The sequence below is a fragment of the Nicotiana sylvestris genome, chromosome 7, assembly GCF_000393655.2.
Source record: "Nicotiana sylvestris chromosome 7, ASM39365v2, whole genome shotgun sequence".
NCBI lineage: Eukaryota > Viridiplantae > Streptophyta > Magnoliopsida > Solanales > Solanaceae > Nicotiana > Nicotiana sylvestris.
Genome location: NC_091063.1, coordinates 25,775,804 through 25,847,892, shown reverse-complemented (window position 1 = coordinate 25,847,892; position 72,089 = coordinate 25,775,804). Strand labels below are relative to the sequence as shown.

Here is a 72,089-nt window from a genome sequence, read left to right as displayed (position 1 = left end):
ATAGGTGGAGTTTAGTTGCATAATGTGCAAGCCAATATTTTTATTCTGAATTATCATATTAATACCGAAATCTTCGACAGAAGTGCAATTAATGTATTTATCTTTAACATCTATATTTGTCAAACAAGATATGACAAAACAAAACCATGACCCATCCTCTTTCTCCTTTGAAGAATTTGCTTTTCATTGCATACGTCATATATGTGTCCTTGCGAGGTTGGTGATCGTTGAGAAACTTCTTTTGTTTATATGTGTCCTTTTTCTATTACTCTTAAAAGGACTGCGTGCAATTAAATTATTGTGACACTTGTATTATTGTATAAAGAAGATTCTTTGGTTTATTCCTATAGATTTCAGTCTTTCTATTTTATTCCATATAACCTACTTAATTGAATCAGGGGCCGCTCAATTAAATTAGTGGCCCAAAGGCAAATAAAAGACTTCAATTTATTTGCTTCCATGCATTTTTTTACTCGGTATAATGCTTATATACTTGTACCTATTACTTCATTACTTTACAACTTGCTAGGATGGTTGTTATTTATAGTTTCATAATGTATCATATAGTATTGAATTGTATACTATATTTTTTTTGTATACAATGATTGGATAAATTGTATTGTTTTTCGTTGTTTCATGATGTCATGTACCAATAATATGAAGAAAAAACTTACAATATTATAAAGAAAAGGTAAGGTATATATGAGGTAGAATTATTATAGAAAATGTAGGAAAAAAGATAAAATAAAATTATTTAATAATAAAAAGGTCAAGATGAGAGAGAAAATAAGGTAATGACACGATTACACCAAATCGGACGTTCAATAAAGTTGTATTTTTCGTCCTTACATAATAACATATTTAACGATACGATACAATAAAATTTAAGTATCAACCAAAATAAATATTATATTTAAAGTAACAATACGATATAATACAACAAGTAACAACTATCCAAAATTAAAAAATTTAAAAAGATATTTATGGGACCATTTTCTTTTTTTTGTGTACAAATGTGGGGGTGGGACCTCCATATCTATCTCTATCCAATAAAATTGTTTCCTTCTTGTTGACTTTGTAGTGCCTTCTGTTTCAATTGAAAGAAGAGCACTTTCTTGAACTGTTTGTGCGTCGTAATAATGGACAATGGTTGCTTTCACGTTCCGTTATAGAAATTTGAGTGCATATTTGAAACTTTCAAATTAAATACTTACTTATACCCGATATTTTATACCAAATCAATAAATTTAATATAGTAAAGTAATTTGATGGAGTAAAAATAACCTCTAATTAGTCATGATTAAGTAACAAAACTCTATGTTTAGTAAAAATAACCTCTAATTAGTCATGATTAAGTAACAAAACTCTATGTGCAAACAAATATTGTGTTTCTATTAATTTGGTGTAAACATCCTAATACGAAAAAAAAAATACCTTTAAAAATTTGATCATTCAAGGCATTTTTCTTTGCTTTTTAAGACTTTACCATACCCACATGCAATATCAACTAAAAAATAACTATAAGTAAAAGTCCATAAACAAATTATAATCTTTAAATTAAGTTATTATATTTTACCTACTATAATAAATTAAAATTTACTAAAATGCAAAAAAATATATTATTATCAATCAACATAAGTAAATTCTTTTTTCCTTTACTGATAATTGTTCCTTGAGACGAGGGTCTAATGGAACAAGTCTTTTTAACTTTACAAGATAGGGGTAAGGTTTACGTATATATTATCTTCCCTAGATCCTACCTGTGAAATTACACTGAATTTTTTTATTGTTATTATATTATTGATCTAGAAAGAGCAGTAAGAAGTCTAAGGCTGAGGAAGGGACATGAAACGCAATACAACTGACACATTCGTGGACACATTGGATGCTCACCATTTCGCTAATTAGTTTACCAAATAAAATCATTGACCTCTGATTGCTTGACATATACGAATCGGATTGTCTTATTCCATATATAACCTAAATATTACTAACTAGTTTTTTTAATACTTTCATACAGATGTCTATTGTTTAAAAAGTTTTCCCATTTATTTTTAAGGATTTGCCGAGCTTTCAATTTCTTTTTATTCAAAAACAGATATTCGGCTAATTGAAGTGTCAAAAACTGTCGAGTTATGTATGGTTATAACATATATTTGAGATTGTTTAGTTAGAAATAGAGTCACTTGAATTAAAATGTGCTATTTGCACATGTCTTGTATGCATTAAATTACTTGTCTACTTTCACTATATGTTTCCCTTCTTACAGTTTTCATTTTCCCATTTTTTATTACTCAAATTAACGATGGGGAGTTATCTCATAAATTTTAGAAGAAAACTAACCGAAATATCATAAATTGTATTCTCTTCGGTCTACAAATAAGTCGTCATTTTACTTTTTATTTGGTTCAAAATAAGTGTTCATTTACATAATCACCCAAGAGTGTGCATGGTGGATGGATGATATCTCCTCGTCCCTTAATTAATTAAATGTCTCGAATTTGAATCGGCCCTGAAAATAGATAAATTCCTAATAAGTAGCATTTTTTTCTTTTAATAGATTATACACAATACAAAAGTGGATTAGTCAGAATCTGTGAGTATAGAATATCATATGAATATATACCCCAAAAAAAGTGTGAAGCAGATTTAATGGCCCAATGCTAGCAATTTTATTACTTAATGGTAGAGAGAAAAGGACAGAATCTTCTATAATAATAATAATAATAATAATATCCTGCATCTTGCTCCTACCTCCTAGAGATTACAGATACATAGTAAAGGGCAACGTGAAAGCAAGCACAACATCCAACTGTACTACAGCTGCTTCATATCAAATTGGCAGGCTAACAAACTCACCTCAATTATATTTTTGTCCCAAAATCTAGCTTCTTCACTTGACACATATTTGGTGATCCTACTACAATGTCACCTCTCACCCTACACAATGTTTAGACATATTTACTACCAATTGCGATTACAAAATACTATAACAACAAAAAATATGGCTCAGTCCTAAACAACGTGGGATCGATTATATAAAGCTTCACGGCTCATTTAAACTCTAACACATATCATGTACCAAATAAAATAAAAGTAATATAATATATATATATATATATATATATATATATATATATATATATATATATATATAAAGAAAAAAGTGGTATGACGTGACTTGAGCATGGTATGGCAATGGAGTGCCATTGATTAAACAATTAATTAATTGAAGCAGATTTATAATCTACTTTAATATATAATTTGTTAGATTTACATGCTATTTTTTAATGCCGGTACTGCGTCATACGACATGAGGCCCAAGGGATGAGGCAATCTTTTGATTTTGGCTTTTACTTTTCAGCTAGACCTCACCTATTATTTTGTTACTAAATGTTTTTCAGAGAGACAAATTCCTTTTCCTATGGTGAAATTTGTTGCAACTTTTTTCACACCCTTTGCCCTTTTTGTGAAGTATTTAACTTCTCCTTAAAGTCAAACTACTATTTGAAACGGGTATTTAATTCACACTAGGCAATAACTCAGTTTAATTTACTCGATAAGATTTCTTTATCATAGTTATAATATTTCATATTTTTTCCTACATTTAATTCCGGATAAGAGATGGAGTATAATACTTTGGTATTGAAATTGTCTGCGCCTTTTATAATAGGCATACCATATGCACGTTACAATTCGTGGAGTACACAAGTTAAAGGAGTTACAATATACATATTCTTTGAGATTGTTTGTACCTTTTATAATATGCATACACCATATGCATGACATTTCATAGAATATTTTGTAATATAGAAGTTGTAGTATTTAACCGTAAAAACTAGTTTAGGAGATATACGAGTTTCTCCTTAGCGAAAGCGGATTTGCAACAACCACGACTTGTGTCACCAATGTACTCCCTTTATCCACTGTCTATTAATCCATTCTAAGATGCAAAGAAGATTTTCTCGTAGAAACTCTAACCGTCATATATTGATGGAAAAACATACCTTTTCCAACAGATTATAAAGTTTATATATATATATATATATATATATATATATATATATATATATATATATATATATATATATATGATTAAGGGTGTTCAAACTGAATCCGAAAATTACACCAGTCAAAACGAATCGACTAAACAATTCAATAAGTTTGGTTTGATTTAGTTTGGTATATTGAGTAGAAAAAACTCGAACCAAACCGACATATAAATATATATTTTTTATATATACTTTTAAGACTTTATGTATTATTTTAAAAAAAAATATCTAAAAATAATTGGGATCCTCTCATGAGATGTAATATTTAATAGAACTATAAAGTTCATTTATTTTTATTTACTTTAAATAATGGGTTGTATCACTTTCTTATCAAGTGTTATTGAAATACATCAATCATCTATTTGTTCTTCCATATTCATATGTCAAGATTTCTTATATCTTTTTCGAATTTGAAATGGTATTTCGATAATTTAATATTAAATAAAACATATCATTATTTAGGTATCATACTGATTTTTATTTTTAATTATTAAATTTTGTTAATTTTAAAGCGTACATCAACGAAAAATTTTTTTAATAGATCATATGTTTGTTATTTTTTTTAATTTTTACTAAACATATATTCATTTATCAAAACTTTGTCTATAGTTTTAACAAAGTAAGATTGAAATAATAATCATGTAACGAAAAAAACCGGAAAAATCCGACAAAATCAAACCAATCCAAACCGATATAGTCGGTTTGATTTGATTTTGATAAAAATCAACTCGGTCCATGTACACATCTATATATATATATATATATATATATATTCCTTTTATGGGTGGACCCGACCCAATAACAATATTCCTTTTTTTTTTATCATAACAACATTCCTTTTTTTCTCATTACAATATTCCAGGCCCAGCAGATGTTATGCCTCTCATAGAAGGGGGGAAAAACTAAAAGAATAAACAATTGAAAAGAAAAGAAAGTTGTTGAAGACACAATTTAAATAAGTTGCCAGTAATAGTTAAGAAGTCGAACATCTGATGGAAACTTGTGGAAAATTGAGGTATGATTGGTGCATTTTTGCAAAACACACTTTGCCACATTGAAATATTTTCAGATACTTGATTTAGAAGCTACGAACCACTACTACTAACAGCCAACTTTTAGTCACTATTTTGGAATGGTTTAAACCTATCAATGTATCCAAGAATGATTCTTCCTTTAGCATGACGAAAAAGCAAATTCTCATGTTGTTCTAGAAGGGGTTCTTGAGTTTTTAAATAGCGTAAACTTATTAAAAGCAATTATCATGTCATTAGCAACATTTAATCCCCTTTTCTCAACTGCCCCACATTGTCATTAAACCCTTTATTTTTCTATTATCGTATGATGATCTGATTGGTCATTTTCAGTTTTAGTTTTTATTTCTATATTTCGAAATCTCGATTAGCTCTGTTTAACCTTTCTCGAGTTGCGTGAAAATTTGTGTTTTATATGAAAAATTGATAAAAATGTGAAATCGTGTTTTAAAACTCATTTGAGGTGACTTCTATCAATATTTTGAGCAAACGGATCCGGATTTGTATTTTGACGGTCCCAGTAGGTCCGTATCGTGATTTGAGACTTGAGCGTATGCCCGAAATCGAATTCGGAAGTCCCTAGCTTGATTTGACGTAATTTGTTGAAAACTAGAAATTAAAGGTTTAAAAATTCCTATGTTTGACTGTAGGTTGGCTTTGTTGCTACCGGGTTCGAATTTCAGTTTCGAAACTTGGAATAGGTTCATTTTAATATTTATGACTTGTCTGCAAAATTTGGTGCAAAACGGAGTTGATTTGACGTGATTTAGATGTCCGGTTGAAAATTTGAAAGTTCTTAAGTTTCATTGAAAATTTCATTCGTTTTGGTATCTGATTCGTAGTTATAAGTGCTATTTTGGTATTTTGATCATGCGAGCGAGTTTGTCTGATGGTATTACACTTATGTGCGTGTTTGGTTTGGATCCATGTGGGCTCAGGTGAGTTTCGGACGCGTGGCGGAGTGTGGAAGGAGTTAGAAAATTGATGGTTCTAGTGCAGGTCTCAGACCTCACAATTCAATGTTCGCATTTGCGAAAGTTCATGGCCTCTGTTAAGTTTGCATTTGAGAACAAATAGTTCGCAATTGCGAAGTAGTGCGGGAGGGGGGAGAAGGTGGGGAGGGGGGATGGTTCGCATTTGCGATCAAAATGGTCGCAATTGCGGAAGTCCAAGTTCGCATTTGCCAACAAAGCCATCGCATTTGCGATTGCAGCAGAGATGTGGAATCTTCACATTTGCGAAGACATTCTATCATTTGTGGGGTTCGCAATTGCGATATTTGCGCCTGGATAAATGAGGGGAAAAAACAGGAATCAACTCATTTCTTTTAAACTCTCAACCCTAAATACCCTAGATGTGATTTTTCCAAGAAATTTTCTTCCTAAATTCATTGGTAAGTGACTTTAATCTACTTTCTTTCAGTTACCCATTACATTTTCATAAGATTTCAACATCAAATCTAGGAATTTCATGGTAGCATTAGCGATTTTTGTAAATTTGGGATTTAGACCTCGAATTGAGGTCAAATTTCAAAACAAATAACATAATCGGGCTCGGGGGTGAATGGGTAATCGATTTTTTATCCAAATCTCGGATTTTGACCAAGCGGGCCTAGGGTTGACTTTTTTTAATAATGATCTAAATTGAACCTTTTTCTTTCGTGGGTAGTTTTTAAGGCTTATTTTGAATCATTTGATTGATAATTTGCTAGATTTGGTTGGTTTGGAGGCTTGTATGAAAGGTAAGGTTGTGGTTCAATTTTGAGTTGATTACGGAGTGAGGTAAGTATTGTGTCTAACCTTGATTTGAGTATCACGCCCCAAACTCGGGGAGCGCGAGCGGTGCTCAACCAAGTGAACCCCATCAAGCAACCCTGGTGAATACTATCTACCCAAACTCACCCATGATTTAAAGAGAATGCATAACTTTGTTAATTAACCAATAAGAAGATCATGTAGACAATACTAAATTCATTACCATTAGTACTTCATTTTATAAGCTTCAAAATGCACACACTTTCATGGTTCGAAGTGGAATAAGTGATCAAAATGCAACATAAATTGTTTGACTTTTCCAGCACTTATATACAATCCACACTATGTCTACGGAGCCTCTAAAAGATATCAAAGAGTACAATAATAGTGTCGGCAATAAAGATCCGGATATACCTCAAAACATAGTAATACACACAAAACAAAAGATGCACAACCCCTGAATGAGATGGGGCTCACCAAGTCAGCTGGGAAGAATGAGTACAGCTATCACTAATCAATATCCTCCATTGTGGAACCACCTACATTCATTAAATTTGCAGCGCCCCCGGCAAAAGGAACATTAGTACATGCCGAATAGTACTAGTATGAAAACCAAATACCTAATCAAGAACTTGGAAATACAACATGAATATGATGAATCAGGATGATAATAGAATAGAATAGATACTCTTTAAGCCAAAGCAAATTTATCAAGAGCTGTCAATAACAATTACAAATTTTAAGACGAGATTTGTAACCATTTTTACACAAAGAGGACCTGCCACCTCACCCCAATGTATGCGGATGGAGGTGCAAGCACAATACCACAACTCTACTCAAGCGACCTTGCCGCCTCACACCAATGTATGCGGGTAGAGGTGTAACCACAGTATCAAAAACTTACACAAAGTGGCCCTGCCACGTCACCCCAATATATGCGGGTGGAGGTGTAACAACGACACCAATTATCACACCTCCTTTTTTACAACCTCACTTAACCCTCTTAAAATAATAAAAGGATTTATAAAGCTCAAAAGGGTTTTTAATTAGAAAGTGACAAAAATGGTGTTCAAAAGGATAGAGTCGCCACCTGACATTGGTTTCGGTGTGCTAGGTCACCGTTTTATAAAAATAATTTTTCCTTTTTAAACACTTTGGACTCCAAAACTAAGTCTGCACCAGAGATTCGGGTAAGGGGGTTCATTTGACTCAGGGAGAAGGTGTTAGGCACTCCCCAAGTCTCGTAACTAGTACGTTTTCATACTTAATCTAGTTGGCTTTTAAAATATTCAAATTAAGGTAAAAAACATACAATAGGAAAATAAATATCAAAAGAGGTTTGAGGTCGTCCCCACCTAATAAAAGAAAAAATAATAAAAAGTAAAATCCTATGCTATCCTATACTATACTTCCTCCACAGAGTTCGTCATGGCCTCCAAAATACATGATACTACGGGGCATACCCCGGATATAAATATATACAAATCCTTCGGGGCATTCCCCGGATAAATTTAACTAAGGGAACGACCTCTTGCCTCAAAACTAAATAAATCCTAAAGCTTTCCTACCCAAGTGATGACAGCCTAAGCATGCTCCTAGCGATCAAAGTAACTAGTAATAATGAAATAGAAACATTAAAGCACTTAACAGTACACCCAGCTGTGTATTCTTTCGATTTCTAATCCTGTAGAATTTTTAATTCAACTAAACTAATAACTCATGATTTGATTCATTTATCATAAATTATGATCTATCACTATGATTAATTAAAATGACCAATTGGACTTCTGAATATACACTAAGATGTTCTAACGAGACAACTTTAAGTCATTTCAAAAGAGAAGAATAGCACACAAGTTAGAACAATATAAATTGTAAATACACGCATTATATTAAGAAGGATGGAGTAACAAAGAAAGAATTGGACCTTCTATTGACAAATCCAAAGTTGTGACTCAAAAGACAAACCAGAAAATGACCGCAATCGGAATAGCAGACGGGAATTCGACAACTTCGAACGGAATCGGGTAAGGGGGTTCATTTGACTCAGGGAGAAGGTGTTAGGCACTCCCCAAGTCTCGTAACTAGTACGTTTTCATACTTAATCTAGTTGGGTTTTAAAATATTCAAATTAAGGTAAAAAACATACAATAGGAAAATAAATATCAAAAGAGGTTTGAGGTCGTCCCCACCTAATAAAAGAAAAAATAATAAAAAGTAAAATTCTATGCTAGCCTATACTATACTTCCTCCACAGAGTTCGTCATGGCCTCCAAAATACATGAAACTACGGGGCATACCCCGGATATAAATATATACAAATCCTTCGGGGCATTCCCCGGATAAATTTAACTAAGGGAACGACCTCTTGCCTCAAAACTAAATAAATCCTAAAGCTTGCCTACCCAAGTGATGACAACCTAAGCATGCTCCTAGCGATCAAAGTAACAAGTAATAATGAAATAGAAACATTAAAGCACTTAACAGTACACCCAGCTATGTATTCTTTCGATTTCTAATCCTGTAGAATTTTTAATTCAACTAAACTAATAACTCATGATTTGATTCATTTATCATAAATTATGATCTATCACTATGATTAATTAAAATGACCAATTGGACTTCTGAATATTCACTAAGATGTTCTAACGAGACAACTTTAAGTCATTTCAAAAGAGAAGAATAGCACACAAGTCAGAACAATACAAATTGTAAACACACGCATTATATTAAGAAGGATGGAGTAACAAAGAAAGAATTGGACCTTCTATTGACAAATCCAAAGTTGTGACTCAGAAGACAAACCAGAAAATGACCGCAATCGGAACAGCAGACGGGAATTCGACAACTTCGAACGGAATCGGGTTAGGGGGTTCATTTGACTCAGGGAGAAGGTGTTAGGCACTCCCCAAGTCTCGTAACTAGTACGTTTTCATACTTAATCTAGTTGGCTTTTAAAATATTCAAATTAATGTAAAAAAACATACAATAGGAAAATAAATATCAAAAGAGGTTTGAGGTCGTCCCCACCTAATAAAAGAAAAAATAATAAAAAGTAAAATCCTATGCTAGCCTATACTATACTTCCTCCACAAAGTTCGTCATGGCCTCCAAAATACATGATACTACGGGGCATACCCCGGAAATAAATATATACAAATCCTTCGGGGCATTCCCCGGATAAATTTAAATAAGGGAACGACCTCTCGCCTCAAAACTAAATAAATCCTAAAGCTTGCCTACCCAAGTAATGATGGCCTAAGCATGCTCCTAGCGATCAAAGTAACTAGTAATAACGAAATAGAAACATTAAAGCACTTAGCAGTACACCCAGCTATGTATTCGTTCGATTTCTAATCCTGTAGAATTTTTAATTCAACTAAACTAATAATTCATGATTTGATTCATTTATCATAAATTATGATCTATCACTATGATTAATTAAAATGACCAATTGGACTTCTGAATATTCACTAAGATGTTCTAACGAGACAACTTTAAGTCATTTCAAAAGAGAAGAATAGCACACAAGTCAGAACAATATAAATTGTAAACACACGCATTATATTAAGAAGGATGGAGTAATAAAGAAAGAATTGGACCTTCTATTGACAAATCCAAAGTTGTGACTCAGAAGACAAACCAGAAAATGACCGCAATAGGAACAGCAGACGGGAATTCGACAACTTCGAACGGAATCGGGTAAGGGGGTTCATTTGACTCAGGGAGAAGGTGTTAGGCACTCCCCAAGTCTCGTAACTAGTACGTTTTCATACTTAATCAAGTTGGCTTTTAAAATATTCAAATTAAGGTAAAAAACATACAATAGGAAAATAAATATCAAAAGAGGTTTGAGGTCGTCCCCACCTAATAAAAGAAAAAATAATAAAAAGTAAAATCCTATGCTAGCCTATACTATACTTCCTCCACAGAGTTCGTCATGGCCTCCAAAATACATGATACTACGGGGCATACCCCGGATATAAATATATACAAATCCTTCGGGGCATTCCCCGGATAAATTTAACTAGGGGAACGACCTCTCGCCTCAAAACTAAATAAATCCTAAAGCTTGCCTACCCAAGTGATGATGGCCTAAGCATGCTCCTAGCGATCAAAGTAACTAGTAATAACGAAATAGAAACATTAAAGCACTTAACAGTACACCCAGCTATGTATTCTTTCGATTTCTAATCCTGTAGCATTTTTAATTCAACTAAACTAATAACTAATGATTTGATTCATTTATCATAAATTATGATCTATCACTATGATTAATTAAAATGACCAATTGGACTTCTGAATATTCACTAAGATGTTCTAACGAGACAACTTTAAGTCATTTCAAAAGAGAAGAATAGCACACAAGTCAGAACAATATAAATTGTAAACACACGCATTATATTAAGAAGGATGGAGTTACAAAGAAAGAATTGGACCTTCTATTGACAAATCCAAAGTTGTGACTCAGAAGACAAACCAGAAAATGATCGCAAACGGAACAGCAGACGGAAATTCTACAACTTCGAACGGAATCGGGTAAGGGGGTTCATTTGACTCAGGGAGAAGGTGTTAGGCACTCCCTAAGTCTCGTAACTAGTACGTTTTCATACTTAATCTATTTGGCTTTTAAAATATTCAAATTAAGGTAAAAAACATACAATAGGAAAATAAATATCAAAAGAGGTTTGAGGTCGTCCCCACCTAATAAAAGAAAAATAATAAAAAGTAAAATCCTATGCTAGCCTATACTATACTTCCTCCACAGAGTTCATCATTGCCTCCAAAATACATGATACTACGGGGCATACCCCGGATATAAATATATACAAATCCTTCGGGGCATTCTCCGGATAAATTTAACTAAGGGAACGACCTCTCGCCTCAAAACTAAATAAATCTTAAAGCTTGCCTACCCAAGTGATGACGGCCTATGCATGCTCCTAGCGATCAAAGTAACTAGTAAAAATGAAATAGAAACATTAAAGCACTTAACAATACACCCAGCTATGTATTCTTTCGATTTCTAATCCTGTAGCATTTTTATTTCAACTAAACTAATAACTCATGATTTGATTCATTTATCATAAATTATGATCTATCACTATGATTAATTAAAATGACCAATTGGACTTCTGAATATTCGCTAATATGTTCTAACGAGACAACTTTAAGTCATTTCAAAAGAGAAGAATAGCACACAAGTCAGAACAATATAAATTGTAAACACACGCATTATATTAAGAAGGATGGAGTAACAAAGAAAGAATTGGAACTTCTATTGACAAATCCAAAGTTGTGACTCAGAAGACAAACCAGAAAATGACCGCAATCGGAACAGCAGACGGGAATTCGACAACTTCGAACGGAATCGGGTAAGGGGGTTCATTTGACTCAGGGAGAAGGTGTTAGGCACTCCCCAAGTCTCGTAACTAGTACGTTTTCATACTTAATCTAGTTGGGTTTTAAAATATTCAAATTAAGGTAAAAAACATTCAATAGGAAAATAAATATCAAAAGAGGTTTGAGGTCGTCCCCACCTAATAAAAGAAAAAATAATAAAAAGTAAAATCCTATGCTAGCCTATACTATACTTCCTCCACACAGTTCGTCATGGCCTCCAAAATACATGATACTACGGGGTATACCCCGGATATAAATATATACAAATCCTTCGGGGCATTCCCCGGATAATTTAACTAAGGGAACGACCTCTCGCCTCAAAACTAAATAAATCCTAAAGCTTGCCTACCCAAGTGATGACGGCCTAAGCATGCTCCTAGCGATCAAAGTAACTAGTAATAACGAAATAGAAATATTAAAGCACTTAACAGTACACCCAGCTATGTATTCTTTCGATTTCTAATCCTGTAGCATTTTTAATTTAACTAAACTAATAACTCATGATTTGATTCATTTATCATAAATTATTATCTATCACTATGATTAATTAAAATGGCCAATTGGACTTCTGAATATTCACTAAGATGTTCTAACGAGATAACTTTAAGTCATTTCAAAAGAGAAGAATAGCACACAAGTCAAAACAATATAAATTGTAAACACACGCATTATATTAAGAAGGATGGAGTAACAAAGAAAGAATTGGACCTTATATTGACAAATCCAAAGTTGTGACTCAGAAGACAAACCAGAAAATGACCGCAATCGGAACAGCAGACGGGAATTCGACAACTTCGAACGGAATCTCGGATTTGCAAACGGACAGCTCGTCAACTTGACTCGAATCTATGGTGGTGTTTTAGGTGCTGTTGTAGAATATTTTAGCTGCGTTTCGGGACAGACTCGAGGTTGTTTGGTGGAGGTTTCAGTGGCGTTCATGGAGGGAAAAGAGTAGCTCTCATGGCTGTTTTGGACGGCAGAAAAATGGAGACATGGCTGCATTTTTTTTCTTCTTTTTGTAATGCTGTTGCGCAACTTCCTCACTTTTCCTGTTGCATTTTTGTGTTATATAGTTGAAAGAGTGACAAATTTGTATCAACCAAATAAGAATCTTATTTTCATTTCAGGTGGGCTGGAGTTCGGCGACTTCTTTTTTGTGAGGGTGTGTCGTGCCTCTATTTTGTAATTGGGATGAGGCTATTTTTGATTTGCTTCCTTATTTATCTTCTAAAGGAAAATGGGAAGGGATAATGATGGGGATCTGTTTAGGGGCGTTCAAGGTTAGAAGAGGAAGAAGCCACGACTGAAGGAGTGGTGTTCGAAGGAAGTGTGTCGATGTGCTTCCTTTTGTTTTCTATGTGTGTGTGTGCGTTGCGAGGTGTTTAGGGTGGTGGTGGACGGACAGGTGAAGGGAGGTTTTTGGCGGGTTATTATGGTGGGTATGGTGCACGATAGCAACTGAGAAAAGGAGTGAGAGAAACGAGGGGGAGAGAGAGAACGAGGGTGAGAGGTGGAGCAATGGTTGCTAGAGGTGTGGAGGATGGCGCAATTGCTCTTGTTGGTGGCACTGGAAGTCCAGAGAGAGGGTAGGCAGCTCTGTTGTCTTATTCTTCTGCTTGTGCGTCGCCGCTGCCTCCGGCGAGTTTTTGGCGGAGATGAGGGAGGTTGCGTCGGCTGAAGGGTTAAGGGGTTCTAGGGTTTATGTCTAATCTTCATGAAGAAGATGAAGGAACTTCACATTTTTTGTACCGGTTCTCCAAAATGAAAACACGGCTGATGCTCTCTTAGGGATCTAGGTCTAGGGTTTTTTTTATTTTTCTTGTATATTATGCTAAAAGGGTGTCTAGGTTTAGGCTTTTGAGTTAATGGGCTAAGAGATTGGTTTAATTGGGCTACAAGCAAGACTAAATTAGTCCAAAAAAAAAATATTCCCTCCTCCTTTTGTATGTAAAATAATATAGCAAACAAGATAACTATTAAAAATACTACTTAATCTTACTTAAGAAAATAACTATTAAAATAACACTAACCGTTTAAAACAAACCTACTTTTTTGTATTTTTTTCAAGATTAAAAATGACTACAAAACCTTAATGAAACTATTTTTTGTAATTTTCATTTTTTGTGAGAAAATAAAATAAAAGGGTCAAAACTAATTAAAATAGCAATATTAGGCCTAAACTAAACATTTACATTCTAAAATATGAAAAATTTTGGGGAGGGTCAAAAATCACATGTCTACAGCTGCCCCTCTTTGACTGGGAACGTGAAGAGTTTTTAGATAAAAAACGACTAGACAGGTTTTTGACCCGACCCTTATTTAGAGTGACCAAAAGCTAAGAGGAAAGAGAATGTGATCGAGCCCTGGTATCTGAGCTGCCTACATATCTTTGGCTATAAAGGAATCAGGCCACATGTAGTTCAGAAGCAGGAACAGTGATGGAGTATACCGAGGGGGAGAATCGATTGAGGTGTCGTTCCGTTGAGTCTCCCATCCGCGGTCCTGTTATTACATCAAAATCAAAAATGAAAAAGACTAACTAAGCCTGTCAACTATGAGTTACAAGATTCCTTTCTATAAGTCTTCTGAAGCTTGATCTTGAGTCTTGAATGGTTCTTCATGCAGACTTTAGATTTGAACCTTGACGCTTGCTAGTTGCAGGTGCTAGTTCATTCTTCTTCAGCTTTTAGGATTAAAACCGGACACACCATGCTTGTGACTTTAGTCATGTCTTGAGCAATCCACCTCTTGTCTCAGCTTCTGCATTTTTGATTCACTTCCCTTTTCTTTTTTCTTTTTCTTCTTTTTTTGTTTTGTTTTTCTTTTTTTATTCTGGATTGAGATTACTTCTGTTGATCATCTCGGACTATTGACTCGCATTCTTACCGCGAGCTTCTACTACTTCCAATATGAATTGAATTCTGAAATGACTTTCTTTGTTCTCCAGGTGGGCGCCTAATTGCCAAAATTTGAATTGTATTCCCTTGTTTTCCAAGTGGGCGCGTGATTGCCAAAAACTTGAACTGTATTCTCTTGTTCTCCAGGTACGCGCCTGATTTCCAAAACTTGAAATAATTCTGAAACAAATTCCCTCATTCTCCAGGTGGATGCCTGCAATCAAAACAACAAAACAAACAAAATTTTCTGCCCCAGTTTACACTAGGAAGATTTGTGAGTTGTTAACAAAACTGTAAATCACCTATGCTATTGATGCAATGATGAGAGTAAAACTAAAGACTTGACTAGGATGTGCGGCTCCTGTGAATCAAACCAAGAATATTTGACTAGCAAGTGCGTCTGCTAAGAATAGAACCTGAATGACCAAAACTAGGAAGTGCGTCTCCTAGGGGTAAAATCTCAATTTAGGAAGTGCTTTTCCTAAAACAAATATAACTTGAAAACCTTAGACTAGGAAGTGTGTCTCCTTGAGGTGAAACTTCAATGACTCAAACAAGGAAGTGTGTCTCCTAGGAATGAACTTAAATGACCCAACACTAGGAAGTGTGTCTCCTAGGGGTAAAATCTCAATTTAGGAAGTGCGTCTCCTAAAACAAAATATAACCTGAAGGACCCAGACTAGGAAGTGTGTCTCCTAGGGGTAAAATTTCAATGTCTCAATCTAGGAAGTGTGTCTCCTAGGAATAAACTTAAATAACCCAAAACTAGGAAGTGCGTCTCCTAAAACAAAAATATAACCCGAAAGACCTAGACTAGGAAGTGTGTCTATTAGGGGTGAAACTTCAATGACTAAAACTAGGAAGTGTGTTTCCTAGGAATGAATTTAAATGACAAAAACTAGGAAGTGCGTCTCCTAGGGGTAAAATCTCAATTTAGGAAGTGCATCTCCTAAAACAAAAATATAACCCGAAAGACCCAGACTAGGAAGTGCGTCTCCTTGGGGTGATGTGTGATCTTCTCAATAGCCTTTGCATAAGCAGAATTGGGACATTTCACCTGAAAAATTCGAGCTTTGATATAAACATAACCTTCATCCCTGTTAGTTTGTGGCCTTGACGTTGAGGGAGGCTGCTTCTACACTTGCCAAGATAACTTTGATTTCAACTTGAAAGACCTTGTTTGTTTATTGACTAACCACTTTCTCTATCACCCTTATCACAAAAACTACCTCTGATCCGTTCAAACCCAATAACCTTTATCTGTTGTATTGTGCTCATGAATTGACATTTACCGAATCTTTGCATTTCACATGAATCCCAAAGCATGTTGATTGTTACCAACTCAGTGCGCATATTGTTTTTTCCTGGCTTATGCCACTTTGATGTGCTAGCCAGACTCTGTTTTGTGCAATTGGAAAGCTGGTAGCAGATTTTGAAGTCATTTCTTTACTTGTTCTGACAAAACAGACTCAAGAGGACTTAGACAAAGCAAGAAGAACAGAGTTAAGGGGACAACATAAAGCGATGACATCTAACAAGAAAATTACCGAGTAGAAACTTGTCAGATGTAGATACCAACTCTAATGACTGTGACATGCATTTTGGATTAAAGTGGCCTAATCTATTAAGCAAGTCTAATGATCAACTCTTGTAGTGCCCTGAAGGGTTTTCACCATCAAGCCTCTCTCATTTTGCTCTTTTTCTCAACTCACCGTCGCCTTACGGTGCCCATGAGGGTTTTCAGCGATAAGACTCTCTCATTTATCATTTTCTCTCTTTGCAATGAGAACAATGTATCACCCATGATGTAGGAAGATCATACTTTCACCGCACACTTGATTTGGCATCCTTAAAAATTGGTCGGAAGGTATTTCTTTGGACCATAATGTAGGCTTTTAGACAGGGTTGGAAAGAAAGGGTGTCATGAAATAATTTAAGATGAAAGGGTTCAAAATTACAACTTTTGAAATCAGATCTTTTGGCAAAATTAAAACTGCTGCCCCAGTTTCTGGAGTCTGGGGATTTTTTTTCTTGATGGGATTTCTGAGAAAATTTGCCCCACTCTCGACTTCGGGGATTATGAAATATTTTATTTGGTGTGACCGAACCGTAAGGTTGCCTACGTATCTTGAGGTGACAAGAATCAGGTCAAAAGTATTTCAAAAGACAAAGTTGTTTTTTTCTTTTCCTTTTCTTTCTTTTCTTTTTTTTTCTTTTCTCTTTTTTTCCTTTCTTTTTCTTCTTTTCTCTTTTTCTTTTTTTTCTAGTTCCTAACTCTACTTCTAATTCCAAAAGAGGAGTATGAAACAAAATAAATTAGGGCTCAAAAGGGGTAGCAAAATATAAAAGTGTTTGAGTAGCAGAATAAAATGTCTTCGTCATACCAAACTTTAAAAATGTCAGGTACAAGCATGCAATTGAAGATAAGCAAATAAATCATACATAGTATTCATTGATGACATCAATACACACAGAAAGTTCCAACGGGCAATACCTTTGTCCCAATGAATGACCCTTGCCAGTTCAAAGCAGACTTGACTCAACCTTATCTTGATGTGGAAGAATGCATTTCAGCAATGACTCATTTACCTCAAACTGCTTAAGAGACATTTCCTTGTTGTATGCTCTTATCAACCTCTTGATTTCCCAAACTTACAGCCTCAGTTTCACTCAACTCAAAGTTTAGGTCATCTCAGAATGTGTGAATCTTTAATTATTTCCTCAAACGCATCCTTTTATCATATTCAAAACTGTGTCATTGCTTCATGAATAGACTAACTTTCAAAATCAGGCTGAGAATTATGCGTGCATGTCATGTCACTAGAGTCGGCATGAAAAGAACTATAAAAGGAAAATTGACAAAAACTGACTAGATTTAACAGAAAATAGGAGATTGCATTAGACAAATAGTGAAAAGGGGTTGAACAAAACAAGCAAAAGAGACATGGGTTACAACCCTGGAACAAACCTAGATTGTACACTAGACGAGTTACCACAACTAAACGAACTAGACAAAATAAGAAGAAGAAGGGTTTGAGCTACAAGACAATATCCGGATTACAACCCTAAAATAACCCGGACAATAGAACAACAAAATAAACCACCAAAACTCCTCCATGGCTAGCCAAGAAAGGGGTGTCTTTCCAATTACCAAGCGCGACATCTTAGCCACTGGGTTGCACATCAAAATTACTGGGACTTTCACCAATTTTAGTATCATTAACTTCAGTCAACATGTCACCAAAGTGTGCATCAACATGTGTGGGTAAAGGATTCTGCGCGATATTCTGGGTGTCATTGTCCTGGACAAAAATTATCCCCTCTTGAATCATTCTTTCTATCTCCATTTTCAAAGCACGGCAATCCTCAATGTTATGACCTTGGACATTAGAGTGGTACATTCACCGTATAACAGGATCAAAACCTTTTGCATATGGGTCCGGAGTATAGCCGAGGAACGGCTCAATCAGGCTAAAATATTTTAAATTTTCAAACAAGCTTGTCTAGGATTCTTCGATTGGCGTGAAACTATTTTTTTGCCTTTATTCCCCTCTATGCCCTTGTTTCCTAGGGTTGTTGGGTACTTGAAAATGTTGTGAAGGTGAAAGGGTATTATGCGGTGTTGGTGCTCGCCATAAGGAGTGACCCAGCGGTTGAACAAACGACTAGACGTTGTTCGGAGGATAATACTGAGGTGGATTATGAGGAGCTCGAGGATATGTCTAGGGTTGGGGTCGGGGTCGAGGCTGAGTATATTGGTGGGGCGGACTCAATGTTCCATGTTGTGATCCTGAGACAGCCATGAAAACATCATCATGTTTATTCTGACCCGGCAGGCTTCCTGTGTCGTGCTGAATTGCTTGTGTTGTGGCTTTTAAGGCAGAATAGCTCATGATCTTGCTTGACTTCAATCCCTCTTCCACCATTTCTCCCATATTTACCACATCATTGAAAGGCTTACCAATGGCTGAGATCAAATGGCCGAAGTAAGTAGGCTTCAGGGCTTGAAGAAAGTGTTCAACCATGTCATCTTCTTCCATCGGAGGATTGACCCGTACAACTTGCTCCCTCCATCGAAAACCATATTCCCTGAAAATTTCACTGAGTTTCTTTTCTACCTTGGTCAGGGACAGGCGATCCGGGAAAATGTCCATGTTGTACTGAAAATGTCGAGCAAAGGCCTGAGCTAAATTGTCCCATGTGTACCACCTGTTGGCGTCCTAGCGGGTGTACCATTCTAGAGCCGCCCCACTCAGACTCTGGTTGAAGTACGCCATTAGTAATTCATCTTTTCTTCCGGCGCCTCTCATTGTACTGTAATAGCCTCTCAAATGAGCTACAAGATCCCCATGTTCATCATACAAGTCAAACCTAGGCATTTTGAACCCGGCAGGCAGTTGGACATCAGGGAACAAACACAAATCCTTATAAGCCACACTCACTTGGCCTCCTAACCCTTGCATACTTCTCAATGATTGCTCTAGGCTCTTTACTTTCCTAAATATCTCCTCTTGCTCCGCGTTCTTGAGTGGTTTCTCCGTTTCAACATGAGGCTCAAAGTGAGAAGTGTAGGAGTAAGGATCTGGGACTTTGAAGGTAGGTTTTGGGGCATAATATTGGGTATCTGGAGCTGGGAATGCGGGCTCACTAGAGGATCGGTGGAGGGTAGCTTGCGGAGGGGGTACAAAAATAGGAGCAGACGTCGGAGCTGGGTATGATATTGTTTTGGCTAGCGGAGCATGGAAAATTTGGGCCGAAGTGCCAGGGTAATTATGATAAAGGGTGAAGCCTGGTGCGTGTTGAGGGGAAAGGTCAACAGTAGTAGGAACCTGGGCTTGTGGTAGTGGTGGGATAGTTACAGGGTTTTCAGTGCAGTTAGTGGGGAATTAAGGTGGAGGATGCCCCCTCATCCAAGACTGATACATTTTTGCCATCTGATGTTTCAACCTTTGGACCTCCTCTTTCAATTCAGACTCCGACTCCACAAATTCCCTCGACGGGTCAACAACTCCTGTGTCCAAATCTTTGACAACCATGTCTACCTTGTTCTTTGACCTTGTGTTATACAGATAACTCTCCAAAGTGCCACAAACTAACCACCCTCTTTTATAATGAAAGTAACAAAGAGGAGCAAAACAAAGCCAACATGTTAGCGTTAGGAGATTTATCAGATAGAAATATCACATTGCATACAATGCCCCTAGCAACAATTAACGATTCTAGAATGGCTTCGAGGGTCGCAAGGTCATTTGGCATCATCCCAATTTCATTCTTCTTGCCCAATTTCCTTCTTCACTTTCCTTTCTAACACTGCTTAGCTTTTCATTTCTTTCCCCCTCTTTTCTTTCTTGTTATCGCTCTTTTCTTTCCTCTCATTTCTCACGCCCCACAACTTCATTCTCTTTTTTTTGTTTTTTTAAAGATGATTCGATCGAACCCTATGTAGGTTGCCTACTTATCATGTCCCTCATGAATCAGATCAAACGTAGTTCAAGAAAAGTAATGGGCAAAATAAATTAAGAAACAAAAAATTTTTTGAACCTTTCATTTATAACTTTTTGTTGGTTTTTTAAATACAAAACAGGAAGTACTATAACAAAAGACTTGACAATCTTAACTAGATTGACAGACTCGATACTACTGTACAAGACTAAAATTTAAAACACAATATAAAATAGACCAAAAAATAAAAAGTTTCCTCAAGCAACTCGTGCATGCAATGGTCTTGACTAGAATGGTCCTGGGTATTTATCATGCTCAAACTTTAGCAAATTGATCCATACCTGAATGATAAAATGAGATCAAATAGAGTTAGTGACTCAAGACACATGTGACGCCGCGACACCTCATATTGGACACATGCAAAATGATTAAGACTATTTTTGCAAAATGACCTACGTAGACAAAATGTGGCTATTAGCGCAAACTCAACAAAGATGACCTCAAAGAACATGGACATACCTCACTAAGGCTTATATGGATTCAGACTCCCAATAATCATGGCCCAAAATTAATTTGCAGAAATGACCCATTTTGCAAAAACGATCAGTATGGCCAAAAGTGGCTAAAGATACCAACTCAAAAAGGAAGGACCTTAAAGTAATATGACACCTCGTTATAGACTCAACATCCTAAGACATGGGTAATTGAACCACTTTTGCAAAAATGACCCTATTTTACAAGAATGACCGATGTGGCCAAAAGTGGCTAGACATGCAAATTCAATAGGAATGGACCTTAAAATTGAGAGGACACCTTGTTGTGGGCTTAGGACTCTAAAACATGGGTTAACAAGCCACTTTGCGAAATATCCCTATTTTGCAAAAACAACTGATGTGGCCAAACGTGGCTAGACATGCAAGATTTGGCTAAGACCCCGCGAAGCCAAGAACCTAAACTCACTAGGAAGACCAGACCCTATGTGGGCTGCCTACGTATCCCGCCCTGAAAGACGAGAATCAGGTATGCGTAGTTCGGGAAGATTGGATATGGGAGAAAGCTTAAAAATGACACTAATTTGGAAATATTTTTTGTCTTTTTGAGAAATGATGGAAAATGTAAAATCTTTTTGGATTTTTATTTTTGTTTTTTTTTTATTTTTTTGAAAAATGATGGGAAAGTGTAAAATCTTTTTGGATTTTTCATTTTCATTTTTTTTTGATTTTTTTAAAGGTTGTGAAAGAAAAATATTACTGGGCCCTACTTGCTTCATTTTTCACCCTTCTTTCACAAGCATCGGTCCGCCAAATGACCTTGTTACCCTCAAAGATGCAACATGTATCACATAGGGATGATTGAGTGTCTTTTTGGGCCATAGGCCCATTTTTTGACAAAATTTGGATAGGCTTCCTACAAAGAGACACGGTACATGGGACCGAGCCCTGCTAGATCTAAATGACATGATGCAAATAAAAATGACCTAAAGGCTGACCTAAGTTTGGGGTTCACTAACAAGGCAATTCGGGGGAGCGTATGGTCGATAGTGGCTGCTCAAGCTTTCCACCCACTCCATACGTCCGACGGCCGCCCCTCCTAAATTAAGGGTGACTCAACAAAGACTTCGTGCAGGCGACGCGTACTCCGAGACTTGTTGCAGAAAGAAGACCCATAGTTATGCAAATGATAATAGTTTATAAAGCAGTAACACATTAAAAAAAGCGATAAACAAATAACCAACAAAAAAAGGAAATAAGACAAACAAAGCAAATAAACAAAGTGAATAAAGAAAACAAACACCTCAACTGAATATAATAAAATCCAACAGATCAAGTACCAGCTCGAACCTGCAAGTCCCCAGCAAAGTCGTCAGAGATGTCACACTCCCTTTTTTACAACCTCACTTAACCCTCTTACAATAATAAAAGGATTTGTAAAGCTCAAAAGAGTTTTCAATTATAAAGTGACAAAAATGGTGTTCAAAAGAATTAACTCTGAGTCGCCAGCTGACATTGGTTTCGGTGTGTCAGGTCACCGTTTTATAAAAATTATTTTTCATTTTTAAACACTTTGGACTCCAAAACTAAGTCTGCACCAGAGATTCGGGTAAAGGGGTTCATTTGACTCAGGGAGAAGGTGTTAGGCACTCCCCAAGTCCCGTAACTAGTATGGTTGCATACTTGATCTAGTTGGCTTTTAAAATATTCAAATTGAGTTAAAAAACACACAATAGGAAAATAAATATCAAAAGAGGTTCGAGGTCGTCCCCACCTAATAAAAGAAAAAATAATAAAAAGTAAAATCCTATGCTAGCCTATACTATACTTCCTCCATGGAGTTCGTCATGGCCTCCAAAATACATGATACTATGGGGCATACTCCGGATATAAATATATACAAATCCTTCGGGGCATTCCCCGGATAAATTTAACTAAGGGAATGACATCTCGCCTCAAAACTAACAAAATCTTAAAGCTTGCCTACCCAAGTGTTGACGGCCTAAGCATGCTCCTAGCGATCAAAGTAACTAGTAATAACGAAATAGAAACATTAAAGCACTTAACAGTACACCCAACTATGTATTCCTTCGATTTCTAATCATGTAGCATTTTTAATTCAACTAAACTAATAACTCATGATTTGATTCATTTATCATAAATTATGATCTATCACTATAATTAATTAAAATGAGCAATTGGACTTCTGAATATTCACTAAGATGTTCTAACGAGACAATTTTAAGTCATTTCAAAAGAGAAGAACAACAGACAAGTCAGAACTATATAAATTGTAAACACATGCATCATATTAAGAACGATGGAGTAACAAAGAAAGAATTGGACCATCTATTGACAAATCCAAAGTTGCGACTCAGAAGACAAATCAAAAAATGACTGCAATCGGAACAGCGGACGGGAATTCGACAACTTCGAATAGAATCTCAGATTTGCAAATGGATATCTCGTCAACTCGACTCGAATCTGTGGTGGCATTTTAGGCGCTGTTGCAACAGATTTTAGCTGCATTTCAGGATAGACTCGAGGTTGTTTGGTGGAGGTTTTAGGTGGCATTCATGGAGGGAAAAGAGTAGCTCTCATGGCTGTTTTGGACGGCAGAAAAATAGAGACGATGACTACGTTTTTTTCCTTCTTTTGGTAACGCTGTTGCGCAGCTTCCTCCCTTTTCCCGTTGCGTTTTTGTGTTATATAGTTAAAAGAGTGACAAATTTGTATCAACCAAATAAGAATCTGATTTTCATTTCATGTGGGCTAGAGTTTGGCGACTTCTTTTTTGTGAGGACGTGTCGTGCCTCTGTTTTGTAATTGGGGTGAGGCTATTTTTGATTTGCTTCCTTCTTTATCTTCTGAATGAAAATGGGAAGTGATAATGATGGGTATCTGTTTAGGGTCGTTCAAGGTTAGGAGAGGAAGAAGCCACGGCTGAAGGAGTGGTGTTCGAAGGAAGTGTGTCGATCTACTTCCTTCTGTTTTCTATGTGTGTATGTGTATGTGTGTTGCGAGGTGTTTATGGTGGTGGTGGACGGACAGATGAAGGGAGGTTTTCAGTGGGTTATTGTAGTGGGTATGGCGCACGACAGCAACTGATAAAAGGAGTGAGAGAAATGAGGGGGAGAGAGAGAACGAGGGTGAGAGGCGGAGCAGTGGTTGCTAGAGGTGTGGAGGACGGTGCAGCTGCTCTTGTTGGTGGCGTTGGAAGTCCAGAGATAGGGTAGGCGGCTCTGTTGTCTTCTTCTTCTGCTCGTGCGTTGCCCTGCCTCCGGCAAGTTTTTGGCAGAGATGGGGGGGGGGGGAGGTTGCGTCGGCTGAAGGGTTAAGGGGTTCTAGGGTTTATGTCTAATCATGAAGAAGATGAAGGAACTTCACATTTTTTGTACCGGTTCTCCAAAATGAAAACACGGCTGATGCTCTCTTAGGGATCTAGATCTAAGATTTTTTTTATTTTTCTTGTATATTATGCTAAAGGGGTGTCTAGGTTTGGGCTTTTGAGTTAATGGGTTAAGAGATTGGTTTAATTGGGCTACAAGCAAGACTAAATTAGTCCAAAAAAAATAATTTTATTCCCTCCTCCTTTTGTATGTAAAATAATATAGCAAACAAGATAACTATTAAAAATACTACTTAATCTTACTTAAGAAAATAACTATTAAAATAACACTAACCATTTAAAACAAACCTATTTTTTGGTATTTTTTTCAAGATTAAAAATACTACAAAACCTTAATGAAACTATTTTTTGTAATTTTTATTTTTTGTGAGAAAATAAAATAAAAGGGTCAAAACTAATTAAAATAGCGATATTAGGCCTAAACTAAATATTTACATGCTAAAATATGAAAAATCTTGGGGAGGGTCAAAAATCACATGTCTACACCAATACCTACACAAAGCGGCTCTGCCGCCTCACCCAATATATAAGCAGGTAGTAGTGTAATAACAATACTAAAATCCTACAAGCGGCCCAGTCGCCTCACCCCAATATGTGCGGTTGGAGGTGTAACCCCCAATCACAATCTCTACACAATTTGGCATAATAACTTTCATATGAAACACGACTTGGAGTTATAACATGTAGATACACAATCCATAGTTTGGAACACATTCTCAATTAATAGTACAATATAATAAGAGCATTTGAAACACAAATTGAACATACAAGGCTCATTCGGAATAATTGATTTATAGTAAACTTCTTGGAACTTACAAGGGTAATGTGGGGTTCAATTCTTAAAGAAGAGTTTAGCCAACATTCCTCACTTGAGCTTTCTTAAACTCTAATATGTTCCGAAAATCTTAGCAACTTCAATCTATTTTATAAATGTAACAAATCACACCAAAATTAGGAAGATGATCATGGTTCTAGCTCATTTGGGGATTTTATCAAACACTAGGTGTAGATTAAGGTTTCAAGGTCCTTTTATGGAGGATTTCATCATCCCCAACCCATTATCTACCATTTTTAGCTCAATAGTCTTCCTACAGTCTTTGATAACACATGCATGCAAGATGAACAACTCCCACACCCAAAAATTGCCTTACTAATTACCCCCATTTTAGTTAAATTTTGAAATTGAAGAATTGGGGAAAGAAATTCTTACCTCTTTGAAGCCCTAGCAACCCTTTGATGAAATTTCAAGGTTCGATTTAAGGTAGAGTAGTGAAATCCTTAGCCCTCCCTTTCCTCTCTCTGGAATAGCTCTCCCTCTCTCTAAAACATTAGGCAATCCCCCAACAATGAACCCTTAGGTTAGATAAATGAAATGGAGGTCGAGTTATAAAATTAGAAAAATAAAGCTCTGAAACACAATCTGCAGTCGCATAATGCTTTGCGGTCAGCGAAATGGGCCGCAAAAATAGTCTCCGAAGCTGGGAAATTCTAATTGGGTATGCAGTTGTTATGCTGCCCGCGAACGTATTCTATGGTCGTTATGCGGCACGCAAACCTATTCTGTGGTCGCACAATGCACCGTAGACCTGTTCTGCGGTCGCATAGTCGACCGCAAAAGGGCCTCCAAACTCGCCTCATTTCTGCTTCACTCTACGGCCCGCGGAGTGATTATGCGGCCGCATAATGTGCTGCATAAATGGATTTTTCTACCAAACATTTTTATTTAACTCTCCAGCATGTTGTTCAACCCAAAAAGTCTGAACATTTCTTTAATCATTAACACATAAGCCTACCTCAGCACCACGAAATCCCGGATTTTAGGTGAAATTTTACAGGGCCTTGCATTGAGGGAATTCGAAACCCTTGAGCTCTATTCTATGTGAAATTCATGTGTAGCGGCATATATGCGAGGTGACGAGTGTATATACATCGTCGTTATTATTATACTGCGTGCATACGAGGTATATGCGAGGTGACGAGTTTATATACGGCGTATATGTGATGTGACGAGAGTATATACTTGATTTTGATTATATGGTGGGATCGAGGTCCGCGCCGCAACATATATTTACTTATTATTATTGATATTTACATGGTGGAATAAGGGAGGATCGTGTTTGTACGGTGGGATCAGGTTGCGCACCGCCACTAAGACGACCCGGCTAGTTGTCTTAAGACTTCATTCCTCGATCCCCTATTAACTGCTTTTTCCGTATTTATTTCTGCTATTTTGATTTTTCGGGATGTCCTGTTTTGATTTTCGGAGAGTTTTGGGACACTTAGTCCCTAAATGAGAGCTTAAGTGTTGGAAATTTGACCGTAGTCAGAGCAGTGTGAAGGTGGACTCGGAATGGAAATCTGATAGTTCCGTTAGCTCTGTTAGGTTATTTAGGGCTTAGGGGCGTGTTCAGATTGTGTTTTGGAGGTCCGTAGCTAATTTAGGCTTGAAATGCCGAAAGGTCAAATTTTGATGTTTCCGGTCTGATAGTGAGATTTTGATCCAAGGGTCGTAATGGAATTCCGGAAGTTGGAGTAGCTCCGTAGATTTGAATGTGACGTGTGTGCAAAATTTCAGGTCATTCGGACGAGGTTTGATAGACTATTTGATCGAAAGTGTATTTCTAGAGTTTTGGAGTTCTTAGGCTTGAATCCGTGTTTGATTCGTCGTTTCGACATTGTTTTAGGTGTTTTAAGGATTGGTATAAGTTTGGACAGTGGTATTAGACTAGTTGGTGCTTTTGGTTGAGGTCCCGGGGGCCTCGGGATGATTTCGGATGGTTGACGGGAGGATTTTGGAGTTTGGTGTTGCAGCTTCAGCTACTGATTTTCTATCATAACCGCACATGCAAGTGTGGGACTGCAGGTGCAGCGCCGCAGAAGCAGCTCTATGGTCGCAGAAGCGAAAATGGGGAGGTTCAGCAGGAACCACAGAAGCGGTAGAATTTTTGCAGAAATGGTACTGCATTTGCGGATGGGGAGTCGCAGATACGGAAGTTGGTCTTAAGTGAAAGGTCGCAGGTGCGGCCATTGTTCCGCAGAAGAGGGACCGCAGATGCGGTAATAGCAGGGCAGAAATATAAAATTTCGAGGGTTTAGTTTCAAAAGTTGGAAATTCGATTTGGAGCTCGGGAGAGGGAGATTTTGAAAGGAAATTGAAAAGGAGGTCATTGGGTAAAAATTCTTTAACCCTTTCTAGTTATATTCCATCAATATATAGTTAGTTTCATCATTTAATTTCGGATTGGAGATGAAAAATTGGGGAAAAGTTGGAAGAAAGTTTTTAGACCTAGAATTTGACTTTTGATTGGGAATTTGACCTTAGAATTGGATAATTTTTGTATGCATGAACTCGTGAGTGTGTGAGGATTCTTAAAATATAAATTTTATCCAATTTCGAGACGTGTGCCCAAGGGGCATTTTGGTCATTTTACCTAATTTTGTGTATTAGCTTAGAATTTAATTGTAGAATCAGTTACTTGAAGTGTTATTTACATTATGCAATTGAATTGAATAGATTTGAGCCATTTGGAGTCGAATACTCGTGGTAAGAACGTGATTTCGAGTTGATTTTGAGCTGGTTCGAGGTAAGTGGCTTGCCTAACCTTGTGTGGGGGACCTTTCCCTTAGGATTTGGTATATTTGATAATTGAAATGCTTTGTACGTGAGGTGATGAGTGCGTACTTGTGTTAATTGTTGGAAATCTGGTTTTCATTAAGTAATTACTAGTATGTTTCCTTTCCTGTTTTTACTATTTGCACTATTAAGCATATTGTTAGCTTAGGAAAGCATGTCTAAGTAACTTAATTGATTTACTTGCTCAAACTGCCTTACCTGAATTCTGTGCAGCATGCTAGGCTAGAATTACATGTTTGCCTTAATATGAAATTTGCCATTTCTGAATATTTTCCTGTTGCTATTGTGTATTTACATTGGGACTACAGATGTGGGATTCCGATAGCTCCCCCTTGTCTGTTTATTTTAGGACGACGGATGTGGGATTTCGGTATATCCCTCTGCACAATTATATGGAACTATGGGAATGCACCTAGTAGATTCCCCTAGTACTGGGTATTTACATTTGGGACTACGAAACAGAATTCTGGTAGATCCCCGTGCACTATGAGTTGGACTACGGGACGGGATCCCGGGAGATCAATTGGATATGTATATTTGGGACTACAGGACGGTAACCTGGGAGATCCCTGATTGTTATTTTGGTGCTGAACCGTATTTCTTTCTGTGTTTACCTTGTCTCTATAATAGTTGTTGTTGCCCTTTATATCTTGTGTTACTTTTATTGTTGTACTTATTTATATTGTTCTGTTCTACACCGTTGAACTTTATATTTTATTTAACCTCAGTAGGGCTCTGATCCTCGTCACTACTCGACTGAAGTTAGGCTTGGCACTTACTGAGTACCGTTGTGGTGTACTCATGTCCTTTCTGCGCATATTTTCATGTGCAGATCCAGGTACCTTGACTTAGTCCTATCACCCTTGAGGCGAGACGACTGTTCCAGAGACTTCGAGGTATATATGTCGCGTCCGCAGACTGAGGAGTCCCTTTCTACTCTCCCTATTGTATTATCCATTATGTATTTCCTTTTCCTTGTTAGATATTCTAGAGTTGGACATTAGTATACATTCCAAGGCTTGCGGATTCATGGGTTTCCGAGTTTTGGGAAAATGTATTAGTTTTGAGGATTTATATTCCGTATGCCGAGCGGCACTTTTAAACATTGTTATATCACTCTATTTCTATTTTAAATTGTTTTCTTCCGCAAATTGGTTTATCTTCCGCATTTTAGGCTTACCTAGTCGTAGAGACTAGGTGTCGTCACGATGGTTCACGGAGGGCGAACCGGGGTCGTGACAAGTTGGTATCAGATCTCTAGGTTCATAGGAGTCATGAATCACAAGCCAATTTATTAAAGTCTCGCTGATCGGTACGGAGACGTCTGTACTTATCTACGAGAGGCTATGTAAATGTTAGGAAAATTTCCACTTCATTTGATTTCCTTGTTGTGCGATATTTTGGACATCACCATTCTAAACTTCTATCTTCTATTCTCTCACAAATGGTGAGGACACGCGCTACCCAAGATGATCAGGCACCCACACCTCCTATAGAAGCCATCAAAGGTCGGGGCCGAGGTAGAGGCAGAGGACGCGCACGTGGTGCAGCCAGAGCACCTACGCGAGCTACCATCAAGGTACCACTACCCAGGCACCTGATACGCCTACTGCTACTACTACTCTAGCACTTCAGGAGTCTCTGCACAGTTCATGAGCATGTACACCACTTTGGCTCAGGCAGGGTTGCTTCCCTTTGCTGTAGCTACATCGTAGGCCGGGGGAGGAGCACAGACTACCACCGCCTACACTCCTGAGCAGCGAGTGCATGTTGAGCAGGTCCCTAAGATTATTCCTATACAGCCTACAGTCTAAGGTCAGCCCGAGGACAGGGCAGCGGCTTCCGAGGATGAGCAGCTGAGGCTTGAGAGGTTCAAGAAGTACAAGCCTCCTGTTTTCAGCAGTCTAGCATCGGATGATGCTCTGGGATTTCTAGATGAGTGATACCGCATTCTCCAAACCATGGGTATATCAGGATCGAGCAAGGTTTCCTTCACTACTTTCCAGCTTCGAGAAGCCACCGGTGAGTGGTGGCATACATATGAGTTAGATAGTCCGGATGAGGCTGCTTTACTGACTTGGACTCAGTTTTCAGATCTATTCCTGGGAGAGTATGTTCCTCAGAGCTTCAGGGACGTATGGCGCACAGAGTTTGAGCACTTGCTCCAGGGTGCTATGACTGTCTCAGAGTATGCTGTCTGTTACACTAGTTTGGCTAGACATGCCCCAGCCTTGGTTTCTACTATTTGCGAGAGGGTTTGCCGGTTTATTGAGGGGCTTATTCCCAGCATCAGGTCTAGCATGGATCGTGAGTTGGAGATGGACATTTCTTATCAATAAGTGGTGAGCATTGCTAGGAGGATTGAGGGTATGCATGCTAGGGAGAGAGAGGAGATGGAGGCCAAGAGGTCTCGAGAGTCGGGCCATTTCTCTGGTGCTTGTGCCCCAGCAGCAGGTCGTCATGGTAGGGGTAATATGAGTCGCCATGTTCATTCAACTCTTCCAGCAGCCAGTGGTATTCCAGCTCCTCCTAGACCTCAGGAGCCTTATTATGCACCTCCAATATCTAGCGCGCCTCCTATGCGGGGTGCTTTTAGAGGTCAGTCCAGTAGACCTGGCCTGAGCCAATCGCAACCACCACGTCCTCTCGAAGCTTGTTTTGATTGTGGTGACACACGCCATATGGTGAGGGATTTCCCTAGACTTGGGAGGGGTGCACCTCCACAGACTTCTCAGCCACAGCGTGCCCCGCAGAGTTCTCAGGCCATGGTTATAGCTCCAGTTGCTACCCCACCTGCTCAGCCAGTTAGAGGTCGAGGTCATGGAGGTAGAGGTCGCCCTAGAGGGGGAGGCCAGGACAGATACTATGCCTTTCCTACCCGTACCGAGGTTGTTGCCTCCGATTCTGTCATCACAGGTATTATACTGGTTTGTCACAGAGATGCATCGGTTCTATTCGATCCAGGCTCCACTTATTCTTATGTATCTTCTTATTTTGCTTCGCATTTGGGTGTATCTCGGGATTCTTTGAGTTCCCCTATTTATGTTTCTACTCCTATGGGAGATTCTCTTATTATGGACCGCATTTATCGGTCGTGTTTGGTTGCTCTTAGTGGTTTTGAGACCAGAGCTGATTTATTGTTGCTCATCATGGTAGATTTTGACATTATCTTGGGCATGGCCTGGTTGTCGCCCCATTATGCTATCCTTGACTGTCACGCCAAAATCGTGACGCTAGCTATGCTAGGTGTACCGTGTGTTGAGTGGAGGGGTACTTTAGATCACACTCCCAGTAGAGTTATTTCTTTTCTTAAAGCTCGGGGTATGGTTGAGAAGGGGTGTGACGCGTATTTAGCGTATGTGAGAGATGTCAGTATTGATACCCCTTTAGTTGATTCAGTCCTAGTAGTACGGGATTTTCCCGATGTGTTTCCAGCTGATCATTCGGGCATGCCTCCCAATAGAGATATTGATTTTGGCATTGATCTATTACCGAGCAGTCAACCCATTTCTATCCCTCCGTATCGTATGGCTCCTCCTGAGTTGAAGGAGTTGAAGGATCAGTTAGAGGAATTGCTTGATAAGAGTTTTATTCGGCCCAGTGTATCACCTTGGGATGCTCCTGCCTTGTTTGTGAAGAAAAAAGATGGTTCTATGCGTATATGTATTGATTATCGCCAGTTGAACAAAGTTACAATTAAGAACTGTTATCCTTTGCCTCGTATTGATGATTTGTTTGACCAGCTTCAGGGTGCACGGGTGTTTTCTTAGATTGACTTGCGCTCAAGTTACCATCAATTAAAGATTCGGGAGCCAGATATCCCAAAGACTACTTTCAGAACTTGGTATGGTCATTACGAGCTCCTTGTTATGTCATTTGGGCTAACCAATGCCCCATCAGCCTTTATGCATTTGATGCATAGTGTGTTTCGGTTGTATCTTGACTCATTCATCATTATCTTTATTGATGATATTCTGGTGTATTCCCGGAGTCGGGAAGATCATGAGCATCACCTGAGGACTGTGCTTCAGACTCTAAGAAAAAAGAAGTTATATGCTAAGTTCTCGAAATGTGAGTTTTGGTTGGACTCTGTGGCATTCCTATGCCACGTGGTATTGAGTGAGGGTATTCAGGTGGATCCGAAGAAAATAGAGGTCGTGCAGAGTTGTCCTAGACCATCCTCAGCTACAGAGATTTGTAGTTTTCTTGGCTTGGCAGGTTACTACCGTCGTTTTTTGAAGGGGTTTTCATCGATTGCAGCCCCTATGACCAGGTTGACCCAGAAGGGTGATCTGTTCTAGTGGATGGAAGAGTGTAAGGCGAGCTTTCAGAAGCTCAAGACAGCTTTGACTATAGCCCCAATTTTGATACTGCCTACAGGTTCAGGGTCTTATACGGTCTATTATGATGCCTTGAGGATTATCCTCGGAGAGGTATTGATGCAGGACGGTAGGGTGATTGCCTACGCGTCCAGACAATTGAAGATACATGAGAAGAATTACCATGTCCACGACCTTGAGTTAGCTTCCATTGTTCACGCCCTGAAGATCTAGCGTTGTTATTCATACGAGGTTCCCTATGAGATTTATACTGACCATCAGAGCTTGCAGCACCTGTTCAAGCAAAATGATCTAAATTTGCACCAGAGGAGATGGTTAGAGTTGCTAAAGGATTATGATATCACCATTTTGTATCACCGAGGTAAGGCCAATGTGGTAGCTGATGCCTTGAGTCGTCGGGCAGAGAGTTTGGGGAGTTTGGCTTATTTACCAGCATCGGAGAGACCTATGGCGATGGATGTTCAGGCCCTAGCCAGCCAGTTTGTGAGATTGGATCTTTTGGAGCCCTGTCGAGTTCTAGATTGTGTGGTTTTGTTGGTCTTCCTTATTTGATCATATCAGGGAGCGGCAGTATGATGACCCTCATTTGCTTGTCCTCAAGGACAAGGTTCAGCATGGTGATGCCAGAGATGTAACTATTGGTGATGATGGGGTATTGAGGATGTAGGGTCGGATTTGTGTACCCAATATTGATGGGCTTCGAGAGTTGATTCTGGAGGAGGCCCATAGCTCGCAGTATTCTATTCATATGGATGTTACGAAGATGTATCAGGATTTGAGGCAGCACTACTGGTGGAGGTGGATGAAGAAAGATATAGTTGGACTTGAAGCTCGGTGCCTCAACTGTCAGCAGGTGAAGTATGAGCACTAGAGACCGGGTGGGTTGCTTCAGCAGATAGAGATTCCGGAGTGGAAGTGGGAGCGGATCACCATAGACTTTGTAGTTGGGCTCCCACGGACTTTGAGAAAGTTCGATGCTATTTGGGTGATTGTGGATCGGCTGACCAAGTCTGCTCACTTCATCCCTATGTGTATTACTTATTCTTTGGAGTGGTTGGCAGAGATCTATATCCGGAAGATTGTTCGTCTGCATGGTATTCCAGTTTCCATCATTTTAGATAGAGGTACTCAGTTCACATCATGATTCTAGAGAGTCGTTCAGCATGAGTTGGGTACTCGGGTGGAGTTGAGTACAGCATTTCACCCTCAGACGGACAGTCCGAGCGCACTATTCAAATTCTTGATGATATGCTTTATGCGTGTGTGATTGAGTTTGGAGGGTCTTGGGATCAGTTCTTTGCCATTGGCAGAGTTTGCTTACAATAACAGTTATCAGTCCAGCATTCAGATGGCACCGTATGAGGCTTTATATGGGAGATGGTGTTGATCCCCGGTGGGTTGGTTTGAGCGGCGTGAGGCTAGATTATTGGGCAGAGACTTGGTTCAGGATGCTTTGGAGAAGGTTAAATAATTCAGGATAGACTTCGTATAGCCCAGTCCAGATAGAAGAGTTACGCAGACTGGAAGATTCGTGATGTTTCCTATATGGTTGGAGAGCGGGTTCTGCTTTGGGTTTCGCCTATGAAGGGCGTTATGAGATTTGGGAAGAAAAGGAAGTTGAGTCCGAGGTTTATTGGCCCTTTTGAGATATTGAGGCATGTTGGGGAGGTTACTTATGAGCTTGTCTTACCTTCCAGCTTGGCCGGAGTTCATCCGGTATTTCATGTTTCGATGCTCCGAAGGTATCACAGTGATCCGTCGCACGTGTTGGATTTCAGTTCAGTCCAGTTGGACAAGGATCTATCCTATGTTGAGGATCCAATGGCAATATTGGACAGGCAGGTTAGAAAGTTGAGGTCAAAGAACATTGCATCAGTAAAGGTTCAGTGGCGAGGTCATATGGTCAAGGAGGTGACCTGGGAGACCGAGCAAGATATGCACAGTCGTTACCCTCCTCTTTTCACTACTTCAAGTATGTCTCTATGCTCGTTCGAGGACGAACGAATGTTTAAGTGTAGGAGGATGTGACGACCCGGCGGGTCGTCTTAAGAATTTATGCCCTAATCCCCTATTAACTGCTTTCCTCGTGTTTATTTTTGCTATTTTGATTTTTCAGGATGTTCGATTTTGAGTTTCGGAGAGTTTTGGGACACTTAGTCCCTAAATGAAAGCTTAAGTGTTGGAAATTTGACCGTAGTCAGAGCAGTGTGAAGGTGGATTCGAAATGGAAATCTGATAGTTCTGTTAGCTCCGTTAGGTTATTTAGGGCTTAGGGGCGTGTTCGGATTGTGTTTTGGAGGTCCGTAGCTAATTTAGGCTTGAAATGCCGAAAGGTCAAATTTTGAAGTTTCCGGTCTGATAGTGAGATTTTGATCCAAGGGTCGTAATGGAATTCCGGAAGTTGGAGTAGCTCCGTAGATTTGAATGTGACGTGTGTGCAAAATTTCAGGTCATTCGGACGAGGTTTGATAGACTTTTTGATCGAAAGCGTATTTCTAGAGTTTTGGAGTTCTTAGGCTTGAATCCGTGTTTGATTTGTCGTTTCGACGTTGTTTTAGGTGTTTTAAGGATTGGTATAAGTTTGGACAGTAGTATTAGACTTTTTGGTGCTTTTGGTTGAGGTCTTAGGGGCCTCGGGATAATTTCGGATGGTTGACGGAAGGATTTTGGAGTTTGGAGTTGCAGGCTACTGGTTTTCTGTCATAACCGCACTTGCGAGTGTGGGACCGCAGGTGAGGCACCGCAAAAGGGGCTCTCTGGTCACAGAAGCGGAAATGGGGAGGTTCAACAGGAGCCGCAGAAGCGGTAGAATTTCCGCAGAAAAGGTACCACATCTACGGATGTGGAGTCGCATATGCGGAAGCTGGCCTTAAGTGAAAGGTTGCAGGTGCGGCCATTGTTCCGCTGAAGTGAGACTGCAGATGCAGTCCCTTGACCGCAGATGCAGTAATAGCTGGGCAGAAATATGAAATTTCGAGGGTTTAGTTTCAAAAGTTGGAAATTCGATAAAGATCTCGGGAGAGGGCGATTTTGAGAGGAAATTGAAGAGGAGGTCATTGGGTAACAATTCTTTAACCCTTTCTAATTATATTCCATCAATCTATAGTTAGTTTCATCATTTAATTTCGGATTGGAGGTGAAAAATTGGGGAAAAGTTGGAAGAAAGTTCTTAGACGTAGAATTCGACTTTTGATTGGGAATTTGACCTTAGATTTGGATAATTTTGGTATGCATGAACTCGTGAGGGTGTGAGGATTCTTAAAATATAAATTTTACTCGATTTCGAGACGTGGGCCCGAGGGGCATTTTGGTTATTTTACCTAATTTCGTATATTAGCTTAGAATTTAATTGTAGATCAGTTACTAGAAGTGTTATTTACATTATGCAATTGAATTGAATAGATTTGGGTCATTTGGAGTCGAATACTCGTGGCAAGAACGTGATTTCGAGTTGATTTTAAGCTGGTTCGAGGTAAGTGTCTTGCCTAACCTTGTGTGGGGGACCTTCCCCTTAGGATTTGGTATATTTGGTAATTGAAATGCCTTGTACGTGAGGTAAAGAGTGCATGCTTGTGCTAATTGTTGGAAATCTGGTTTTCATTAAGTAATTACTAGTATGTTTCCTTTCCTGTTTTTACTACTTGCACTATTAAGCATGTATTTAGCTTAGGAAAGTATGTCTAAGTGGCTTAAATGCTTTACTTTCTCAAACTGCCTTACCTGAATTCTGTGCAGCATGCTAGGATAGAATTACTTGTTTGCTGTAATATGAAATTTGTCATTTCTGAATATTTTCCTGTTGTTGCTGTGTATTTACATTGGAACTGCGGATGTGGGATTCTGGTAGTTCCCCTTGTCTGTTTATTTTGGGACTACGGATGTGGGATTCCGGTAGATCCCCCTGCATAGTTATATGAAACTACGGGAATGCACCTAGTAAATTCCCCCAATATTGGGTATTTATATTTGAGACTACGGAACGGGATTCCGGTAGATCCTCGCGCACTATGAGTTGGACTACGGGACGGGATCCCGGGAGATCCATTGGATATGTAGATTTGGGACTACAGGACGGTATCCTGGGAGATCCCTGATTGTTATTTTGGTGCTGAACCGTATTTCTTTCTGTGTTTACCTTGTCTCTGTAATAGTTGTTGTTGCCATTTATATCTTGTGTTACTTTTATTGTTGTACTTATTTATATTGTTCTGTTCTACACCGTTGAACTTTATATTTTATTTAACCTCAGTAGGGCCCTGACACTCCTCGTCACTACTCGACCGAGGTTAGGCTTGGCACTTACTGAGTACTGTTGTGGTGTACTCATGTCCTTTTTGCGCATGTTTTTCATGTGCAGATCCAGGTACCTTGACTTAGTCCTATCACCCTTGAGGCGAAGCAACTATTCTAGAGACTTCGAGGTATATCTGTCGCGTCCGCAGACCGAGGAGTCCCTTTCTACTCTCCCTATTATATTAGCCCTTTTGTATTTCCTTTTCCTTGTTAGATATTCTGGAGTTGGACACTGGTAGACATTCCAAGGCTTGTGGATTCATGGGTTTTCGGGTTTTGGAAAAATGTATTAGTTTTGAGGATTTATATTGTGTATGCCGAGCGGCACTTTTAAACGTTGTTATATGACTCTATTTCTATTTTAAATTATTTTCTTCCGCAAATTGGTTTATCTTCCGCAATTTAGGCTTACCTAGTCGTAGAGACTAGGTGCCGTCACGATGGTTCACGGAGGGCGAACCGGGGTCGTGACAACAACGGTTTGTGTGTTTTGTATTCCTTATTGTATTATGTTGTTTTCGGTGTTTTCGTACGAGGTTCTGAAGATTGGTATTTCTGGTTTTACTGATTTTCAAGGATTGAGTTATTTTCATGAGTTAACTGCCTTATTTCCCTGTATTTTCCTTTCCTACCATTATTATTATACTGCGTACAGGTTATTGTAAGTGACACGTCTTAGCCTCGTCACTACTTTGCCGAGGTTAGACTCGACACTTATAGAGTACATGGGGTCGGTTGTACTCATATTATACTCTGCACGTCTTGTGCGTATTTTGATATCGGTCACAGCGGCGATCAGTAGATTGATCGAGTGGACTATTGTATGGAGATTTGAGGTACAGCTGCTCGGTGTTTGCAGCCCTAAAGTTCCCTTCTACCTTATCCTAACTGTGTATTCTTTTCATACAACTTTATTTTCATTCAGACCATTATTTGTATTATTCTAGTAGCTCGTGCACTTGTGACACCAGATCCGGGGTTGTATTTAGATATTTCGTTTATTATGACTTTGTGCACTTTATTTCTGTTTTATTTCAGTTATTTCAGTTTAATTGGCATCAGTTAAGTTGATTTGTTTAAAAATGGCTTAAAATTATTCTAACATTAGTTTGCCTAGTCAGCGAAATATTAGGCATCATCACGATCCCGAGGCTGAGAATTTTGAGTCGTGACACACTGTCTATTTTTGAAGGATTAAATATTTTCAAGATTATAAAAATGATTATAATCCTGGAAGCGTAGTTTAATTTTTCACTTCCTGTATTTTCCGCAAGAATTTAAAGACTTTCCAATTCTACAATTTGCCATTTTTTTCGATTGACTTGATGCTTTTCCGGTTCTTAAAAAAAGGTAATTCGGTACACAAAGTATCTCGCGTTCACACAGGGTTAGGGAAGGGTCACACTCCCAAAGGGTATAACATAGACAATCTACCTAATACAAATATTAGTGACTGAACCCTTGACCTATAAATCACACTGAAACAACTGTCCCGTTCTTAGAATTTAAGTATTATAGTAAATTTGGTGGATACACATGTAACAAGTGAAATAGTTCAAACTCCACTTGAACTCAATGCCTACCAAAATGTGGAATATTCCCAAGAATTCAGCAGCATGTGGTGTTGGTTTTCAACTTTCTCATGACAAGATACTCATCAAACACCTTCCTCAACCCCTGAATTTAATCGTCAAAGTTCAGTAAATCCTATGCAAAACAAAGGATCCTAATTCAATTTACCCAATCTAACTTCTTTCAATCAAATATAAATTGAAAATTTAAACATATTAAATTGAGATGCACTTGTTTCTTTTTGGGTAAATTGATATGCACTTCGCCACCTCCTTATGCAAAATCTTGCGACGTGGCAAACCCAATTGGCCAAGTAATGGTAACCCTCCAGCCTAATCAAGCTGCCGAATTGCGACAACCATTTCGCCACGTTGTAAATTCCGTTAAAGCAATCTTTTTATAATTATTAGAGAAAAAAAGAGTGGCAACCTTAGTCTAACCAACCAATTTGGAGTTTCGAACATTCACTTTATTACATGCTTATAAAGTACTTAATATATACCTTCTTGCAGCTTCTCAAAAACCATAAACAGAATTCATTTTTGAAACTTCTTACACTTCCTAGTTTGCTGTAACCAATTTTCTTCTTCTAAAATGGATTGGACCAGAGGCCAAACCATAGGCCACGGCTCTTCCGCCGCCGTCTTTGTTGCTAAGTCACGTTGGACCAGCGAGATTTTTGCTGTTAAGTCAGTGGAATTATCCCAGTCTCAGTTCTTGCAAAAAGAACAGAAAATTTTGTCCGAATTGAGTTCCCCTTACATAGTTAGCTACAAGGGGTATGATGTTACAAAGGAGAACGACAAATTCATGTTTAATCTTATGATGGAGTACATGTCTGACGGTACACTTACTGATGAAATCCGGAAACAGGGTGGTCAGATCAACGAGTCGTTAATCGGGTATTATACCAAGCAAATTCTGCAAGGAGTAGAGTACCTACATTCAAGAGGCGTAGTACACTGTGACATTAAGGGACACAACATTTTGTTAGGTAAAACCGGTGCCAAAATTGCAGACTTTGGTTGTGCTAGGCGGGTTGATCAGGCGGAGAGGGACGCTGCTGCATCCGCCCAGCCAATTGGCGGCACGCCGATGTTTATGGCACCGGAGGTGGCGCGTGGGGAAGAACAGGGATTTGCAGCTGATATATGGGGATTAGGATGTACAATTATTGAAATGGCCACAGGTGGATCACCTTGGACTAATGTGACTAATTCAGCTTCATTGCTTTACAAAATTGCATTTTCAGGGCAATCCCCCCAAATTCCAAAGTTTCTGTCTTTACAAGCAAAGGATTTCTTAAGCAAATGCTTGAGAAGAGATCCAAGAGAAAGATGGACGGCTAAAGAACTTCTCAAGCATCCATTTCTTGAGGAAACATCCAATTCGAATCAAGATTCTGTTACAAGCTCCCCAACGAGCATTCTTGATCAAGACATTTGGAATTCAGTGGAGGAAACAGAAACCATGGACTTTTGTTCAATACAAACAGTTAGCTCAATGGACTCTGCTGTGCAAAGGGTAAGAGAATTGGGTTTGAAGTCAGGAGAACCGAAGTGGAGATGGGACGACGAGAGATGGATTACACTTAGAAGAAGCAGCGAATAACTAACAGAAAGACGAAGCAATGACAGCTTTTTCCTAACTGTCATGATTATGAAATTTGAGAGCTGGTGTTGGAAAGAAACAGCTAACAATTTTGCTGTAAATTTTGGTACTAAACAGAAGCCAATAGAGATATGGAGTATTTGTTTCTCCCAAAGGTGTGAGGTTTACAAGAAACCGAAGAAGAAGATTCAGGTTCCGGAGCCATTAAACAAGAAGGAATGCAAAGAAATCCAACATAATATTCAAATGACTTTTCTGTTATCTCTTGTGAACAGTGGAGAAATTCAAATTTTGATCTTTAAACTTTTAATTCTCAGGATTTATCTATTATAGAAAAAATACTTTGCGTAGTAGTAGTACTAATGTCGCAAGTGACGGCAAAAACCTTCCCTGAATGCCGGAAATAGCCAGGTAGACGGGGGCGGAGGAACAATTACCATTTGTTAGGCCTTTGGTTCAGTCCATGTTGAAAAAATATTGGGTAATATCGGCAAGAAACTAAACTAAAAGCAGTAAGAGTGGACAATTCCTCAATTATAAAAAAAAAAAAAAAACTTATTAGGGTAATAAATTCCTCAATTATCGGGATAGTCCTAAATACTCTTGAAATACTATTCTATCAACCTTGAACTTAAAATCATGCGCTAGAATTTTCATATTCCCTCCATTTCAATTTGTTTGAACTTATTTGACTGAACGCGACATTTGAAACTTGTGGTCCAGAATAATCCATGGATATTTGTGTGACTACAAATCATCTTATAAAATGAAAAGTTTAAAGTTACATTTTTTAAAAATTTAGGAACGAATCATTCTTTTTGAAAGTATATAAAAAGAAAATAGGTTCATTTTTTTTTTGGTAAACAAAGGGAGCACTATTGACGACGTTGTTCTTAAGCTATTTTTCACAAGCGGTAGCCTTTTCGGCTATTAATAGTTGGGCTTGGCCTCTAACAGGCTTACAGCCATTGTTATTGTCGTTATTAGAAAAAAGATTTTTACCTAGCTATACTATAATAGAAACCTATTTACTACTTTTATTGAGGTTTCTTGTTAATTACTTTATATACCTATATTTACTAGTTTTATACAAAATCATAAAAAAGAGTAAATGTAACGTACCTTAAATATAATGTATCAGTTACATATAATCCCCCTTCATTTAAGATTCTCTTCCTTTTCCAAAGGATTACAAAAACATCTTCTCTCTTTCTTTAACAATTACCCAAATTTGTACTTACTCACTGTAAGAATTCTCTCTTACCTACTAATGCCCAAAATCTTTCTAACCCAAAAATCTCGCTTACTCACTCCTCTTCCAAAGGTTTTGATATCCGATTTCTCTCTTTCAATCATCCACTGTTATCCTCCAAAAATTGCAAATTCTTTCTTCTTCCAAAGCATTTGATATCCGATTTCTCTCTTTCAATCATCCAAAATCTCAATATAGAAGAAATTCAAAATTTTGCTCTACAATCAAGTTGTGGGTAAGTTGTGGTTACAATACTAATACAATTATAATGCTATTATATTAAATTTTTAGTGTAGAGTTATGATTGAAACTTGAGGAAAATGAAGATCATAATTGTATTACAATTTTTCAGAAATGTATCGCGATTGTATTATAATTGTATATATATCATAATTCTTGCAGGAATTGTATTACAAATGTATGGTAATTATATATTCATTATATATTGTTACGAGCAGTTGTAAATTCATGACGAATTTTACAATTTGTATCCCAAATATGATAATTGTATATTAATTTATTAGTATTGTATCATGTATTATTTTGGGTATTAATGTACCAGATACAAGTTAGATGCAATTGTGATACAAGTATGATACATTTGTATTTTAGATATTGATGTATCTGATACAATTCAACTACAATTATGATACAGTTATCATATAATTTATGAATATTTTTTAATAATATAAAGTTGTAGGCAATGGTGAAGAGAGAAGATGAAGATTCTGGACATAGATTAAGGGATTTTGATTTTTAAAAAAAAGGAGAGAGAAGAGGAGAAGGTAAAAAAGAGAGGAAATGATGTAATTGAATCCTTTAATTGAAGGCACTAATAATGGGGTGGGAGCCTTTAAGAAGCAATGTATACAAATTGTAAGAAAAACCTAGATATTTATTAAAAACTGCAAAACATAGAAAACATAGGTAAATAAATTTTTAATATAGTATAGCTAGGTAAAAATCTCTTAGAAAAATGGCATTGTATAGTCGCTCTCAAAATAATAGCCGAAAAAATGTATATTTTTTGTATATATATACATTTCTATATTATATACAAAAATTATACAAATTTTATACATTTTTTTTGCTACCAAATATAAATAGTTTCTTGCGCGGACAAAAAAGGAAAAAAGCCATATATATGGCAATAGCAAACTAAAACAAGTGGAGAAATTATGAATAACAATGTGGAACTGGAACGTAGTTAGTCGGCAGTAGATTTAGTTTGGTAAGAGCATAAATGTGGAAGTTGGTTATGATAAAATTGATTAGATTAACCTGAAAATCGTGATTTAGTGTACAAACAACTTGTTTGATGATTACATCTTGACTTATTTTGGCGATTAGGTTGGTAGCTTAGGTATTTCCCGTTTTGATGGGACTTTACATTTGGTAAACGTTAGATTTACTTATTCACTATATTCTGCTTTTCAGATGTAAAATATTTTTCCAAGAAAAGAAAGCAGTTGATTAATTGTTAAACGTCATTAACAAAAAGAGTTTATGGTTTAACAAACAATCATTTGGGAATATCTCAGCTTTCAAGGAAGATGATATTTTTGCATTATTTCCTTATCCCTTTGTTCTGTTTGTCACGTTTACAAAAGGTGCACCTACTCTTTTCCATGTTAAAGAAATAATCATAGATAATTTTTTTAGGGTAGCACATCCTACTATTTATTATCTCCGTCACTTTTTCTGATAGATTCTAACAATTACGAAATCAAAACCAGAAGATTTTCAATTATCAAAATAGTTGCCCATAAACATAAAAAAAATTTGATACAACTTTCCAATGACATCAGTCTTGCTAATGAATTATGACTATGTTATTTTCTTTTGGCACTCATTCAAATTTTGTATGTTCAATTGGTGGTCCAATATTTGAACCAAAAAAAGTATTTATTTTTTTCAACCAAGATACTTCATATAAAAAAGGTATAACAAATATATAAGTAGTCATTTGTCATGCCTCCCAACTTCCTCAAGTGGACTACTCTATTCTTTTGGATATTAAGGGGGCAAAAAGATATTTTCGACTACTTTTAAGAACCCAATAATTTTTATTTAGATTACGTATTTATATTTTAAAAAATTATTAAATATGTATAAATATTTAATTACAAATACTGAAATATACCTTATTTCCTTCTTTTTTTTAATTGTTGAAGCGTGTCTTAAATACACTTTTTTAACCGATCGGAAACAATCTCTCTACCCTTTCAGGATAACGTAAAGGTTGCGTACATTCTAACCAATCCAGACCCCACTTGTGAAAATTCATTGGACTGTTGTTGTTGTCTCGAATACACGCTAGTCATGCTGCACATTTTCAAGCCACAGCAATAATTAGTGTATCTTAATGTGAAAAAAGAAACTAAAATAATTGTTCTGAAAATCGAAAGACAAACAAATGGAGTTGGTTTGAAGAAGAAGTTTATATAATTCTAATCAAATGAAAAGTGAGTGGTTAAGAAAGAAGTTGCAACTAATTGCACCAAAACTGCACTTTTCACTCTGCAAACAAAATAAGCCACCTATTTTGTTGTAAAGCGCAAGCTAACCAACGTTTATTTCTTTTTTAATATATAGAGTACTTTCATTTAACAGTGATAGAAGTATTTTGAACCAGGTTATACTTCTTAAGTTAGTTTGATTATTTATGGTAACAGATTCTTAACAGAACGACGTGCATCAAAGATGAGTTCAAAATCAAGAGATAATATTTGTGACAGTAAAAAGAAAATTCTTTGGTATATAAACTTTTTTCATGTCTGCATTTTACTGAATATACTGCTTGCTTAGGTACTAATGTGTGTACTTGTAACAAGTTGATTTCTAAAATATATGGAAGTTTTTGTGGCAGTTATTGAAATATAGGTGGGGAATTTGAAAGTTAGTTCTGAAATAACTTGCAAAAAGATTAGTTTGAAAAAAAAAAACTAAGTTTTTTATTTCATAGAAGGTTTGAAATAATAATATAATTCATGAATCATTTGATTTTTTTTAAAACATAAAATTACTCAAGAAAGAACTGAGAATATGTCAGAAATCAATCTAATTGGTATTGTAACCCAGAGAATCAAACAAATTCTTTGGCATTATCAAAACAATTCTTCTACTTTGATCATAATTAGAAGAATACTCAGCAATTTTAATAAAGAAACACCACATCTCAGCATTTACAATTTTCCCAAACCTGATGATATCGAGTCACGAGCTCTACAACGATATCATAGTCATCCTATACAATTGTATCTAATAAAAGGAGGAAAGCATAGAAATAGATAGAAGGTGACTTCGAGACCTGCGGACGCCGACAGGTGTACCTTGAAGTCTCCGAGTATGAACTCAGCTCACTGATGCCTGGACTGGTAGGAGGTATCTGGATCTGCACAAAAAAATGTGCAGAAACGTAGCATGAGTACACCACAACGGTACACAATAAGTGTCAAGCCTAACCTCGATAGAGTGTGAAGAGGTCAGGTCAAGGCCCTACTGGAATAAATAAGAAACAAGACGAATAATTTAATGGTGCAATATTATTAACAATGGAAATGAAACAAGTAAGGGATAAACGGGACAACCCGATAGGCCCATCCCATCCCACTAACAAACAAGATGGGACGGGACGGAACAGTTCGTGGGTCCTAATTGGGACTTTTTTTATAAAAAAATAATTATTTAAGCTTTAAATTTGGCAATGGCTAATTATTTATAATTAGAAACGGTTATTTTTAAAAAAATTGACAATGATTAAATTTTTAAAGTTTGCAATGGCTAGTTTTTTGACTTATTTAATAAACTTAAAACTTAATAAATTATAAAGAAACTAAGTAAAGAATTACAAAATATTAAAACAAAGACTTGTAACGAAATATTTTAGTAATTATAATAGACTTGTAATTATAATAGACTTGTAATTTACCTAATCTAATCATACTAATATTTGCAAGCTGCTATATAGCTTCGTTGTAACTTATCTATAATTTCTTTCGGACATTGTTCTGGAATTGGCAATGTTGATTAATGTTCCATGAGTTCCATGTCGTCATCACTCCCAGTGCTAAGTATCTCATATTGTATTCTTCTTCTTCTCTAGTGGTTAATTTTTCAAAACCAAGATTTCTTTTTCCTTAACTAATCCAATCTCCAAATAAGACAGAAATCTCTAGGTTGTCATCCGCTAATGAATGTCCGTTTATAGCCACTGGCAACGACTAATTTTGCAAGGAATGTCGTTGCCCAATGGCTCTTTTTCAAAAACAAAAAAAAATCACGTGGGCTGACAGGACGGGACAAGACGTCAACGGGCCGGCCCACCGAGATGAAATGGACAGCCCATGTCCCGTTGACTATAGGCCCAATCCCGGTTAAGACTAAGTGAGCCGGGACGGGACCGGAATGGGCCGCATCGACACATTGGACAGCCAAAGGCTAAACTAACCTGCCTGCCAGTGAACCAAGTACTCAACTTTTACAAGCTATAGTTCTCACTTATGCCATTTTTGGACAACTGACTTGTATTTGGTGAAACGTAAAATGTTTTCAATGAAAGCTATTCATTTGTAAAAGGCTAAAAGCATTTACCTTACACAAGAATTTTCTAAATCGTTTTGGTGTTTTTGTATTTCAGGTAAGTAACTATTTAATAGTAGTATGCAAAGAATATGACAGATATCATATATTGGTGATAATTTCTAGCACTAAAGATTGACAATGTTACTTTCATGTTTGCTGAAGCAAGACATATAACAAAAGATAAAATAACTGCAGAGTTTTCCCCCATTCGGTGTAAACTTTTTCCTCTGGAAAACATTTTCATCAATTTAAAGCAAAACCATAACTGAAATTATTTCATCCGCCTAAGAAAACATTTAACTTCATACAGAAAACACCCTAAATAAACCATAACTGAAATTATTTCATCAGCCTAAGAAAACATTTAACTTAACAGAAAACACCCTAAGTCATCAGTTAAGTTTTCACCTTATACCAAATATGAACCAAATTACAGCACAATTAACAATGTCAAAATTAAGCAGAAATTATGAAACACAAGCAATTACGTAATTGTTATTACACAACAGCTGTTAGTGTTTAAATTCAGTAAAAAGATTTAAGCTTAGTTATTTATTTACAAGTGCAGACATATTAAAGGAAAACAATTGTCTCATTTGAAATAACGTGATATGTAAAGAGGGTCAACACAGAGATAAACAGTGGCGCTCAAGCAGCCTCAGCAAAACCAACTCTCGAATTGCCATAGTCAAACACAGTGTGGTAGTGACCCATGAAAACATCTCCCAAGATCCTGCACCACATGACATTCAATGAGTATCAACTATATCGACTAACTAGCTTCTATCAGATGTATCAAAGTCAAATGAACCAGTATCCATAGAAAGATTTAACTATTTAAGCATAATTATATGTATACTAATATTCCAAGTCACCAGGGTTCTTGAGTATAGAAGAAAATCATATAAATGATTAGTTAACTTTTTATGGCATGCATAACGAACAATACAAAGCATAAAGCGTGGATGGGTTGCCCTCGGGAGGTTGCCTCGTCCCGAGGCGAATTGCAGGAGAGCCCCTATGTTAACTTCTGAAAACATTGTTATCCAAAACTCTCATCCAGTTTCGAGTCCGAATATTATGTAGATACTCAGCACTGAGAATAGTTTGGAAAGACCTTTTGCAGAGCAGCAATTTGAAAGAATAATACTTGAATTTTAGCGCTAGACTAAGAAGTTACCAATAGATGCTTGAAGAGAATGATTTACATTGAGGTAATTAAAAGAAATAATTCCTCCGTTCGGTACGGAATTTAAGAAAAAAAGAAAGACAAACCTTTTAAACTTGTGGTCTAAACAAGCCCCTTTTTTGTGGCTATAAATCATCTCATAAGAAATAATTCCTCCGTTCGGTACGGAATTTAAGAAAAAAAGAAAAACAAACCTTTTAAACTTGTGGTCTGAACAAGCCCCTTTTTTGTGGCTATAAATCATCTCATTAAGGATAAAGTAAGATGTTTAAAGTTAAATTGTTCCAAAATATAGAAAGGTATCATTCTTTTCAGGATAGACAAAAAATAAAGTGCATCACATAAATTGCAACAGAGGAAGTTCAACTAATTTTCTTTGAGGTGATGCATAGAAAGCTGCTTATTGTGGCATCAATCAACCATTCTAGTGAGTAGTGAGAGCACAGAGCAAAAGCAAGAGAGGCTTACCAAAGGGGTCCACGAGGAGGAGGCACATCTAAAGCTGTAAATCCACTGATGCACTGTGCAACAGGCCCCTCCCCAACTTGAAGGACATACTGCCCAGTAACAAACACACACACAAACAAACAAAAAAAGAATGTTACCCATCTGCATATTTGCGCTTTGTCAATGTGATGTCTTATGCTAAATATTTGTCAAAGAGTGTTCTATTTTGAGACCTATATACAAAACTGGAACAGTAAAAGCCTTCATCCTAGCGTTAAATCAAACTCGGAAAAGCATCAGTTGGTTCAATGATAGACAAAACAAGGAAATCTAAAGATTGCTCATTCTTCTTGAAAACAATTGGCTGAATTGACTATCTATGAGACTTGTTGATAACGAAGTTGCTGTGAAGCAACTATCTAAAATAATAGAAACCGTATCAGTAAATCAAATGAATAATTACCTGCTGTGGCGTCAGGTCAAATGTTTTATTACCAATGGTAAAGGAAACATTAGGCATGGAAGCAAGGCTGCTGCAGTCAACTGCAGATTCTCCCATTGGACTGGGCAATTGGTCACAAAGCTGCAGTTGGAATTACTAAAGCCTTGAGATCCTAATTAACCAACAATCAGTTTGCATAATGCATAAAATCTACCTCACCTGATTAACATAGTTGTAGATGCTATCTGCAGTTTCATTTCGTCTCATTTGGTTTTGCATCCATACCACAGCCATCTCACAAACCCTGCACATCTCATCACCCAAGCCATTTGAAGCCCCATTGTGTTTGTCCACCACACTCTCAATGATCATGCTGGCACATAGAATTATATATTAATAATTAGTCCAGTAATACACCAATGAAGTCAAGGACAATGTGTTGAAACAGGCAGCAAGCTGAACCTGCAGCAACTTAAGTAACAATAAATTGTTCACTTTTTCTCTAACAGTATTCACTAGAGAAAGATGGTGATGGATTGATGAGAGAATGTGTATACTTGACCATTTCTGATTACAATCATTTCAAATGCAAAATGTTGAACTGCAGATATGTTTAACCTCACCTAACATCCCGACTACCATCAGAAGAGCATAGACCGATTTGTGAGCAGATCTTCTGAGGCGCTGCCTGTAAAGCATAGGTAGGAAAACCAGCACTCAGATCCTAATACCAAAATGCAGTAAGTGCTTAAAAAGTTAATAACTTGACAGTTCGGTGCCTGGTGAAGAAATTTGGATGCATATATATATATATATATATATATATATATATATGTGTGTGTGTGTATATGTATATATATATATATATATATGTGTGTGTGTATATATATATACTAGTGAGGGATAGCATGGGCCCAATAACACTATTATCTAAATATTGGAGTCATAAAGATGTGTATGGTAGAATTAGACCGAATTCATTGGTCTCAATTATACCTTGAAAATTAAAATTTAAAAGGAGCTTGTTTTCTCATGATCATGTTGTGCGAATTAGCCGGAGTAATAAAATTTTCGTATAACTTATAAGCATTGCAATATTCTTTTGTTGCAATGTCATGTTATCTAATACAACTATAATTAGATTCACATTTAATATTACTTCATGTCTAAAATAACTATTGTTTTAAAAAAAAATTATGCTCATAAAAAAATCATATAAAACAATAATTATAAGATTTATTTGATTAAGTTATATTTATATCACAGTCAAATTGCTCATTATACTCTGTAGGTAATTTAGTAGACCGAAAATAGAATTGGAAAAACATAGCTAATATCGTTTTAATTTCCCGAAGCAACATTTATTTTGGAAAAATATAGTTAGCTTAATAAAATGACATTTGTAAGTACAGTTATTAGCCCATGGAAATATTTCTGCATAGTTGTAATCTTTTCTTGGAATATTCAGAATATTTTACTCCTACTCATAAGGGAGAAGATAAATCCATTAGCAGAAGCCTGATTCTATAATCTAAAAAGTAAGATGTAAACCTGTAAAACGAGCATTAAATGTAGTCCTTTATTTGATTTTATTTCGTATGGATTTTTTTAAATATTTTTGTTAAAGAATAAAGCTTTGTACATAATATTGAATGTGAAAAATAAAAAACATACCATAGCCAAAATATAGAACAAACAGAGAGCTAAAATATTAGTAAGTGTGGATTGAAACAACCGAAGAGGGATCCACTTAGACGGTAAGTGGCAGTTTTAAAATGCTGCAGTAACAAGTGGCATGGAAAGTTGAGATGGACCCCACACTTCCAACAAACTTATCAAGTGTACAAGAAATAAAGCCAGAAAGTACAACACCTTGAAGTATATAAATTATGAAATTCCAGAAATATCGTTATGCCAGGCAGACATGTTGACCATGAGCTGCCTGGTTATTCCCACTTATAGTATAGGAATAGATATCTTTATATATATATATATATATATATAAAGGGCTATAAACAACCGTAGACTAACAGTCAGTATGAGACTGTCCATACTCTGCTAAATGGGCTTAGATGTAAGACCGGTGTTTGGATGGCTTTCTTAGGAGTGTTCATTCTTGGACTTCTATCTTGCTTCTCTTTTTCTTTCTTCCCCTTTTTATAGCTAAGTTTTTGAAACGGATTTGACTATGGCTTTTCCAGATAATATCTTCTCTGGTTGCATAGGCTGGGAATCATCGTCCCGCGATATCATCGCCGCTTGTTTCACTTCGCATTGAAGTGTTAGATTTCTCATATTAAGAGACTCGAGTAAATTTTGTTTCACTTCTTCCAAGTATTGGTTAATCATTTTGGTTTTATCTCCTTCTTGCACCGAGATTCTTCTGGCAATATGTTTGACCGAGTTATCATCGATCATTTTCTTTTGAGGACTGGTGAACCTTCATCTTCACTTTTTGGCAAAGTGACAGCCATAAACGGATTTGATGTGTCTTTACCGGTCACCATTTGAACCGGACTAGCTGTATCATCATCCGATACAGTAGATTTTGCTGCATTCATTGGGGAATGCACACCTTTCTCATCCATTTTTTCTTGAGATGGAGAACTCTGTTTTGGACTGCTCATCTCTGTGTCTTGTTGAGAAATAACTTGAGTCTGGGATTGTGTCAATTCAAATCTTAATGCATGTACTCTCTGTTCTAGTACCTTCACTTGCTCCATAAGTATTGCTTTTTCTTGTGCCAGGATTTCATTCTTTTGGTTTATTCGTTTGAAGGCTTCTGTCATTAATGAGCAATGATCACAGAATATTATCTGTCCAGCCTTGTAGGGTACTTCATTGGGCCCCATCTTCACATGGCTTGAGCAGAGATTCCCTTAGTGCTTGTAGCTTTTTCTTCCACTCAAAAATTCAGCTTGTCTTGTAGCACCACCAGCACTACCTTTTGTCACATCTTCTTTTCTTTATGTCATTTCTTTTTTTCTTTATGTCACGTCTTCTTTTCTTTATGCCACTTCTTCCTTTATGTCAGTTCTAATTATCTTTCGCATTGACACGCCTAGTGGGATACCAACATTATTGCTCTTTCTTTGTTTTTGCTGCTCTCAATTGCTTTTGACTGAGACCTTGCTTCCTTCTACGTGTCTAAATTATGTAGAGCTATTGAATCAAAACTCATTCCTGAATCATCTTCGTATGGATCTTGAGCATCTTGATAATTTAGGTGGTTTTCATCTTCGTAATTATCATCTTCCCCTGAGCTTTGAGACCTTTCTGGACTTGGATTAGGACTAGAATTTTTAATCATATGTTTATCTTGTTCTTCTTTTTCTTGAAAGAAATTTTCTAATGTTAGTTTAATTATGTTTTCTATTTTCTCATTTTTTTCTTTTTACGAATTATACCCTTCTTTTTTAATGTTTCTCCTTGTGTTAATGTTCTAGGTAGTCTTCGTCTTGATGAACCTTCATCTTCACTTTTTGGCAAAGTGACAGCCATAAACGGATTTGATGTGTCTTTACTGGTCATCGTTTGAACCGGACTAGCTGTATCATTATCCGATACAGTAGATTTTGCTGCATTTATTGGGGAATGCACACCCTTCTCCTAATTGAGATTTTTCTTTAAGCTTATCTATTTTAAGCTGTCTAGATAGTTTCAGCTCATTACACAAGTCTAATCCTTCTTGTGTACAAACTCCTATAAGTTTGTCATAGGTATAATTCTTATACAGAATTTCACCGTAACTACCCCTTAATGCTTTTCTTACTCCCTTAGAAAATAAGAAGGGAAGGTCATCTATAAACTTAGCTTTCCAATGCTCATATTTATTTTCGGGTAATTCCATAACCCTACTCATAAAGGTATCTTTGCACTATCTAAATTCACTAAGGGTCTTACTCTAAGCCCATTTAGCAGAGTACGGACAATCTCATGCTGATTGGTAAATCTACCATTGAAATGTTCTAGAATTGTAAGGACAAGGGTATAAACAGCATCTTCTCTATTTTTTACTAGAGTCATGCCTAAGTTATCAACTCCCTCATCAGTGGCTATAGCATTAATGACCGGGGTTTTTTCTTCCGTGGATAAATAGGGTCAAGAGCTCTTGGATTCCATTAAAATAAAAATCCACATATATATTAAGAGGATTCCTCTTGAATTGGCATTCGCTAGAAGGTGCAAGTAGCACGCATTGAGGATGAAATGAGAGAACGCCGCTTGAGATGGTTTGGCCATGCCTTGTGTTTCCTTACAGAGGCATCGGTGCTTAGATGTGGAACTATGATGAGCGAAGGTTTTGAAAAGGGGCGAGATACAGAGATGGACCTAAAATCAAATGGAAAGAAGTTGTATCGAAAGACCTATAAATCCTTAGAATCAATGCAGACTTGGCTAAAGATAGGATACAACGGAAGAATAAGATCCACACATATGATATCTCCTAGTTTGGAATAGTTTTAGACTTTTGGAGAACTTTTTTTTTTTTGATAAGGTAAATTGTATTAATCAAAAGGGAGAGAACTCCCGTATACAAGAAGTATACCAAAAAGTAGAGAATTTACAACAGAACATGATTCTCTACAAAAGACGCCCAATCTTCTATACAAATAGGGGCTATATGAGTGCACCAAAAAGCGATCAAAGATAAAAGACTATTCTTAAGATGTGAAAAAGGAGACTCAATCCCCTCAAAAGCTCTCCTATTTCTCTCCCCCAAACTATCCACATGAGATCTAACGGGGCGAACTTCCACGCCTTTTGCTTTCTTCTTCTACGGAAACCGGCCCAGCTATATAGCATTTCCTTTACAGTGCTTGGCATCACCCATTGAACACCAAAAAAGGTTCAGATCGCCCTCCACAAAGCCGAGGACACAGGGCAATGCAACAAAAGATGATCAACTTCTTCCCCTGAGCTTTTACACATATAGCACCAACTAACAAGTGTAATTCCCCTCTTTCGCAGATTCTCAGCAGTCAAAATCACTCCCTTCGCCGCTAGCCATGCAAAAAAGCACACCTTCGTGGGCGCCTTAGGAATCCAGATCGAGGAGTATGGGAATGAGGCCTCCTCTCTCACCAACATACTCTGGTAAAAGGACTTTACGGTGAACAGACCATCGCCACGCAAACCCCATCTCCAAGAATCACAAGATGTGTGAGGCCTGTCTTACCCATATAGCAGTGTCAATAAATCTTAGAGCTCCGCAATCTCCTAATCTTGCATGTTCCTTCTAAATGAGAGGTCTCATACTACCCCCTACATGCTCTTTACGAATCTGTTTGACCATCAATTCCTTCTGGTTTGAAACTCTAACGACATTGAAACTCTGAAGACGTGGGGGAAGGAGATCCTCAGAGTATCCTCTCCACACCACCTATGATTCCAAAAGCTAATTCTCCTTCCATCTCCCACCCTTTAAGAGATGTTGCCACTGAAGGATTCTCAATTCTTCATGATGCTCCTCCATATGCCACACCCGAAAGGTGTTGTGATTGCCTTGGTCCTCCAACCCCCTCCCGTGGAATCGTACTTTTTCTACTATGACCTCCCTCCATAGAGCATGCTCTTCTACCCCGAATCTCCACAGCCATTTCCCCAACAAAGCTCTGTTGAATACCCTAAGATCTTTTACTCCAAGTCCACCTCACTTCTTTGGGGAAGTGATTGTCTGCCAATTCACTAGATGATACTTTCTAGTTCCATCCGCTGCATCCCAAAGAAAATTCCTTTGAAGCCACTCCAGTTTTTCTGTGATGCTCATAGGAGCTTGCAACAGAGACAAGTAATAGGTGGGGCATACTCGATAAAGTGCTTTTAATGAGCACTTCCTTTCTGCCTTTTGACAAGTACCGTTTCTGCCAGCCTGCTAATCTTTTTTCAACCCTTTCGATCACTGGATTCCAAACCGTAGTATCTTTATGCGAAGCACCCAATGGGAGGCCCAGGTAAGTAGTGGGAAAGGAGCTCACCTTATATCTAAGAACATAAGACAAAGCATTGATGTTAGCAACCTCACCCACCGGGAAAATCTCACACTTGCCGAGATTGATTTTGAGACCTGATACTAGCTAAAACCACTACAGGACCTGCTTCAAGTAGGTTAACTGGTCCATATCGGCATCACAGAAAACAAGGGTGTCATCCGCAAAAAGCAAATGAGAGACTCTTCGGGCACTGGGCACCCCGATCGGAGCTGAGAATCCTCTCAAGAAGCTTCTGCCCGCCGCTCGATCCATCATTTTACTCAAAGCATCCATCACTAGAATGAATAGCATGGGGGATAGGGGGTTTCCTTGCCTGAGACCCCCGGAGCTGCTAAAGAAACCACACAGGCATAACTTGATCCATCCCCTCCATCTTGCCCCAAACCCCATCCGCATCATAATGAAATCCAGGAACTCCCAATTGACATGGTCGAAAGCCTTCTCAAGGTCCAACTTGCATAGTAAGCCGGGATCTCTATTTTTCCTTCTGGAGTCTACAAGTTCATTTGCAACCAAAGTGGCATCCAAGATCTGCCTACCTTCCACAAACGCATTCTGGGAGGACGAAACAGACACGTCAAGAACCTTCTTGAGTCTATTTGGAGAACTTCTTTTGATAACTACTTTTAGAGAACTTCCAATCAATATTTTAAAAGGCGTGAGCGTAAGGCGAGGCGTTTTACATATGCCTCAGCGAGGCGTAAGCCCCATAAGTATTTAATTTTTAATATTTTATAAAATAATATAATTACAATAAATATTTAGGTAAAATTACATAAAAATTGAAGAAAACAATAAATAAATATTTTATAAAATAATATAATTACAGTAACTATTTATAAGCAGTTAAAATTACATAAAAATTGAAGAAAACTATAAATAAATAAATAAATAAATATATATTTTATATATAAGTGTGTGTGTGCGCGCGCGCTAACCAAAACAATCTATTATACGCTACTTACAAGCACAAGTAACTTGAATCTAAAAGAATAAAGTTTTCTATATGGAGGAACAAAAAGGATGACTAACCTGCAATTTGAATTTGATGTTATGAATGAGAATGGAGTTATCTTTGTATTTGTAAAAAACAAATGAATATTTGTTGCTTTTGGAAGATACTAGCAGACTAGCGGACAAGATAAGAATTTGAAAAAATCATGAATTAGGGCTTCAATCAATAAAAAAGGTCTTGACTTCTAAATTTAATACATTCCAATTCCTTTTTAAAACTTTTAAGTAATTACCAAGCTAACTTTTGAGAATTTGGGTATTATATGAAGGACTTATTCAACAAATTTTGCTTGAATTTGAAAAAATCTCTGGGGCTTACGCATCAAACGCCCGGGCGTACGCCCCGAATTGCTCGGCGTACGCCTCTTGAGACTTTAGCTCCACACCATCACCTCGGGGCATTTTTGGTACACCTCGCCCAGGACTCGCCCCAAAAACGCCTTTTAAAACACTGCTTCCAATATCATTATTATTATTACTACTATAATTTAATTTTCACTTTTTTAATTTGGTATAATGATGATATGAGTTAAGCTTAAATGAATAAGTGAGGAATCATATCGCCAACCCTAACTTGTTTCGAACAATATTTCTTAAAGAATCATATGTGGATACATAATAAGTCGACACCACTTAAAAATAGTGCAACGTAAACATTAATTGACATGGTGATTGGTGATGTTACAAGCCTAACTTGTTTCGAACAATATTTCTTAAAGAATCATATGTGGATCCATAATAAGTCGACACCACTTGAAAATAGTGCAACGTAAACATTAATTGACATGGTGATTGGTGATGTTACAAGCCTTACATCCCGAGAGACCCAAATCCGTGTAAGAGCCGAAATTGTGACAATAGATTGACGCTACCTGTGCAAAACTTACTGATACATATAAAAAAATTATAGAAAGAAATAGCAGATGTCATACCTTTGATTCTAGTAGATCCAATATGGTTTTTCCATATTCAGTAACTAATGACTTGCACTCCTGGCTGACGACTCCTGAAGCTCCAATCGCATGATTAATTTGAGTAATAATGGTCTGAAAAAATATGAATGACAAACATTTGTTTATTTGAAAGCATGCCGAAAGAGAATTTATTACAGACATAAGCAAGAAATCAACATGCATCAAGAACTCAATGCTTTAAACTGAACAGCAATACAGCCATGTAGCAGCAGTAAGTTAATAAGTCAGACGGTCCCAAAACTCCTATTGCCATGGTTACGAATAGTGAGCCCCACATAAATGCCCAAAAACTTGATTTACTTGATCAGGTCACTAAGCCCATACGCTTTGAATACCTTTGTTGAGTCCCACATCGACAATGAAGAGGATGGGTGGTCTCCTTATATGGATTTGGCAATCCTCGACTCTTGAGCTAGTTTTTGGGGTTGAATTAGGCCCAAGGTCCATTTATCATGGTTATTAGAGCAGGACCCATCCCGATTTTCTGATGTTGGGCCCCCATAATTGTTCACGCTCCAGATGTCTAGTCCTGGGCGTGAGAGGGGGTGTTGAGTCCCACATCGACAATGAAGAGGATGGGTGGTCTCTTTATATGGACTTGGACAATCCTCATCTCTTGAGCTAGGTTTTGCGGTTGAGTTAGGCCCAAGGTCCATTTATCAACCTTCATCCAGTAAAGAAGTGTGTATGGATAGAAGAAATAACGTAGAATTCAATCATCTTATTGTTCTTTGCAAACAGAGGAAAAAGAAAAGAGGATGTATCCAGGTGTGAGAATACACCTCCTGGAATTTTATAAAGCTCTTTGGAACACAGCAGTCAATATCATTTGGGAATTCTAGGACTACATAAGATGTAAAGACCATGCCGTTATTTGTAATGTTCAACTCGGTTACTGGTTTGACCGGCATTTTAGCAGGTCTAAAAGAAACTTGAGGAAACCGAGCTAGCCATTGACACTCCAAATAGAAGCAATCAGAAATGTCGAAAATATTAAGACAGATTTTACACAACCAAATTTGATAATTCAGGTTTCAAAAGGAAAAACAAGAACAAAAAGTGCTGCAGTTTGCTCATCAAAAAAATGTTGCAGTTCTTTTAGATGTGCATGTTATCTGCTTCAATATTTGACATGAAGAACAAATATAATTTGTAAGTGTGGTTCTGATTCCTATTGATCATATTTTCACCAAGCAAGATACATACTGTTGGTCCTGCCAATAAGGATGTTCCAGAATCTGCAATTGCTGAACAACCACCTGAACAAAACCCTGGAGAAAACAGAATATTAGCTTCACAGACTACAAGAAGATATTTGATCTGAAAATTCAGAATCATTAATATTCACAGGCAACAACATGACCAACAAATGAAGAAATACCAGTTGTTTCACCACCGACGAGTACGTCACCCATATCAAACTGAGAATAGGACATACTTTAATCAGTCCAAACAAAAGTATACAGCATAGGTGCAGTTAAATTTTTAGAAGATGAATTAGAAAATCTACCTGCCAGTAGCCTTTGTGAGTTACAGGAACATATGTATGTTTACCCTTGAAATGGTTGGGATCAACTCCACCGAAAACAAGTTCACCCCCTTCTTCCTCTTGAGCATTCCGATTGAACCAGAAAGAGAATATAGGTTTCTTAACAAGACCTTGATTTACCATATTGTACCTAGAGAGTATATTATATATGTCTCAGGACTTGGTGAATCAAGCAAGACTAGAATTTAGGACATAACAGATCAAAAGAAGTAAATAGGAACCAACCATGAAATTGAAGACATAAATAAGAAAATCTAGCAAACTTAAAATTCAAATCTAAAAAATTATACTAATAAATATTTTTTGAAATGAAAAAAAAATTATCATAAATATAAGAATAACATACCAGACGGGGACGGCTTTCCCCACAGATATCTCTTGAAATCCAAGACCAAGAATACCATCAAACTTGGCAGCCAAAAAGGTGATGCCTGGTTCTCGAGTTGCCTCAATAAAGTCCTACTCCCAAAGGGAAGGTTAAAAAAGAAATTCACGGAGTCAACGCAAAATGCTTCAGTTCAATATTTACCTGATCTTTGACAATAAGATCACCAACTTTCACATTGTCATTGCTAAAGTATCCAGAAATAGATCCAGTTCCATAGCGAATTGCAGCAGATGTGCCTGTATCAAGAATAAACTGATTGATAATAGGAAAAAACAACTTTCATGCGTTCACAAGAATAAATAGCCAACAAGAAAAGAGCTTCGTCTTCGTTTCCAATACACTATCAATAATTCCAGATCTTAGTCTTGAATACTTAGTCTCTCCCCAAGAGATGATTCTCACCTGTCCTCCTATATAACAGCGATATGTTAAAATTAATCCTATTAGGACATGTCACAGGACAAGCATTTGATTTTCTCACAGTATTTAATGGTTTTCCATCATTTTATCGGATATTAACACATGAAGATAGTATGTTCACCATTGGAGACGTGGAAGGCACCAATTCACCAACTTTTTTACGGTACATGGTGTCTAGCAAACCGTCTCTCTACCTGCACAATATAGAGGTAAGGTCTACTTACACACTACCCTCCCCAGACCCCACTTGTGGGAATATACTGGATATGTTGGTGGTGGTGGTGGTGGTGTCTCGCAAGCTCCTTTTTTAAAATATAGGTGGAAACTCAGACTAACTGTATTAGTGTCTGACCAATGCTAAAAGAAAAGCATTTGAGAAAAATCCTCTCCTAGAACTTTGGCATGCTATGCCATGCAGTTAACTGCGAGTAAAATATAGGCACAACAATTTTATGCACATACAATTTACATGCACATCCACAGCGTTCAAATTTGACTTTTCTTTATTTCTGGCATTAAAATTCGTCTGATATTCCCAAGAGACAATATTTTCATGACACCTCAGCCTAACAGAATTGTTGATCAGGTCAATTTAAAAAATTAAAGATAACTTTTTATTATCAGAACGACCTTCATTAAACGAAAAGAAATTACCGCACACACTCAATCAACAAATAAATACATATACTCCAACAAATAAACACAAAATCGCATATTGGATTCTAACGGCAGTAAGGATAATGTGAAACAGACTAGAAAGGTGCAAAACTAGCATCTATATTACCATTCTTTTTGTAGGTACTGGAATGACTTGACTTGTACTTGGGGTGCAAATAACAAGCAAGCTGCATCAGATAAAATTGACATAAGTCTTCGTCAAGATATGGAAACAAGCATTTGCATCAGCAATAACAACAGTATATGGTTACTCACTGAAAAATAACATCTTGCAGAGGGCACCCAAAGATTAGAACTTCCGGTATCAAAGATCACAGTGAACTTTTGAGGTGGTGATCCAATGCAAATCTCACCAAAATACTGAGCATCCAAGTAGTTCTTTAGTGCAACAATATCAGTATCTGAATCTCCTATATTTCCGACAAGATGATAAGTTCTTGCAGAATTTGCTCCATTAGAATCAATACCACCAAAAGCCTGGTTGATCTGATCCAACTTCCTCTTCTTAATTCCAACTCTGATCAGTCCATCATTTGATACAGAAAACGCCATAGGGGATAAAAGAAGCAACAAACACAGTGCAGTTAAATAGGTTCCATATGTAGTACCCATGCTTAGCACTGCATGACACATGACAATGAGTCAATTACTCTTCAACTGGAATGCACTCTCCTTTGTCATTAACGAGTCTAAAACTTAGTTAGCATAACAAAACATTTAAATGTTTGATTTTCCAGAATAAGTTCGAGTTAAAGCATGTTACTCCATACAGAGCTGAAAACAAAAGCAAAAATTATAGCGAGACACGACAACACCTCAAAATCTGGAAGACTATAGAAAACAAAAAACAAAGAAATAGACAGTTTCACTTCCCACCACAACCTTTTCTATATAGCTGAGGATATCCAAAGAATAGATAAATGTATATGCCGATGACCCACCCGAAGAACACTACCAAGGAGGGGGCAAGGGGGACAAAGATATCAAAATTTTATTAGACAAAATTGAAGCTCTAAGTGAGCATAATTTGACATCAACTTATAAGGTTAAAGAAGCAAATAGCCAACAACATAAAAAAAGGTTTATCTGCAATGTCACAAATATTTACAAAAACAATTTATCTTCTAGTGTTCAAACAACACGTAAGTGGTAACAGAATGATAAGTATCCCATTTCAATTTTGATTCTCAAAATCGTCCTACCCACATTAATATATTAGACACAATGCACAAGTACAAAAGCTGTTTACAGAAGCATAAATTTCAGCCGCAAAAATTTCAGATTTCCCCCAAAAATTGATTCTTTATACTATTATCTAAGCTGGGTCAACAAAAAAAAAACATAAATTTTTGTCCGATCATCTCAATTTGATCAAAAAATTAGTCAAAAGAGAAACTAGATCATAATTATAACTTTGTTAAGGGAAAGATACTACGTAAAACAGATTAATTAAGATGATAATGAAGCTTACCAGAGGATCGATTCGATACAGGAGAAAAAGGAAGAAAGGTTTTTAGGAGAAACCTAAATGAGGGAGAGCAGGAAAGGAAAGTCAACTTATAGAAGTTTGCTTAGCCACTTGGGTTACTCACTTTGGCCGAGGTGCGATATCTATTAAATTAATCCAAATATCTACCCGTCATAATTGACAAATTAATATAATAATGGAATCTTACTTATATGCTATATTCAAATTAAAATTCGCAATTATTAAGAAGTAGGAGCAAGAAAAGGAAAAGAAAATTTTAAAAAATGGAGAGGGGGTTAGGGGGGGGAGAGGATTTTATTTCTTCTTTTTAGACGGAAGAATCGCAAGAAAGGAGGAATACTAGAATATGAATTTATAAAAATCCTTTTATTTAATAGCTTGTTCTTCAAAAAATTTATTACAGGAGGAATATGGGAATTTAACATGCACATATTGTGTTAAAAGACTTTCATCAATACCGCTAACTAATGTATTTAGGAAGAATATTAGGCAAGCTATACATTTGACCGATCGGCCAAAATAATTATATATGCATAAAATATATATATTATGCATTAGTATAGAAAAAAATATTTTGTTGATTATTATTTTGTAGAGTGGCTATAATATATAATTATACTTATATTCTTTTAGACATAAAAATTCAACAATGCATTTGAAATTTAACGCTCAAGTATATACTTAGTGAAATATATGTATAGTCATCTTCCTAGATAATAACCGAAATATGTATATTCTTTATATATTAATGTATAATATAAATAAATAAATATTATATTATATACCATCTGCACCAGGACCGGGTACGCGGGCGGTCGTCCGCACAGCCATCCAGATCTAGTTGTTTTAGTACCTTTAAAGGTTGGCGGTAATCCGCACGACCAGTAAAGATTCCAAATATACGAGAATTTTATTATAGCTTTAATGACTGTATGGAAGGAGATATCCTTTTACCCAAGCAAGGGGCCTGTCTAGGTCTGATACATACTTTTATTGAGCTCATGTATCTAGCGGTTCTAACTGTGAAAGAGAACGCCCTTTTAACAACTTCAACGGGCTTTAGAGTCATAGTTGGCTAGACGGAACTACTAAGGTAAAGCCAATAAGAATAGTACCAGAGTTGACTGTACCACCATCTTGGAACCAAGACAAGAAACTATATTAAAATTCTTTTATATTTTGATAGAGTCTGGATCTTTCATGGTTAATGTGCAAGAGAAGTTAGATCTTCAATATAGATATGAATTTGTTTAGCCGGACATAGTCACGGCTGGGGAGGGAAACAAAGTAATTAAAATACTAAAAAGATAAAATAAACAAATACCTTTTAAGGCCGGGACGCAAGGCTTGAAGATGAACTGAAAATCTTTATTTGCTTCAAAGGAATACTTACAATAGAAAGAGAGATTTACAGTTAGGGGTCGTTTGGTAGGATGCATTAGATAAAATAGTGCATGTATTAGCTTTGTGTATTAATAATACATTGTTTGGTAGACATTTTGAACCTATGCATTAGTTATGCAAGCATTAGTTATACATCCTATTTGGTATTATCCTATGCATAACTAATGCATAGAAAACAATGGTATTAGCAATGCAATGGATTTTAATGCATGTGTTAGCTTAGTTAAAGATAAAATTGTCCTTCAACATTTATGCTTGATTACAATATGCTAGTTATTATATTGATGGAAGTTTAAAATAATCCAAATAGTGAGATATGAAATTATAGCCCTAGTAAATAAATAAATACTTAGCATATTTCTTTTTTTATAAATAAATATTTAGTTCTATTTTACATATAGGTAGACAAATTAAATAATTTTTTTAAAACTTTTTGCGATAAAAATATTTCTCAACATATGTTTCATTTAGAAAGTTGTGATGGACTAATTTTGAGGGTATTTTTGTAAACAAACAATTCTTTTAGAAATTGCACAATGCTTTAATACATCAAACCAAACAATGGATAATAAATATGTAAGCATAACTAATATCAGCATAACTAATGCAAGCATAACTAATACCAACATTACTAATACACCATATTCAGCATTATTCTTATGCACCCTACCAAACGACCCCTTAGAGAGATGAATTGAAGAGAGGGAGGGAGTTTTTCTGATGCCTCTTCTAAATGAGAGGAGGATCCTACTTATAGAAGAAAAAAAACATAAAGAATCTATGTACAGTAAAGTGGGTCCCTTATATGGGTCCCTTAAACAATATATTTACTCTGTATACAGAGTATCTACTATGTATACAGTGTATCTACTGTTGATGTGGGGTCTTCAGTAATCTTATCAGATAATCATGGTCCTCTTTCGTCCAATCCTTTCATTTGTTGGAGGAAATCTTCCACCTTATCTATGGTTTTGCAAGATAATATTATTTCTGGTTGCACAGGCTATGAATCATCTTCTACGATATCATCTCCGCTTGTTTCACTTCGCATCGAAGTGTCGGATCTCTCATATTGATTTAAATATTGAAGCAAATTTCTTTTTACTTCTTCTAAGTACTGATTTATCATTTCAGTTTTATCTCCTTCTTGCACTGAGATCCTTCTGGCGATGTGTTTGATCGAGTTATCATCGATCATCTTCTTTTGAGGACTGGTTGAATAATCTTGGATTTTTTCTTGAATAGAATCCAGGAGTTCTTGTCCATATAACACTTTAGTCTTGGGATCTGTCTTCATGTTTGTTACAAAAGGGTTTGATAAAACCCTCAAAATCTCCTTGGTCTTGTTCTGCATTTTATGTAAACAATGTTGCAGAGAAAGAACATGGCGTTCCTAGGTTAGTCATAAATTATAAACCTTGAATAGATATTTGAAATGGATTAGATATCATATCCCAATAAAAGGAGGAGGATGATCTTCATCCTTTTCCTCTACCTCTGCCTCTGGTGGCCCACGAAGGGTCCATCATGCACAGATAACAAGCCGGTTTATTCAGAAAAGAAATATTCTCGCATATCATCTCTGATTTCTTCAGAATAATCATGAATAGAAAATTCATCTGCAACCATACTATCTATGATTGTTTCAATGATGAGACTTTGTAAGTCTCTATTAACTTAACCACTTTAAGAATAATGATTAATAATTTTTCATCGAGAAAATTTGTGTAGAAATTCATAATTAATCTAAGTATTCTCGGGATAAAAAATCCGGAAGAGAATTATCAATTCCTTTTTTGTACAGAATTTCGAAATCAAAAGGCGCTAGTTGGGCTTGCCATTTAGCAAATATTAATTTTGAAGCATCATGTTTAAAATCTTTGTTAAACATATACTTAACAGACTGGGCATCAGTTTTTATCAAAAACTTTTGATTATATAAGTCGTCTTGAAATTTCAAAACACATTTAACAATGGTCAACATCTCATGAGCCACAGTAGCATATTTTTTCTAGGCTTCAGCCCATTTTCCTAAGTGAAATCTTATCAGATATTCACAGTTATTGTTGGGATTTACTTGTTTCAAAATCCCACCATAGCCAATATTGGACGCATCTGTCTCAATAATCTTCTGCCATGCAGGGTTAGCAAGAGTCAAGCAAGGTAAAGACTTAACACGTTGCTTAATATTTTTGGCTAGCATAGTATGTTGGTCAGTCCAAGGCTGCTTATAATTCTTTTTCAGCCTATCATACAGAGGGGCTAAATCTCGAGATAAACTCTTATAAAAAGGAGAAATGTAATTTAAACTACCCAAAAATCTCTGTAATTGAGTCATGTTAGTAATAACATTAGGAAATTTTGATGCAAAATCAATCGATCTTTGTATAGGAGTAATCTTTCCCTGACAAATATTATGACCTAAAAATCGAACATCAATTTGAAATAAACTCATTTTCTGTTTAGAAATAACTAAACCATTTTGTATAATAATTTTTTTGAAAATATCAAGATGCTAAATATGCATCTCAAAGGTTTTAGAAAATATTAATATATCATCAATATAAACGATGATAAAATCCAGGTAGGGGTTGAAAATATCATTCATAATTTTTTGAAATTCAGAATGGGCGTTTTTCAAACCAAATGGCATAACATTCCATTCATATTGGTCAAATGGAACATTGAAAACAGTCCTATAAGTAAGCTCTTTAAACATTTGAATTTGCTAATATCCAAATTTTAAATCGAATTTTGAAAATATATTGGCGTCATATAATCTAGATAGCAAATCCCTTTTATTGGGGATAAGATATCTAATCCATTTCAAATATCTATTCAAAGGTTTATAATTTATGACTAACTTAGGAACGCCACGTTCCTTATCTGTAGCATTGTTTACATAGAATGCAGAACAAGACCAAGGAGATTTTGAGGGTTTTATCAAACTCTTTTGTAACAAACTATCAATTTCCTTTTTGCAGAATTCGACCAATTCAGGGTTCATCTAGCAAGGTCGAGATTTAGTAGGAATATCATCCTCGGAGAAGTTATCTTCATAAGGAAGAGTGACAATATGCCTTTTCCGATTCCAAAAGGCACTAGGATGATCGGCACAAATATCAACAACCATTTGTTCTGCAATTAATTTAATCTTCTGCTAAACTTTAGCAGATTGTAAAGTATCTAATATATTTATACTCAATACTTCTAATTGCAAGGAATCCAAGTGTCTATGCTTCATATTAATCAAAGTATTAATAAAACCATTTGAGTCTATGTGAGTAAAAGGATAGATAGCATTAATAAAAGGAGTTACAAGTATAATTGGAGGGTATAACTGATTTTTTACCAAAAAGAAGAAGTGAGGAATACAGACTTTATTTTGGCAGATATGAGTATTCGATAGCTTATACTCTATATCTAAAGCATGACCATAAGTAGATTTTACCAAATGAGTGGTTTTTTGAAAATATTTAGTAGGAATAAGTCCTTCTTGGATGCAACTTACATCTGTTCCACTATCAATCATGGCTATATCAGTTATAGAAAAATTATTATCAATCAAAATAGTACATTTAATGTACCATCTGTGAGCAGTAACAATTTGCATCATACCTAAAAACATGTCAGAATTTTCATCAGTCAGATTTTTACTATCAGAAATTTCTTTTCCTTTGTCATTAGAAAATTCAGAAATTCCTTTAGTCGAAAATTCAGGTAGAGAATTATTTTTCTCAATTTGAGTAATCCAGTGATCACAAATCATTTGATTCTGTTTAAGAGACTTAATATCTCTTTTCAAATTTTCAATTTCGACCTTTAAATCATCAAAAGAAGCATCTCTGCTTGGCGTATTTGTCTTATGAATGTGTTTATTAATTTCAGACAAAGAATAAGGCGCAAAATATTCAAATTCATTTTTTAATTTTTCAAAAGGTTTTAAACTACTAGAACTTGAACTTGTAGCCAAATTAATAATTTTTTCACGTAGTTTTTCATCAGTAACTTCCTTTAAAAGATCTATTACATCATCAGATGTAATAGTTTTCATATTCAAATATTCAAATTGTGATTGCAATTTATAAAATTCATCATCATCACAAGTACAAATATCACATTTGCAAGTTGTGCAAGTATTATCAATAATTTTATCACTATCAGATAAATCAAATAAATCAACTTCATCTTCAGATTCAGTCTCAGAATAATAATCAGATTTTGATTCCGAAGTGTATAACAAACTATAGACCTTATCACGTAACTCGTCATCTAGCTCTAAGGTCTTCAACTTTTGAAGCTTGCAATTTGGAGCAATATGACCAAATTTTCCGCACTTATAGCACTTAATGTCAGCAAGATCTCTCTTAGATCTTTTCTTCGCAAATCTAGTAGATTTACAATGAGCTTTTCTAACATCACGTTCTTCCTTAGATCTATATATAGACCTCTTTTTCTTATACGGGCTATCTGAGTTAGGATATCTACGATATCTACTCTTCTTCTTCTTACTATGGGTGGAAGTTCCGAGTAGACCGAACTGGGTACAAAAATCTCCTAATTGAGATTTCTCTTTAAGCTTATCTATCTTAAGTTGACTGGATAGTTTCAGCTCATTACACAAGTTTAATCCTTCTTGTGTACAAACTCCTATAAGCTTACCATAGGTATAATTCTTATACAGAATTTCATTGTAACTACCCCTTAAAGCTTTTCTAACTCTCTCAGCAAATAAGGAGGGAAGACCATCTATAAACTTAGCTTTCTAATGTTCATATTTATTTTCGGGTAATTCCATAACCCTACTCATAAAGGTATCTTTGTACTATCTAAATTCACTAAGGGTCTTACATCTAAGCCCATTTAACAGAGTACGGACAGTCTCATGCTGATTAGTAAATCTACCATTGAAATATTCTAGAATTGTAAGGACAAGGGTATAAACAACATCTTCTCTATTTTTTACTAGAGTCATGCCTAAGTTATCAACTCCCTCGTCAGTGGATATAACATTAATAACCGAGGCTTTTTCTTCAGTGGATAAATAGTTATCTCACCAACCACGAAGTTGGTCAGTAAAGCCTGCAATAATTATTTTGCAATTAGTTCTTTCTGTATTTTTAATATTTTTATAGATAGTTGAGTACATAAGCATTATATGTACAAGAATAGTTAAATGTCTATTAGTTAAGCCATCAAGATTCCATTCATAAATTTTGGAACCACTGTAAGACGTATTAGCCTGATTCCAATCTCGTTCCTCTATCAAAACATCTTGAGGAGTAAGACGGGAATAGTAGTAAGTTTGCATTCTGGGTTTGTCAGCATACTTACTATTGGCTTTAATTAAACCCTTGAGTTCATTAAACTCTGACCACGTTTCATTTTTATAATTAGAAACAGTCTCAATTTTATTAGCAAAATTTTGTGATAAATCAATTGGTCTAATATTTAAACCAGAAAGCTTTTTATCAAGTAGTTCTGCTAAGTCATCAAGAGATTTGAATTTAAAATCCCGAACCTCAGGAGGTCTTTGAACATGAGTAAGAACAGTTTGATCAATTGGTTTGCTTCCCGAAGTAGAGGCAATATCCATTGTTCCTTTGTTAGTACTCATTTCTTTTATCAAAACAGTCAAATCATCAAGTTTTTTGTCAAGAGAACTGATATGTTCTCCCAAATTTTTTACATATAAACCCAAATAATTGTTTTGAGAAATCAATTTATTGATCTCAGCGATACTAATTGCTGCGACATTTTCATCAACAAATTTTTGAAAAGCAGCGAATGTGATACCTATATTATTAGGCAAAATAAAGGGTGTTTGAGGAGGGTAAATGACTTTAGTAATATTACCACTCCCATCTTTATGAGATCTTTCTAAAACCTTTATATAAAGAGGTAAATAAGTAGTTATAAACCAGGGAACAAATTTGATTATGCAAAGCACAAGTTTTGTAAAACTCCTGAGAAATACTATTCAAATCATCTTTGCTATAAGCATAAAAAAATCAAGTTTTAAACTGACTCCATTTATTACTAAAAAATTCCTTTTGAATATATTTTCTTGCCCCAGAACCTGGGCTAAAATCAATTTGGTGTGAAATCATTAAATCTCGTTGGGGTTGAAATCCATTTCGGATGCAGAAGGAATATCCTTATCAGAAACATTATCATTGTCTAGAACAATATTGGTTTGAGGGTTAACTTTAACCTTTCAACAGGCTTATCACTAAATTTAGTAGTGATAGTGTGTAAAGAGGCTGCACGATTGCGAGCTGGACCATAGACTGGTTCAACAGGGAAAATATATTGAATAGCATGTACAAGTCTATGATTAGAAAATGAATGTCTATTATAAATAGTAGACTTATCATCAAATTGAATACAAATCCTACTATCCGGATTTTGAGCAACATGAGAAAATTCACTGTTAGACAAGTCATTGGTGATCTGACTTGGGGATATAACCGAATTTAATGTCCAACAACAACAACGACCCAGTATAATCCCACAAGTGGGGTCTGGGGAGAGTAATATGTACACAGACCTTACCCCTACCCCGAAGGGTAGAGAGGCTGTTTCCAGGAGACCCTAGGCTCAAAAAAGCAATAGGAGATGATATATTAGTACCATAGAAATGCGTAATAAAAATAACAACAATAACAACAACAATATATAAAAGATACGAAATATGGAATACAGTATACAAAATACGAAATACGAATTTAATGTCCAAGTCATTGGGAAATTAATTTCTTCCCACTTAATAGGTCTCCTAGTGGTGACCTTCGACTTTGCAAAATTGGTTTCTACCTATATGGTCTGATCCGATGTATCGTATAATTTATATCGAGGATTCAATGTGGACAATAATTTAAAATAAATCCTATAAGATAAACATATAAGTTCAGAACCAGGCACATAATTATAACCATGCGTTTTCACATTTAAAGTTAAAGCATCAAGAATATTAACATCAGAAAGAGATAGCTGCAGATTGGGTTGAGTATTAAAATATACTGGACCATAGGCCACAGTAGATTCAATCGAACCCATCAGAGACTGTCTAAAATTCAGATTTCTAGCATCCCTAAGAGCTGCCAAAAATATCTCTGGTAACCCTTTAAGGATTAATGGTTGATAATGATATTTATATAAATCAATATCGTGTTTGTTTAACAGACGAATAGTTTGTTAAGAAGAATTTAACGCCAAAGACTGTTCAGTCGTTTTTATCAATTGTTTTGAAGAAAGTTTATCAAACCAACCATAATCATAAATGGTTTTAATAGAAACTTTAGGAATTATCCATCTGTTTAACAAATCAAGGTTTTGAGGTATATCTACCTCTTCAAGTCTAGTACTTTTAGTACTTGTTTCTCACATATCTATTCCAAAAGCTTCATATCTATGTTGAATAGTTCAGATCTATTATATATTTACCATAAAAGTATTCGCTATCTAGATTATATGATGCCAATATATTTTCAAAATTCGATTTAAAATCCGGATATTGAAAAATTTAAATTTTTAAAGAGCATACTTATAGGACTGCTTTCAATGTTCCGTTTGATCAATATGAATGGAATGATATGCCTTTTGATTTGAAAAATGTCCCTTCTGAATTTCAAAAAATTATGAATGATATTTTCAACCCCTACCTAGATTTTATCATCGTTTATATTGATGATACATTAGTATTTTCTAAAATATTTAAGATGCATATTAAGCATCTTGATATTTTCAAAAAAATTATTATACAAAATGATTTAGTTATTTCTAAACAAAAAATGAGTTTATTTCAAACCGATGTTCGATTTTTAGGCCATAATATTTGTCAGGGAAAGATTAGTCTTATACAAAGATCGATTGATTTTGCATCAAAATTTCCTAATGTTATTACTGACAGGACTCAATTACAGAGATTTTTGGGTAGTTTAAATTACATTTCTCCTTTTTATAAGAGTTTATCTCGAGATTTAGCCCCCATGTACGATAGGCTGAAAAAGAATTATACGCAGCATTGGACTGACCAACATATTATGCTAGTCAAAAATATTAAGCAACGTGTTAAGTCTTTACCTTGCTTGACTCTTGCTAACCCTGCATGACAGAAGATTATTGAGACAAATGCGTCCAATATTGGCTACGGTGGGATTTTGAAACAAGTAAATCCCAACAATAACTGTGAATATCTGATAAGATTTCACTCAGGAAAATGGACTGAAGCCCAGAAGAAATATGCTATTGTTGCTCATGAGATGTTGACTATTATTAAATGTGTTTTGAAATTTCAAGACGACTTATATAATCAAAAGTTTTTGATAAAAACGGATGTCCAGTCTGTTAAGTATATGTTTAACAAGATTTTAAACATGATGCTTCAAAATTAATATTTGCTAGATGGCAAGCCCAACTAGCGCCTTTTGATTTCGAAATTCTGTACAAAAAAAGAATTGATAATTCTCTTCCGGATTTCTTATCCTGAGAATACTTAGATTAATTATGAATTTCTACACAAATTTTCTCGATGAAAAATTGTTAATCACTATTCTTAAAGTGGTTAAGTTAATAGAGACTTACAAAGTCTCATCATTGAAATAATCATAGATAGTATGGTTGCAGATGAATTTCCTATTCATGATTATTCTGAAGAAATCAGAGATGATATGCGAGACTATTACTTTTATGAATAAATTGGCTTGTTATATGTGCATGATGGACCCTTCGTGGGCCACCAGAGTCAGAAGTAGAGGAAAAGGAGGAAGATCATCCTCCTCATTTTATTGGGGATATGATATCTAATCCATTTCAAATATCTATTCAAAGGTTTATAATTTATGACTAACCTAGGAACGCCAGGTTCCTTCTTTGCAGCATTGTTTACATAAAATGCAGAACAAGACCAAGGAGATTTTGAGGGTTTTATCAAACCATTTTGTAACAAACGTGAAGACAGATCCCAAGACTAAAGTGTTATATGGATAAGAACTCTTGGATTCTATTCAAGAAAAAATCCAAGTTTATTTAACCAGTCCTCAAAAGAAGATGATTGATGATAACTCGGTCAAACACATCGCCAGGAGGATCCCAGTGCAAGAAGGAGATAAAACTGAAATGATAAATCAATACTTAGAAGAAGTAAAAAGAAATTTGCTTCAATCTTTAAATCAATATGAGAGATCTGACACTTCGATGCGAAGTGAAACAAGCGACGATGATATCGTAGAAGATGATGCATAGCCTGCGCAACCAGAAATAATATTATCTGGCAAAGTCGAAGATTTCCTCCAACAAATGAAAGGATTAGACGAAAGAGGACCATGATTATCTGATAAGATTACTGAAGACCCCACATCAACAGTAGATACACTGTATACATAGTAGATATATTGTATACACAGTAAATATACTGTATAAGGGACCCATATAAGGGACCCACTTTACTATACATAGGTTCTTTATGTTTTTTTTTTCTTCTATAAGTAGGATCCTTCTCTCATTTAAAAGAGGCATCAGAAAAAATCCCTCTCTCTGGTAGGAACAAGAAAAGGAAACAAAAATTTTAAAAATGGAGAGGGGGTTATGGGGGGGGGGGAGATGATTTTATTTCTTCTTTTTAGACGGAAGAATCACAAGATAGGAGGAATACTAGAATATGAATTTATAAAAATCCTTTTATTTAATTGCTTGTTCTTCAAAAATTCTATTACAGGAGGAATGCGTGAATTTAACATGCACATATTGTGTTAAAAGACTTTCATCAATACCGCTAACTAATGTATTTAGGAAGAATATTAGGCAAACTATATATTTGGCCGGTCGGTCAAAATAATTATATCCGCTATCTAAATATTTTTAAAAAATATGCATAATATATATATATATATATATATATATATATATATTATGCATTAGTATAGAAAAAAATATTTTGTTGACTATTATTTTTTGAGTAGCTATAATATATAATTATACTTATATTCTTTTAGACGTAAAAAATTCAACAACGCACTTGAAATTTAACGCTCAAGTGTATACTTAGTGAAATATATGTATAGTCATCTTCCGAAATAATAACTGAAATATATAAATATATATTTTTATATATTAATGTATAATATAAATAAATAAATATTATATTATATTATATTATAATTGATGTGTATTTTTTTTTTTTATATTTGGCTAGTAACTGTAATTCGTTTAAGCTAACCAACCAAATGTGTTGCCTTATAACGACATGATCAATTGTTGTATAAAAAGGCCCACGCCATAGGTTGAGTACATACACCGTATATAATGGGATAATAGTATGCATTTTGTTCAGATTT

At 36.3% G+C, this 72,089-nt stretch overlaps 2 protein-coding genes across 2 annotated transcripts; one reads left to right on the top strand and one right to left on the bottom strand.

Annotated features, from left to right (window-relative positions):
• Window positions 1–38,793: 38,793 nt before the first annotated feature.
• Window positions 38,794–40,236, top strand: LOC104229939 (mitogen-activated protein kinase kinase kinase 17-like). Its single transcript, XM_070150830.1, has one exon. The coding sequence runs from the start codon at window positions 38,913–38,915 to the stop codon at window positions 39,927–39,929; it is 1,017 nt and encodes a 338-aa protein (XP_070006931.1). The 5' UTR covers window positions 38,794–38,912; the 3' UTR covers window positions 39,930–40,236.
• A 5,985-nt stretch (window positions 40,237–46,221) lies between these two features.
• On the bottom strand, window positions 46,222–60,453 carry LOC104216042 (cyprosin-like). Its single transcript, XM_070150438.1, has 14 exons — window positions 60,331–60,453; window positions 59,115–59,479; window positions 58,966–59,026; window positions 57,903–57,997; window positions 57,720–57,832; window positions 57,335–57,503; window positions 57,206–57,245; window positions 57,031–57,095; window positions 55,783–55,896; window positions 48,467–48,531; window positions 48,063–48,216; window positions 47,865–47,984; window positions 47,423–47,511; window positions 46,222–46,498 (listed from the first exon to the last, which is right to left on the bottom strand). The coding sequence occupies exons 2-14, from the start codon at window positions 59,469–59,471 to the stop codon at window positions 46,414–46,416; spliced, it is 1,527 nt and encodes a 508-aa protein (XP_070006539.1). The 5' UTR covers window positions 59,472–59,479; window positions 60,331–60,453; the 3' UTR covers window positions 46,222–46,413.
• Between the last annotated feature and the right edge of the window lie 11,636 nt (window positions 60,454–72,089).

What these genes read in the sequence shown, in the direction of transcription:
- LOC104229939 (XM_070150830.1), top strand. Translation starts at nt 38,913, where the DNA reads ATGGATTGGACCAGAGGCCAAACCATAGGCCACGGCTCTTCCGCCGCC.
- LOC104216042 (XM_070150438.1), bottom strand. Translation starts at nt 59,471, where the DNA reads ATGGGTACTACATATGGAACCTATTTAACTGCACTGTGTTTGTTGCTT. An exon ending in CAGTACCTACAAAAAGAATG is followed by an intron (nt 57,998 to 58,965) that starts GTAATATAGATG and finishes TTCTTGATACAG; the next exon opens with GCACATCTGCTGCAATTCGC. An exon ending in TTGACCTGACGCCACAGCAG is followed by an intron (nt 47,512 to 47,864) that starts GTAATTATTCAT and finishes GTTACTGGGCAG; the next exon opens with TATGTCCTTCAAGTTGGGGA.